Below are 66,162 nucleotides of genomic sequence, written 5' to 3'. Positions count from 1 at the left end.
AGTCTTAGGGGAGGAAAATGCTGTGAAGAACCGAGTGGTCGCCTGGTCCCACAGCCAGTCAGAGTAGTTGGAGACCTCGTCCTCTGGGATGGTCCCCTTGGGAAGACTGTTGGTGGAATGCATCCTGACCTCTTTGAAGTGATAGACCTAGCAGTGCACAGGTCTGAAACACATTTCGCTAGGTCAATGAGAACAGCTTCAAGGGGGTACAAAGAGATTCTCGTGAAGACGGGAGGACCCAGTGGAGTTTCGGTGGAAGAAGACGACGCAATCCTCCGAAACACTGCAACTACCAACAAAGACGTTTTTGAATGGTTCAAGTGGGACAGTATTGGCGCCGCCTGTGATCCTCAGTGTGGTGGCTGCAGATGCGGTAGGTGCCCCCCCGGAGGCAAGGAAATGACCCTAGGAGAGGAAAGAGACTTGGAGAAAATAAAGGAATGTCTCACCTACGTACAAGCTGACAAGCACAGCGAATCCCCTCACTGGGACGCAGCTTACCCATGGAAAGGAGACCCCACAACGCTGCCTGACAATCGACGTGCAGTGGAAGCGACCTTTTTAAACACTGAGAAACGACTGGAGAGTGAGCCGGAATGGAAGACTGCGTACAGAGAGCAAATCCATGATATGGTCTCAAGAGGGGCTGCCATTAAAGTTACCCAGGAGGAAATCGATAGCTGGAAGGGACCTAAGTGGTATATCAGTCATTTAGTTGTTCCTAATCCTCACTCAACCACTACCCCTGTAAGAATTGTCTGGAACAGTAGCCAAGAATTCATGGGAATAAGTTTAAATGATCTACTGTACAAGGGTCCTCATGTCCTAAATCAGATAAGGGGCGTGCTTCTGAGATTCAGGACTGGGTTGTACGCCGCCCTGGGCGATGTGAAAAAAATGTACAACTCTGTCTGGCTAGAAGACAAAGAAGTACACCTCCATCGATTCCTCTGGAGAGACAATCCTGAGGAGGTGATCGAAGTCTTTGCTGTCGTCAGGGTCAACATTGGCGATAAACCTGCTGGTTGTACCGACCAGGTGGCAATGAGAGAAACAGCCAACCTGCCCCAGTTTGCAGCCATGGTTGAGGAGCGCAGAGTTGTGGTAGAAGATAGTTATGTGGATGACATCTTGACGTCCCCAATGACTTGCAGATACTGGAGAAAATCACCAAAGGAGTGGAAAATATCTTAAAGGCTGGAGGCTTCTCCCTTAAGCCATGGGTCTTATCAGGCCAAAGTGGGAGGTCAGCAACCACAACTGATGCCAGTATCAGTAAGACAACTGTGAGTGTGCCCAAAACGCTGGTGTTACCCAACCAGATGCGGGACGAAGAGAGCAAAGCACTTGGAGTCGGCTATGAACCAGAGACCGACAAACTTTGTGTGATGACCTCTGTAAATGTCTCAAAGAAGAGAGGAAAGATGAGAACAGGAGTCGATTTGTGCGAAGAGGAAGTCAGAGGTAAAACTCCAAACCCATTGACCCGTCGGATGCTGCTAAGCCTGATCGCTGGATTCTACGACCCCATTGGTCTTGCCACACCCGCAAAGCAGAAAGGGGTTATGCTTGTGAGAGAAGCTTACCAAGAAGTGAGTATAAGCAGTCCAGTTAAGGACACTTGGGATGACCCACTCTCACCAAAACTACGGGAGGCTTCCATAAGACTCCTCGAAGAATATGTGATACTTGCCCAGATCAGGTTCGAAAGAAGCCTCACACCAACTGGAGCCATAGGCCATCCAATGGGAGTCACGTTTTCAGATGGGAGTGAGGCTTCCTATGGCGTGGTGCTCTATCTCCGTTGGGAGACGCAGAATGGGGTCGTAGTGAGGCTGGTTGAGTCAAAAGCAAAGCTTACCCCTCTCAACCAGAAAGGAGACGTGATTAAGGCAGAGGTATGTGGTGCTGTCTTTTCGATCCGCCTGAGAAAATACCTTGTAAAGCACTGCCGCATCAAGGTCGCACGCTGGGTCCACTTCGTGGATAGCCAAACAATCCTGGGAGCAATTCACAAGGATAGCTATGGCTACCAAACTTTCTTCGCTAACCGCATCGGAGAGATCCAGAAGGCTGGACCAGTTGAAGACTGGAGGTGGATTGAGGGCAACCTGAACATAGCAGACATTGTCACAAGGGGAGCAACTCCTGAGGAACTCGATGAAGGGTCAGAGTGGCAACAAGGCCCAGAGTTCCTGAGTTGGCCTGAGGCTGAGTGGCCTGTGAAGACGGCCAGTGAGATAGTGACCAGCGTGGCTGATGACGTTAAAAGGTTGCAGAGAAGAGCGTTCTCAGCTGTAGTCACCAGGTCTCAGGCAGAAAAGTTCTCAGACCCCAGCAATACTGATGTTGGGGCAGACTTGCAAGACTCCGCACCGCGACCGCAGATGAAAGACCAAGGTCCAACTCCAGCAGTAGAGAGGCCAAAGAGGAAGCCCTGGGGTGTAGCTCTAGTGCGCCTTGTCGGGCCCGAACGATTCAGTAGCTTGTCTAAATTGTGTGGAACAATCGCCTGGGTTCGAAGAGCGGCAGAATCCTGGCTGAGGACAAGCTACCAAGCCTCAAGCTCAGCAAACTGGGAGGTGAGGGGCCCTAGGCTGTCTGTGGGAGAGAGAACAGTGGCTTTCCAAGACCTAGCCCTTGCAGCCCAAGACGGCGTGAACTTTCAGGATACGACCTTAAACCGCCTTGTTGTGATGAAAGATGACAACAATGGACTCTTACTTTGTGGTGGTAGAGTCCAGTCTTGGAATGAAGACGGAACCGCTGTACCTTTAATCCCATTCCGGTCGTGGCTGGGGGCCTTGCTTGCGAGGGAAGCTCACGAAGCGAATCATGAAGGGGTGGCTGCCACACTGCTGCAGACTAAAAGAAAGGCCTGAGTTGTGCAAGGTCGGAGGACAGTGAAGAAGGTGGTCAACAGGTGCATCACTTGCAAGAAGCAAAGAGCCCGGCTGTGCCAGCAAGTGATGAGCGCTCTTCCTCAGGAACGTACCAGTAGAGCGAACCCATTCGAGTATACTACACTAGACCTCTTTGGACCCTTTGAAGTGAGGGACGCTGTTAAGAAAAGAACCAAGAAAAAGGTCTGGGGAGTCGTGTATTGCTGCATGACTTCCAGAGCCGTCCATGCTGATCTCATCGACGACCAGTCTTCTGAGAGCTTTCTTCAGGCCTACTCCCGGTTCACTGCTCTGAAGGGGCATCCCAAAAAGCTATGGTCAGACAGAGGCACAAACTTCTTGGGAGCCAGGCCTGCTCTGAGAGAGCTACACAAGCACCTGGCCTGTTTGCAGAAGGCATCCGTTGAAGACAAGGCTGCCAGAAATAGCACAGAGTGGCAATGGGACTTTCATCCTGCAGACTCGCCACACAGGAATGGAGCAGCAGAGGCAGCTGTCAAGCTCCTTAAAAGAGCTCTTAACAGTCTTGGTGGAACAACTGGCTGCTACACCTGGGGGGAGTTCCAGACCCTTCTCTACTCTGCAGCCAACTTGACTAATGAGCGACCCATCGATGCCAGGGCACAGGAACAAGAGGACTCAGTGGAGTACTTGACTCCCAACTCCCTTATCCTGGGGCGCACCGGACAGGGAGGTGACATACACGGAATTGACATGGAAACCCGCTCTTGGCGCAGGCTGAGGGCTGTCCAGGCTGGAGTCGACAGGTTCTGGAAGAAATGGAGCGAACTGGCAGGACCAAACTTGTTCATACGACACAAGTGGCACCGAGCAGAGAGAAGTATCAAGGTTGGAGACGTAGTCTGGATTGCGGACCAGAACGCTCTGAGGGGGCAGTTCCGGCTCGGCCGGGTTGCTACAACATATCCAGACGAGAAGGGGGTTGTCCGGGATGCGGACATAACAACCTGCATGGGTCTTCCTGCTCCCATGGTTCCCAGGGCCCGGAGAAAGGACTCTACCATGCACACGAAAATCGTCATTCGCAGGGATGTGCGGAGGTTGGTGATCTTGATTCCTGCTGAAGACCAAGAGGAGGTAAGATAAGTCCTCGCCATGGGTACCCAAAAAACTGTGACTCTGTGTTCTTTGCTTAGCTAGCGGGTAACCCTGGGAGGCAACTGAGTGCTTTGAGGGCAAACCTACACTCAGTAGGAGGAAAGGTGGTGGAGTCTACCTCCTTAGTTAATACAGGTTTGTTTGTAAATGCCTAGAAAGACTGGACTTTAGTTTGAAATTCTCACTGAGAGACTCAAGAGACTGTGCCCTCCTTGGATCTTCGATCAGTCGGCCAAGTGGGAGGTGTTGAGACTTCTAGCTCACTCAGGAAAATAAAATAAAAATATATATATATATATATAAATAGATAAAAGAGAATTAAATGGGGAACGAGTGATTTCTTTAAGTTTCTTAGATGCTCAGATATGTTACGTTATGTGCGCATGCGCAGCTTCACTAAAGACTTAAATTACAGCACCTGGTAATCACCTCACCGTTGACAATCATCAGGAGCACACAGCCCGTTGGTATGTAACTGCGAACTACTCAGTCTAGCATTGATGTTTAAGTCACTTATATGTTTGTGCACTGAACGTTTACCTCACTGTGTCAGTGTTAGTTGGTCGGGAGTAACTTGTAGCTCGCTGGGTGCGGTAGCTCAGCGACCCAGATGCTATATAGCATTAGGCTATTATTATCAGCCATTTGCATTGTGCTGATTGTTCGGAGCACTCTGCTGGTTTCTGGTGGCGGTGGTGATAGCGGTGGTTTGGTTCGGTGATCCATGGTGGAGTGCCGCATTATGTTGCGTTTGTGTGTAAATCCTTTGGATGAGGCATGTGGTGGCATGGGTTCTGTGTCAGCGTCCATAGCAACCTGTGACGGCAGAGTCACTGTGCCCATGCTCCTCTGGCGCTGGGCATTCTGGGTGATGTAGTCGGTGCTGTTTAAGCCAGATTCGCCACATCTTTGGTGTTGCAGGCTTATTTGATTTATTATTTACTTTATTATTATTATTATTATGTTACTTGAATAATATACTAAATAATATCTGAATAATATATTGTCATTACTTGTTTGTTGTATTTCAGGTTTATGACCTGTGGTCATTTGATTTAAAATAAAATTAAGGACAAAACACGAGTCAAATCCGAACAATGACAATGATTTAAAATGTCAGGGAGGAGTAATTGTGAAGTGGTAGGAACCAAAGTGTTAAGTGTTTCCTAGGGGTTTCCTATACTCTTTGGCTACATTGCATGTTCTCTCTTAGCTACTTCATGTAGCTAACATATCTCTCTTTGCATATTCCTCTTTGATTCAGAAGATACTGTTGCACAAACCCCATGCTGATTTAGGTCTACACCATCACTGGTATTATCAAGCTGTATTAGCTAGCTATGTTTGCTCTTACTCAGGACATTTATCAGCTGGCTAGCTATTAGCATTAGCAGCTAACAATTAGCATCTCACAAGATTTAGGGCAACTTGCTAAGAAAATACAAACTAGCTGTTTGCTGATGTAAGAAACACAAACGAATAGTGTCATTATAAAACCCTAGTGGATTTATATTAAGAAGCAAAGTGAACAGCATTGTGTTATCAACATTGTTACATGTGCTGCATTGACCATGCAGACTGAATGCAAGTGTCTCATGGTTGAGGAACATCAAATGCGCTCCTTGAGTGAAAAGGGGTGTGGCTAGGTCTGTGTGGAAAGTGGCATGGAGAGAAAGAGCGGAGAGAGAACTCAAGTAGCGAAGTAAACTATAAAATTGACATTACACTTGGCGTATCACATTTAACAAACCAAACATTCAAATACCAGTATAAAAGGTAAAGTAAAAACCTACATCAATACCGGTATATGATAAAATACACCTTCGCCAAATACATTTAAACACAGTTTTTCACAATTTATGACATTTAATCCTAGTAAAATCCTAGTAAAAAGACCCTGTCTTAGGTCAGGTCTTAGGTCAGTTAGGATCACCACTTTATTTTACGAATGTGAATGTCAGAATAATAGTAGAGAGAATGATTTATTTCAGCTTTTATTTCTTTCATCACATTCCTAGTGGGTCAGAAGTTTACATACACTCAATTAGTATTTGGTAGCATTGACTTTAAATTGTTTAACTTGGGTCAAACATTTCGGGTAGCCGTCCACAAGCTTCCCACAATCATTTGGGTGAATTTTGGCCCATTCCTCCTGACAGAGCTGGTATAACTGAGTCAGGTTTGTAGGCCTACATGCTCGCACATGCTTTTTTAGTTCTGCCCACAAATTTTCTATAGGATTGAAGTCAGGGCTTTTTGATGGCCACTCCAATACCTTGACTTTGTTGTCCTAAAGCCATTTTGCCACAACTTTGGAAATATGCTTTGGGTCATTTTCCATTTGGAAAACCATTAACTTCCTGACTGATGTCTTGAGATATCACTTCAATATATCTACATCACTTTCCATCCTCATGATGCCATCTATTTTGTGAAGTGCACCAGTCCCTCCTGCAGCAAAGCAACCCCACAACATGATGCTGCCACCCCCGTGCGTCACGGTTGGGATGGTGTTCTTCGGCTTGCAAGCCTCCCCCTTTTACCTCCAAATAAACCATGACATCATTTTCTGGAATTTTCCAAGCTGTTTAAAGGCACAGTCAATTTAGTGTATGTTAACTTCTGACCCACTGGAATTGTGATACAGTGAATTATAAGTGAAATAATCTGTCTGTAAACAATTGTTGGAAAAATTACTTGTGTCATGCACAAAGTAGATGTCCTAACCGACTTGCCAAAACTATAGTTTGCTAAGATCTTTTAGGAGTGGTTGTAAAATTAGTTTTAATAACTCCAACCTAAGTGTATGTAAACTTCCGACTTCAACTGTATCTACTACTTTTACTACTTGACAGTAGTAAAACATAAATCACAGTAAAGGTTGTAGATTACAATAAATACTATAAGTGAAAACAAAGTAAATGTTTCATGTATTACTGTATGTATGAAATTGGGAGCTATACTACTTTGTAACATGTTTATATTGTATACTGTATTGTTTACTGTACTGTATGCTATTTTGTTTTTGTGGAACTGAAAGACGACCACCATGTGGTGGTAGAATGCATCTATTTACAAACTAACAGGAGGCTGCCATTGTGCAAATGGTAGTTGAAAATAATGCCATAAGACTGCAGGAAATCCAACAAGAGATTGAAACCCTGCCATCTTCCACAACATCGGAGTAAGTTTTCAACCAAAGCTGCATCCGTAAGAAACAATCTACAGATGAAGCAAATCCACAGTCCCATTTGAAAGGAATTCACAAAGAGTGAAAGTTAAAAAAGTTATGAATATGTGCAAGTAAGTAATGTACTAGTATTACAGTGGCTTGCAATACTATTCACCCTATTTGGTATTTTTCCTATATTTTTGCCTTACAACCTGGAATTAAAATGTATTTTTTGGGGTAATGTATCATTTGATTTACACAACATGCCTACCACTTTGAAGATGCAACATATTTTTTATTGTGAAACAAACAAGAAATAAGACAAAAAAAGAAAGAACTTGAGCGTGCATAACTATTCACCCCCTCCAAAGTCACTACTTTGTAGAGCCACCTTTTACAGAAATTACAGCTGCAAGTCTCTTAGGGTATGTCTCTAAGCTTGGCACGTCTAGCCACTGGGGTTTTTGCCCATTCTTCAAGAAAAAACTGCTCCAGCTCCTTCAAGTTGGATGGGTTCCGCTGGTGTACAGCAATACAGCAAAAGTGTACAGCAAAAGTCATACCACAGATTCTCAATTGGATTGAGGTCTGGGCTTTGACTAGGCCATTCCAAGACATTTAAATCTTTCCCCTTAAACCACTTTTGCGTTGCTTTAGCAGTATGCTTAGGGTCATTGTCCTGCTGGAAGGTGAACCTCCTTCCCAGTCTCAAATCTCTGGAAGACTGAAACAGGTTTCCCTCAAGAACTTCCCTGTATTTAGCTCCACCCATCATTCCTTCAATTCTGACCAGTTTCCCAGTCCCTGCCGAGGAAAAACATCCCCACAGTATGGGATGGTATTCTCGGGGTGATGTGAGGTGTTGGGTTTGCACCAGACATTGCGCTTTCCTTGATGGCCAAAAAGCTAATTTTTACTCTCATCTGACCAGAGTACCATCTTCCATATGTTTGAAAAATTCCTTTTGTCGAACACCAAACATGTTTGCTTATTTTTTTCTGGCCACTCTCCCATAAAGCCCAGCTCTGTGGAGTGTACGGCTTAAAGTGGTCCTATAGACAGATACTCCAATCTCCGCTGTGGACCTTTGCAGCTCCTTCAGGGTTATCTTTGGTCTCTTTGTTGCCTCTCTGATAAATGCACTCCTTGCCTGGTCCGTGAGTTTTGGTGGGCGGACCTCTCTTGGCAGGTTTGTTGTGGTGCCATATTCTTTCAATTTTTTTATAATGGATTTAATGGTGCTCCGTGGGATGTTCAAAGTTTCAAATATTTTTTTATAACCCAACCCTGATCTGTACTTCTCCACAACTTTTTCCCTGACCTGTTTGGAGAGCACCTTGGTCTTCATAGTGCCGCTTGCTTGGTGGTGCCGCTTGCTTAGTGGTGTTGCAGACTCTGGGGCCTTTCAGAGCAGGTGTGTATATACTGAGATCATGTGACACTTAGATTGCACACTTGTGGACTTTATTTAACTAATTGTGTGACTTCTGAAGGTAATTGGTTGCACCAGATCTTATTTAGGGGCTTCATAGCAAAGGGGTGAATACATTTGCACGCACCGCTTTTCCGTTTTGTATTTTTTGAATTTTTTGAAACAAGTTATTTTTTTCATTTCGCTTCACTAATTTTGACTATTTTGTGTATGTCCATTACATGAAATCCAAATAAAAATCAATTTAAATTACAGGTTGTAATGCGAAAAAAATAGGGAAAACACCAATGGGGGTGAATACTTTTGCAAGGCACTATATACTCTTGAAACAGACTCATTGATGTTGCCAGTGAACTTATTATACAGAAATGACAGTATTTACTTTCATTTCAGAGAATCATGGAGTTGGATGCAAGTTCCATCCCCCAGGAACTGATATTCATAGATGTATTCATAAATGAGGCTGGATACAATTTAGCGAAGACGAGGAAGAGGAAGGAACATCCTTGTTCAATGCGCCATCATTGAGGTACCTGGCCAGCATGGGGAAAATGAGCCACAATGAAGTCCTCCACCGCCATGTCACCACTGGACTATACAACACTGCCCATCTCCTTAATTTCCTGAACACCTTACATGACAACCTTTTTCAGCCACAGCAGAGGGCCAGGTCATCCTGAGCAGCAAATGTATGTTGTAATTTGGGACAACTTGAGTTTCCATCGTGCTGCTCAGGTCCTCAACAGGTTCCATGACCATCCCAGGTTTACAATTCTATACCTCCCACCATATTCACCATTTCTCAATCCCATTGAGGAGTTTTCAGCATGGCGATGGAAGGTGTATGATCGCAAACCAAATGAACGTACGGTCCTTCTCCAGGCAATGGAGGAGGCCTGTGGTGACATTCCAGCAGAGTCCTATCAGGGGTGGATGTGTCATGCCAGAAGATATTTCCCCCCGCTGTCTGGCCAGGGAGAATATCGCCTGTTATGTTGATGAAAATCTGTAGCCAGACCAAAACAACAGACATGACTGATTTTGTTTTCGCAATGGAGTATGTTGCTTGACTTATGATTTAGATTTTACTGTATTTTGACAGTTTATTTATCTATTCCGTACAATTGATCTAACATACAGTACAGTAGTACAAATACGCTTATTTTTCTTCCTTTGCATATGGAAAATATATCTACTGTATGTTTGGATTTCAACTGTATGTGTGCTTACAGTATGCTGTTTGACATGTATTAAGTCATGTTAAAATATTAAATTTACATTTTTGCATTTGTGTTCCTTTCTTGTTTGAGTACACACAAACAATATACAGTATAACAAGAACATCTTAGTCTTTACACTGGAATAGGTTCTAATAGTAGTGTTATGAATGTCACATTAGTGTGATCTCAGTTGTCACCAAGTTAGATTCATTTGGTGTGTGTGTTTTGTGTGTGTGTGTCATTTGTATGCAGAGTATCATGATTTTGATTGCTGTGTTTCATTTTGCAAGATCTCTGTGAGGTTTGGGGACAGTGAAGTTGTGTCTATCCTCTGTCAGAAGAACACATCTTCCCCATCTCTCCCTCCACCAACTGGCACATAACATCCCTCACTCCATACTGTACCATTCTCCACCCTCAAATACACCCCTCTCAGTTTTCTCCCTCACTTGGCATAATTCTGTACATTTGTATTAAATTCAATGCTTTTTAGATTCAGAGAGAGGTTGGTTACCACATAAATTCCAAGCTCACAAGAGTGTATAGGGTAGTCAAAAGAATTTCTGCGCACACTCCCTATAGATAACGTAAGCCTGGTCCTGAGGCAGAAGGATGTTCATTACCAAAGTGGTGCAGTCACTAATCTTAACACAGTGGTCTCCCTCAATAAGCTTCAAATGGAACCCAGTCTTGGCCAGGCGTGACTCAGATGTTCAGAGCTTCCCTTTAACACACCATTCATCACCCACACTCCAGGCGCCGACTCCACATCTCCATTTTCATCTCGCTTCATAAATTCAGAAACTTTGTAAATAGCTTTGGGGAATAAATAAAAACAATTATGTTTTAAATAACATTTTAATGCTACAATTCTCTACCCTGCGTGACGTCTATCTAGTTCATCTGCTTGTGTGAAGCAGAGGAATAGCAACAACTTTGCCTTCACGAGGCATATTGACAATGTACTTCTGTACATTTTCATTACGTTCAATGCTTTCAAGTCCAGGTTTCCATGTAACTTGACATCCTCACAAACATGGGTTGTTGTAAACCATGAATGTTGTAAACCACATACTGGGTACCATACAAGTGACTAACATGCTCCACAAATGATACTAGTAGGCTGTAGGCAGTCATTCGGGGCAAGACACAATTTCGGACTTGAGAGAATGAAAATGGCAACATGGACACCTCCTCTGATGCATTTATCCCAATCTGACTACCCAGTGTAGGACTTAATTCTCTTGATGATTGTTCCAGCTGGAGCATCACAGGTAACAGAGGTCACAATTATGGAGAACTCTTTCCATTTAATGACAAACCCCTTTGCATCTCACTAACTAGATCTCTCAAACAGTCACTGAGGAAACGTGGCTTTGAGTTACCACAGAATACTGCAATGATGACAGGCCACTTAACGTAGCCCTGAAATAATGGCAAGCCATTGAGTTTCAGCTGCAGTGGAAACACGTGTCTATCTGGGACTTTAGACCAGGTTTTGAACATCCTCCCCAGGTCTCCCTCCACCAGCTGGCACTGAAACATGAGTGATTGAGGTATTGCTGCTCACCAGGAGAAGCAGTAAAGACAGGAAAGATGTGTCTATACTCAGATGAACGGATCATGGCATTATCATGATTAATTTAGAAGTGTTCAGAAACATCTTACTGTATCTACTCAGAAAAATACTCCCCTCATCATTGAGTTTCTATTGAGCGAAACATAACCCAAAACAGACTGCAAATACATCCAAAGAGTGTGTAGTCACAAGCTTTATGTAGTCATTACGTGCTAGGAATAGACCAGCACAGTGGACTCATCATAATACCCATAAAACCTAGAGGTAAAAAACGGTAATGGTTCCAATAATTTTTTCCCCATTAAATTTTGTGTGTCACACCCTGATCTGTTTCACCTGCCTGTCTTTGTGCTTGTCTCCACCCCACCTCCAGGTGTCGCCCATTTTCCCCATTATCCCCTGTGTATTTATACCTGTATTCTTCATTTGTCTGTTGCCAGTTTGTTTTGTTCGTGAAATTTACCAGCGTTTGTTTCCCTGCTCCTATCTGTTTCTTGCTCCTGTTTCCTAGGCCTTCCCGGTGAGGACCCTTCTGCTTGCCCTGAGCCTGCCTGCCATTCTATACTGTACCAAGCCCCACCTCACGGGATTATTGACCCCTGCCTGCCCTGACCCTGAGACTTCCTGCCGTTCTGGACCCTTTGCACCTTCTCTGGATTACTGACCCCTGCCTGCCTTTGACCTGTTGTTTGCCTGCCCCTGTATTGGAAATAAACTTTTGTTTCTTCGACACTGTCTGCTTCTGGGTCATACCTGAATCTTAATAGTTTGGAATTGTAGAACTACTTCGTATAAGGTCTGTCTTTCGTGTAGGCTTACCCTGGCGTGACGTTTTGGTAGCCATGTAACTCTCTCTCTCGGACAAGGCGAGTTCTCAATATATTCATCTTCATTTATTAAAAAAGAGAGAAGACCTCAGCAAGACTACAAATTCCTCCAGCAAGCTCCTGCACATCATCTCTAATGGACACTATCAGTTACTGTTCACCAGCGCGATCAGAGACCTTTGTGCCCAGAGACCTTCTGTGCCCAATCCATGAATTTGCGTCGCCTTTCTCTGTCTTAGCTAGCCACTGACTACACTTTAGCTAGCTAGTTATCAGAGCAGTAGATCAAAAAATAATTTTGTTTTACTTAACCAAGATCGGCTATTCCCATTTAGATTTTCCAACGGGACTATACATTTGCGTGTTTTTTTTCTCGCCTGAGTAGCCTTGTTTCACTGCCAAAAATAAAATTAAACCATCTAGTGTTCAGCGAAATAACAACCCAATGTCAAATACAGGTAGTCTAGTCAAATAATTAACATCCAATCACATTAACCATTACACTCTCACGGGAATTCCACTAATGGTCCGTCTGTAGCCAAACGTAGCTGCTGCTCATTCCGTTTGCTCAAAAATGTATAAATGTTTAAAGAAATAAGGCCTGTGTCCATAGAGACACATATCAGCTCTACTGGTAGTACTGCTACTACCAGCAGTACTACACCTGCACCTGTCGACGACACAAGTTGTTCTACTTCCACGAGCACACCCAATGCAAGGATTAGTATTCAAAACGTATTGCTAGCGTGGACACCAGCATGGACACTGACAGTTGTGAATCTGATGCAGCCGAAGAGCTACTGCCCCCTTACCCGGGAATGCACCGAACAACAGACAGGGACATTGGACCACACACAGACGCACACAATCCTAAACAAACTCACACACACTTTTTCTGGTTTCAAAAGCCACCCATGCAGAGACACACCCCCCCACCCCCTATTTGTTTTGAAACACAGACACCTACACTCCCGCACACGCACACCCCCCCCCCCCTCCCCACATCAATCATCATGACAACTTCAAAGGAATAGATGCAATATAGACATAAAATAACACACACTAACACGTGACAGAACAAGATGCAACTATATGGCCCTAACCACGTGACACCTTCCCGCCAGGATGTCCTGACCGGATGCCCTTATTTGGGCATGGACGCATCATCCGGACATACGGTCATAAATCACGATTTTGACCGATGCCGTCTACTTTATTCTCTCTCGTGTGTTTTGGGTCATTGTCATGCTGGAATACCCATCCACGACCCATTTTCAATGCCCTGGCTGAGGGAAGGAGGTTCTCACCCACGATTTGAAGGTACATGGCCCCGTCCATCGTCCCTTTGATGCGGTGAAGTTGTCCTGTCCCCTTAGCAGAAAAACACCCCCAAAGCATAATGTTTCCACCTCCATGTTTGACGGTGGGGATGGTGTTCCTGGGGTCATAGGCAGCATTCCTCCTCCTCCAAATACAGCGAGTTGAGTTGATGCCAAAGAGCTCCATTTTGGTCTCATCTGACCACAACACTTTCACCCAGTTGTCCTCTGAATCATTCAGATGTTCATTGGCAAACTTCAGACGGGCATGTATATGTGCTTTCTTGAGCAGGGGGACCTTGCGGGCGCTGCAGGATTTCAGTCCTTCACGGCGTAATGTGTTACCAATTGTTTTCTTGGTGACTATGGTCCCAGCTGCCTTGAGATCATTGACAAGATCCTCCCGTGTAGTTCTGGGCTGATTCCTCACCGTTCTCATGATCATTGCAACTCCACGAGGTGAGATCTTGCATGGAGCCCCAGGCCGAGGGAGATTGACAGTTCTTTTGTGTTTCTTCCATTTGCGAATAATCGCACCAACTGTTGTCACCTTCTCACCAAGCTTCTTGGCGATGGTCTTGTAGCCAATTCCAGCCTTGTGAAGCTCTACAATCTTGTCCCTGACATCCTTGGAGAGCTCATTGGTCTTGGCCATGGTGGAGAGTTTGGAATCTGATTGATTTATTGCTTCTGTGGACAGGTGTCTTTTATACAGGTAACAAGCTGAGATTAGGAGCACTCCCTTTAAGAGTGTGCTCCTAATCTCAGCTCATTACCTGTATAAAATACACCTGGGAGCAAGAAGTCTTTCTGATTGAGAGGGGGTCAAATACTTATTTCCCTCATTAAAATGCAAATCAATTTATAACATTTTTGACATGCGTTTTTCTGGATTTTTTTGTTGTTATTCTGTCTCTCACTGTTCAAATAAACATACCATTAAAAGTATAGACTGATCATTTCTTTGTCAGTGGGCAAACATACAAAATCAGCAGGGGATCAAATACTTTTTTCCCCTCACTGTATTTTTAAATGACAGCGCCAAAGTCAAGGATCGGTAGGATAGTCAGTTTTACGAGGGTATGTTTGGCAGCATGAGTGAAGGATGCTTTGTTGCGAAATAGGATGCCAATTCTAGATTTAATTTTGGATTGGAGATCCTTAATGTGAGTCTGGAAGGAGAGTTTACAGTCTAACCAGACACCTAGGTATTTGTAGTTCTCCACATATTCTAAGTCAGAACCGTCCAGCATGACCGGTTTGGCGGTGCGTCAGTCATGGTGTGGCATTTCTTTGGGGGGCCGCACAGCCCTCCATGTGCTCGCCAGAGGTAGCCTGACTGCCATTAGGTACCGAGATGAGATCCTCAGACCCCTTGTGAGACCATATGCTGGTGCAGTTGGCCCTGGGTTCCTCCTAATGCAAGACAATGCTAGACCTCATGTGGCTGGAGTGTGTCAGCAGTTCCTGAAAGAGGAAGGCATTGATGCTATGGACTGGCCCGCCCGTTCCCCAGACCTGAATCCAAATGAGCACATCTGGGACATCATGTCTCGCTCCATCCACCAACGCCCCATTGCACCACAGACTGTCCAGGAGTTGGCGGATGCTTTAGTCCAGGTCTGGGAGGAGATCCCTCAGGAGACCATCCGCCACATCATCAGGAGCATGCCCAGGCGTTGTAGGGAGGTCATACAGGCACGTGGAGGCCACACACACTACTGAGCCTCATTTTGACTTGTTTTAAGGACATTACATCGGGGGATGACCGCGGCAGCTTTCCAATCTTTAGGGATCTCAGACAATATGAAATAGAGGTTGAACAGGCTAGTAATAGGGGTTGCAACAATTGCAGCAGATAATTTCAGAAAGAGAGAGTCCAGATAGTCTAGCCCAGCTGATTTGTCAGGGTCCAGATTTTGCAGCTCTTTCAGAACATCAGCTATCTGTATTTGGGTGAAGGAGAAATGGGGGAGGCTTGGGCAAGTTGCTGTGGGGGTGCAGAGCTGTTGCCCGGGGTAGGGTAGCCAGTTGGAAAGCATGGCCAGCCGTAGAAAAACGCTTATTGAAATTCTCGATTATCGTAGATTTATCGGTGGTGACAGTGTTTCCAAGCCTCAGTACAGTGTGCATATGGGATGAGGTGCTCTTATTCTCCATGGACTTTACAGTATCCCAGAACGTTTTGGAGTTTGTGCTACAGGATGCAAATTTCTACAGGATACAAAAATGTATCTATACTTTTCCCCTTGATAACCAGTGTTGTAAAAGCATTACATGGTCGCTGTCCATATCATTGCATAATGCAGAACATACACGAGAGTTCAGGAGCCTTGCGGAAAAGTACAGTTTATTAAATATTCTACAGCCGTAATGTCATGAATAAAATATACGTTTATTTATATTGCACATTTCTTACAACAAATGCATTTCAAAGTGTTCACAGTCATTGGATGGGGTTTTGTCTGTAAAGTGGGGAACATATAACGAATTGGAGGGCATAAAGGCATTGAAAATGGCTACAGAGATGTACGTGCAGGAGTCAGGGCATTGGGTCACGGTGTCTGGGGTCCTGGGTGCCTCATTGAATGGTCTGGTGGGCACCACAGCAGTGGTGGAGGTCAAGTTTCTGTATGATGTAAGGGACCTTACCATTGAAGAGGCAGTAAAGTCAAAGGATTTCGATATCCAGGAGGAGGGAGGGTCTTGCCGCCTTTGTGAGACCATGTTGGAGTCATGCCTGGCCATGCAGTCATGAGTGAACAGGGCATACAGGAGGGGATGAGCACACATCCCTGAGGAGCCCCCGTGTTAAGGATCAGCGTGGCGGATATGTTGTTACCTACCCTTACCATCTGGGGGCGGCCCGTCAGGAAGTCCAAGATCCAGTTGCAGAGGGAGGTGTTTAGTCCCAGGGTCCTTAGCTTAGTAATGAGCTTTGAGGGCACTATGGTGTTGAACGCTGAGCTGTAGTCAATGAATAGCATTCTCACATAGTTGTTCCTTTTGTCCAGGTGTGAAAGTGCAGTGTGGAGTGCAATAGAGATTGCATCATCTGTGGATTTTTTGGGGCGGAATGCAAATTGGAGTGGGTCTAAGGCTTCTGGGATAATGATGTTGTGAGCCATGACCAGCCTTTCAAAGCACTTCATGGCTACAGACATGAGTGCTACGGGTCTGTAGTCATTTAGGCAGGTTACCTTAGTGTTCTTGGGCATAGGGACTATGGTGGTCTGCTTGAAACATGTTGGTATTACCGACGCAGACAGGGTGAGGTTGAAAATGTCAGTGAAGACACTTGCCAGTTGGTCAGCGCATACTCGGAGTTCACATCCTTGTAATCCATCTGGCCCTGCGGACTTGTGAATGTTGACCTGATTAAAGGTCTTATTCACATCGGCTGCAGCGAGCGTGATCACACATTTGTCTGGAACAGCTGGTGCTCTCATGAAAGTTTCAGTGTTACTTGCCTCGAAGTGAGCATAGAAGTAATTTCTCTCAACTGGTAGGCTCGTGTCTAGAGGTCGACCGATTATGATTTTTCAACCCCGATACCGATACCAATTATTGAAGGACTAAAAAAGCCGATACCAATTAATCTGCCGATTTTTTTTAATATATATATATTTGTAATAATGACAATTACAACAATACTGAATTAACACTTTTCATTTTAAATGTATTTAGTCTCAAATAAGTAGTGAAACATGTTCAATTTGGTTTAAATAATGCAAAAACAAAGTGTTGGAGAAGAAAGTAAAAGTGCAACATTTGCCATGTAAAAAAGCTAATGTTTAAGTTCCTTGCTCAGAACATGAGAACATATGAAAGCTGGTGGTTCTTTTTAACATGAGTCTTCAATATTCCCAGGTAAGAAGTTTTAGGTTGTAGTTATTATAGGAACTATTGGACTATTTCTCTCTATACCATTTGTATTTCATATACCTTTGACTATTGGATGTTCTTATAGGCACTATAGTATTGCCAGCCTAATCTCGGGAGTTGATAGGCTTGAAGTCATAAACAGCGCAATGCTTGAAGCACAGCGATGAGCTGCTGGCAAATGCAGGAAAGTGCTGTTTCAATGAATGCTTACGAGCCTGCTGCTGCCTACCACCACTCAGTCAGACTGCTCTATCAAATATCAAATCATAGACTTAATTATAATAACACACAGAAATACGAGCCTTAGGTCATTAATATGGTCAAATCCGGAAACTATCATTTTGAAAACAAAACGTTTATTCTTTTAGTGAAATACGGAACCGTTACGTATTTTATCTAACGGGTGGCATCCCTAAGTCTAAATATTGCTGTTACATTGCACAACCTTCAATGTTATGTCATAATTATGTACAATTCTGACAAATTAATTACGGTCTTTGTTAGGAAGAAACGGTCTTCACACAGTTCGCAACGAGCCAGGCGGCCCAAACTGCTGCATATACCCTGACTCTGCTTGCACAGAACGCAAGAGAAGTGACAATTTCCCTAGTTAAAAGAAATTCATGTTAGCAGGCAATATTAACTAAATATGGAGGTTTAAAAATATATACTTGTGTATTGATTTTAAGAAAGGGATTGATGTTTATGGTTAGGTACACATTGGTGCAACGACAGTGCTTTTTTCACGAATGTGCTTGTTAAATCATCACCCGTTTGGCAAAGTAGGCTGTGATTCGATGATAAATTCACAGGCACCGCATTGATTATATGCAACGCAGGACAAGCTAGTTAAACTAGTAATATCATCAACCATGTGTAGTTAACTAGTGATTATGTTAAGATTGATTGTTTTTTATAAGATAAGTTTAATGCTAGCTAGCAACTAACCTTGGCCCCTTGCTGCACTCGCGTAACAGGTAGTCAACCTGCCACGCAGTCTCCTCGTGGAGTGCAATGTAATCGGCCATAATCGGTGTCCAAAATTGCCGATTACCAAATGTTGTGAAAACTTGAAATCAGCCCCAATTAAATCGGCCATTCGGTCGACCTCTACTCGTGTCACTGGGCAGCTCTCGGCTGTGCTTCCCTTTGTAGTCTGTAATAGTTTGCAAGCCCTGCCACATCAGCCGAGCGGCGGAACCGGTGCAGTATGATTCGATCTTAGTCCTGAATTGATACTTTGACTGTTTGATGGTTCATCGGAGGGCATAGCGGAATTTCTTATAAGCTTTTGGGTTAGAGTCCTGCTCTTTGAAAGCTGCAGCTCTGCCTTTTAGCTCAGTGCGGATGTTACCTGTAATCCATGGCTTCTGGTTGGGGTATGTACCTATTGTCACTGTGGGTACGACGTCATCAATGCATTTATTGATGAAGCCAGTGACTGATGTGGTGTACTCCTCAATGCCATCGGAAGAATCTGGGAACATATTCCTCTCTGTGCTAGGAAAACAGTCCTGTAGCTTAGCATTTGATTCATCCGAACACTTTTTTATTGACCGAGTCACTTGGGCTTCCTGCTTTAATTTTAGCTTGTAAGCAGGAGTCAGGAGGATAGAATTATGGTCAGATTTGCCAAATAGAAGGTGAGGGTGAGCTTGGTACGTGTCTATGTGTGGAGTAAAGGTGCTGTAGAGTTTTTTTTCCTTCTGGTTGCACATTTAACATGCTGATAGAAATTTGGTAAAACAGATTTAAGTTTCCCTGCATTAAAGTCCCCGGCCACTAGGAGCGCCACCTGTGGATGAGCATTTTCCTGTTTGCTTATGGTGGTATACAGCTCATTGAGTGCAGTCTTAGTGCCAGCATCGGTCTGTGGTGGTATGTAGACAGCTACGAAAAATATAGATGAAAACTCTAGGTAGATAGTGTGGTCTAAAGCTTATCATGAGATACTCTACCTCAGGCGAGCAAAACCTTAAGACTTCCTTAGATATCGTCCACCAGCTGTTGTTTACAAATATGCATTGTCTTACCAGAGGCTGCTGTTCTATCCTACCGATGCAGTGTGTAACCCGCCAGCTGTATGTTAATCGTGTCGTCGTTCAGCCATGACTCGGTGAAACTGTCACGCCCTGGTCTGTTTCACCTGTCCTTGTGATTGTCTCCACCTCCTCCAGCTGTCGCTTATTTTCCCCAGTGTATTTATCCCTGTGTTTCCTGTCTCTCTGTGCCAGTTCGTCCTGTATGTTTCCAAGTCAACCAGCGTTTTTCCCGTCCTCCTGCTTTTTGCATTTTCCTTTTTCTTGTCCTCCCGGTTTTGATCCTTGCCTGTTTCTGGACTTTGTACCCGCCTGCCTGACCATTCTGCCTGCCTTGACCACAAGCCTGTCTGCCACTCTGTACCTCCTGGACTCTGATCTGGTTTTGACCTTTTTGTCTGTCCACGACCATTCTCTTGCCTTCCCCTTTGGCTTAATAAACATTGTAAGACTCCAAACATCTGCCTCCTGTGTCTCTATTTGGGTCTCACCTTGTACCTTGATAGAAACATAAGATATTAATTTTTAATGTCCTGTTGGTAGGATATATGTGCATTTAGCTCGTCCAATTTATTTTCCAGCAAATGTGCATTGGCCAGTAGTACGGATGGCAAGGGCATATTAGCCACTTTCGGCAGATCCTCACAAGGAACCCAATCTCTTTCCGCGATATATTTTCCATCTCTTTCTCCTGCGAATGACAGGGATAAGGCCTTGTTCGGGTGTCTGGAGTAAATCCCTCTTGTCTGACTCATTAAAGAGAAATTCTTCGTCCAGTTCAAGGTGAGTAATCTCTGTTCTGATTTCCAGAAGCTCTTTTCGGTCATAAGAGACGGTAGCAGTAACATTGTTTTAAAAAAAAAAAGTATCTTATTTTGAACAAACAAAATAGCACGGTTGGTTAAGAGCCCATGAAACAGCAGCCATCCTCTCCGGTGCTGTTCAGTATCAGATCAGTAGACTGTAGATCAGTAGAAATGGTATGATAACTTGGCACTCCAAATGGAAAAGGTTTTCCAACCGCTGGTGTACAGGAGTGTAACGGCAGAATCTAAGAAGGCCATAAGCAGGTTCTCTTTAGTCATTTGTATTTCTTAATTTTTTCACAGTGCTTAACGCTTCAGACAAGCTCAGTAGCCTACATATAGTTGATTTTATTCAAACAGAGTGTCTATATATGGAAAAGACACATTTAAAAATGTTGACTAATCGATTGGTCAAAAGAACAGATGTCAGGGACATCCCTAGAAAATACACTTAAATAAAAGGTGGAATTCTATGCTGTTGCCTCATATGAAACATGATGGAGTATAGAGCCAAATTAAAAATATTAGCTTCACTGGCCAAATACATATGAGAGGAGTGTATGTGGTTGGGGGATTAATCACAACCAATAGCAGTAACGTTCATTTTAGTGAGATGCCAGTGTTTTTAGTGGCAGGGCATGCTGTGGGACTACAGCTGCATACTATCAGGTTGGGCCACATACCACCCGCCACACTTGGGACAATGCCAATCAAACACTGTGCGGATCTAGCTAAATTGTGCCTTTTTTGTTGAGTCCAGCAAAATGGTTACCTACATGACACAAATGGAACACGGCTGACTCGACAAGTAGCTAGTAATTGCAAACTGTGCCAACTTTAAAAATACATAATTTTAAGCATTACTCCAGTAGCTAACTACTTACCGATATTTGTTTTCAGGATAAAGTTCCTTGTGCCTCACTCCTCTCCCTTGCGATTTTAGGGGTTTGCAATGTCCACACGCTCCTACTTAAATGAGATTTAACCAAAGAGTCTTATAACTAAACCCATCTGTGGTTTAACGGTGGTTAGCGTATAATTAATGTTGCATTACTGCAACCAACTAGACTGGAGTACAACTCCCTTATACTTTGCTTGAAAAAAAGAAATAAAAGAATACCCTACCATCTAACCCTACACTCATTAAAAACCCAGCCCCACGGGCACCCCTACAATTAACACATACAAATTCTTAATTTGTAAAAATCATAATATTACCCCGGTGGCGATTTTAGCATGTAAATCTTGGTGTGGAAAACCTTATAATTTTTTGGGGATGAATGCCAGCAACGGTCGTAGGCAATATAACTATTTCTTCAGCACTTTTGAAATGTACAGCGACAGAATTCAGTACATGGGCCACTCTTACAGTAATCTCCCTGTACACCAAGTAAGAACCGTATGATAAATAAAAGGGGGCATATTAGCAGACATTGAAAGCTCTTACAATATTCGATGATGACATTTCTCTAAAACAGGCTATAGGCTGCATGTGCAGTCAGAACCTTCGGCTAAATTGAGGGGAAAAGGGACCACATTATTAGGGTGAGGCACAAGGGCTACAAACAGCTTACTACACAACATACACTTAGTATTACTCTCTTAGCTACAGTATACATATCTCCCTGGCATTGTACATCATTTATTCAGCAGCATACAAGACATATTTGGACTCACCTTGTTATGCTGTGCTCACTTGAACAGTTAGGTGGAACTTTGTGGGCCCATTTTGTCATCAAACTTTGTTATCAAAGTCTGTCATTCTCTGGATTTATGGTGCTTTCAAGACAACTGGGAACTCAAAAAAAACAAGGTTGAATCATGACCTACATGTACATGCACTCTACCTACATGTACATATTACCACTGTTACGAATCCCTTTTGGCCCGGCAGTCTAGGGGGATGATACGAGACCCGTAACATAAATCATGCAAATTAGAATAGTGACAAGTAACAGTGAGAACAAAAACCACAGACAACTGAAATCTACCGTCAAACTCTAAAGGTTTATTGCTAAACACACAGTAATGGGGTGTGAGAAAAGGGGCTGAGCTGGACCCAAGCAAAGAAACAATAATCCAAAACACCCCTAAACTAGACTAGCCTACTTCAAGAACAGCTAGCTAACTCACCAAAAATACAGTGGGTGGTCTGCCCAGTTCTAACTAGGGTACTTAGACAAAGTATTCCTACGGGTAATGTATGCCCATGGGCGACTTGTCTTGGTACCCCCTTTTTCCACCAAACAGTCAAACAACAAAACAATACTCACAGGATAACCGGACAAATGTGACATGTAGTTGCAAAACAAAAGAGATCGATATAGAGCTAGGGACACAGCGAGAGAGAGAGAGAGAGAGAGAGAGAGAGAGAGAGAGAGAGAGAGAGAGAGAGAGAGAGAGAGAGAGAGAGAGAGAGAGAGAGAGAGAGAGAGAGAGAGAGAGAGAGAGAGAGAGAGAGAGAGAGAGAGAGAGAGAGAGAGAGAGAGAGAGAGAGAGAGAGAGAGAGAGAGAGAGAGAGAGAGAGAGAGAGAGAGGAGAGAGAGAGAGAGAGAGAGAGAGAGAGAGAGAGAGAGAGAGAGAGAGAGAGAGAGAGAGAGAGAGAGAGAGAGGAGAGAGAGAGAGAGAGAGAGAGAGAGAGAGAGAGAGAGAGAGAGAGAGAGAGCACAACTGACTGGGTTTTTTAAACCAAGGGAAAGGGGATGTGATTGGTTGAGGGAAAAGGAACAGGTGTCTTCTGATTGGGGACTGATTGATGACTGATTGGGGAGTGATGATTGTCACCTGTGAGGAGGAGAAGGAGAGAAAAGAAATACACATACAGGATACACACACAGGATACCTGTATCCGTAACACTCCCACCATTAAAAGAGCGACCCCTGGTACCCCAGGGGGGAGCAACCCCAGGGTACCCATAATATCAATAAACAAGGGCAACCTTGCAAAACATACAAAAAAATATATATATTACACACGAGACATTTTACATTTTAGTCATTTAGCAGATGCTCTTACCCAGAGCGACTTTCAGTAGTGAATACATTTCATTAAAAAAAAATATTCTCTCCGTACTGGCCCCCCGTGGGAAACAAACCCACAACCCCTGGTGTTGCAAACACCATGCTCTACCAACTGAGCCACAGGGAAGACAAAGCATCTGCGAACACATTATCAGAACCCTTTTTGTGGCAGATCTCCAAATTATAATTCTGCACAATAAGAGCCCAACGCATAAGGCTCTGGTTCTGGTTGTACATACGGTGGGGTTATGGTCCGTGTATACAATCACAGGTAGGGCACTAGACCCAATATACACTTCAAAATATTGCAGAGCTAACAACAACGCTAGAGCTTCTTGCTCGATGGTGGCATAGTTTGTCTGACATTGGTTACATTTTCTGGAAAAATAACACACAGCATGATCCACTCCACTCTTATCCTGCTGCAGTAGAACAGCACCAGCACCTCTGGCACTAGCATCTACTTCAAGTTTAAATGGTTGTTCAAAATCCGGAGCAGCAAGTACAGGGGTATTACATAAGAGTGCTTTAGCAGTCTCAAAAGCTACCTTACAATCTGGGGACCACACAAACGATCTAGCCGGACTGAACAAATCGGTCAAATCGGAGCAACTACCGCAGAGAAGTTTTTACAGAAGCTACGGTAGTAGCCAACCATCCCTAAAAAGCGGCGTAGCTCTCGTCTGGTGGTAGGTGCAGGGAATGCAGTGATAGCCAAGACCTTATCATCAACAGGGTGCACCTGTCCATGGCCAACCTCTTTGCCGAGATAGTTAACAGTAGCCTTCCCAAACTCGCGCTTTGCCAAGTTCAGGGTTAGAGAAGCAGCTGCCAAACGTTCACATACAACCCTTAGAGAGCTAACATGATCTGTCCACTCCAGATGAATAAATCACTAGATCAGGAGAGAAAAGAAATACACATACAGGATACACACACAGGATACCTGTATCCGTAACAACCACAATTACCTTGTCTTACCGGTGCCCCCGCACGTTGAATCTGTACCGGTACCCCCTGTATTTAGCCTCGCTATTGCTATTGTTATTTTACTGCTCCTGTTTAATTATTTGTTACTTTTTTTTTTTTTTATTATCAATTTTTTACTTAAGTAGTTAACTTCTATGGGCAAGCGTCCCACCCTAGTCAACAGCCAGTGGAATCGCGTGGCGCGAAATACAAATACCTCAAAAATGCTATAACTTCAATTTCTCAAACATATGACTATTTTACACAATTTTAAAGACAAGACTCTCATTAATCTAACCACATTGTCCGATTTCAAAAATGCTTTACAGCGAAAGCAAAACATTAGATTGTCAGGAGAGTACCCTGCCAAAAATAATCACACAGCCATTTTCAAAGCAAGCATATATGTCACAAAAACCAAAACCACAGCTAAATGCAGCACTAACCTTTGATGATCTTCATCAGATGACACTCCTAGGACATTATGTTATACAATACATGCATGTTTTGTTCAATCAAGTTCATATTTATATCAAAAAACAGCTTTTTACATTAGCATGTGATGTTCAGAACTAGCATACCCACCGAAAACATCCGGTGAATTTACTAAATTACTCATGATAAACGTTCACAAAATACAGAATAATTATTTTAAAAATTATAGATACAGAACTCCTTTATGCAATCGCGGTGTCAGATTTTAAAATAGCTTTTCGGCGAAAGCACATTTTGGAATATTCTGAGTACATAGCTCGGCCATCACGGCTAGCTATTTTGACACCCACCAAGTTTGGGACTCACTAAACTCAGAATTACTATTAGAAAAATTGGATTACCTTTGTTGTTCTTCGTCAGAATGCACTCCCAGGACTTCTACTTAAACGACAAATGTTGTTTTGGTTCCAAATAATCCATAGTTATATTCAAATAGCTCTGTTTTGTTCGTGCGTTCAGGTCAATATCCGAAGGGTGACGCGCGAGTGCATTTCGTGACAAAAAAAATCAAAATATTCCATTATCGTACTTCGAAGCATGTCAAACGCTGTTTAAAATCAATTTTATGCTATTTTTCTCGTAAAATAGCGATAATAATCCAACCGGGCAACGTTGTATTCATTCAAAGGCTGAAAGAAAAAATTGAGTAGTCTCGTGAACGCGCATCTCAGTCTCACTGTCCCCAGGCTGACCACTCACAAACTCTGCTGCTGTTCTTTGCCCATAGACAGCAGACACCCCATTCCACTTTCTGGCAGCTTTAGAGAGCCAATGAGAGCCTTAGAAAGTGTCACGTTACAGCAAGATGCTGTATTTTCGATAAAGATGCAATGGAATCTTCTCAGGTTTTGGCCTGCCATATGAGTTCTGTTATACTCACAGACACCATTCAAACAGTTTTAGAAACTTTAGAGTGTTTTCTATCCAAATCTACTAATTATATGCATATTCTCGTTTCTGGGCAAGAGTAGTAACCAGTTTAAATCGGGTACATTTTTTTCCGGCCGTGCAAATACTGCCCCCTAGCCCCAACAGGTTTTAAGAAGAAAACGTGTTAAATCATTGTTGGTTAAGGGCTTGTAAGTAAGTGTTTCACTGTAAGGTCTACACCTGTTGTGAAAAAAAATAAATGATTTGACGTCAGTGATCTTCAGGTCGGAGCTCTAGAAAGAGGCCCGAGTTCCCGACTTGGATGACCGTTGACTTGGACCACACACCCACTCCATTGAATAGCAGGCTAGTGATTGCTTTGCAACACTTACTGACAAGATCAGCCACTGATTCCTTCCAAACCACTCATTGTTGAATTTGCGATTTCCAACTTTTTGTGTAATGTTTATGTCCAACGGCCGATACGTTTTTATCTATAATTTCTCTTCATAATTTCTCTTCATAATATAGATTTAAAGGGTTTTTCCAGTAGATTGTCGACTTGATTCATGATGACTGTTATTGCCAGTAGATTGTCGACTTGATTCATGATGACTGTTAGCTTGCTAACTAATATTTTTGAAAGTATGATGTTGACATGATCAGTCCAAACAAAGCTACGGAGATATAACGTGATTTTACATCATTTTACTGTATCTATGGCCAATGACCTTGAGCCTTCTTGAATGGGTACTTCCAATGTAACTCTATGGCAGCACCCAAGGGGCTTGAATTTTCGAGTTACCCCGGTAAATTTTGAGGTGACGAAGTGTCCCCATGAGTGACAAAACACTGAACCAATCACAGCGCAACTAGAGAACATTACCAACCCCTAAGCTCTGTATTTTCTGCTGGCTGCCCCACCACCACAGAAAGCCCTGAGCTAGGCTGAAACCTGCATTTTGGAGCTGCCTTACTCAAGAAAGCAAAAAATACATTATGTTTGTATGCGGTTTCATTAACTAAATTATTTATTTTTTTACATTCTTTGCAAACTGATATGGGACACGTATAAATGCCAAAATAACATGCAAAACAGGTTGCGTTTGCATTACACACATTATTCTAAACTCCCTTCAGTAAAAGTTTGGTATGGTCTAAGGAATTTGCAGACAAGCTGTCATGTTTAATTTAAGTGACGTTTATTGTACTTATGAAATGTTTTGGATGAGCACTCTGTTTTTTTGTTTCTGTTCCTCTCTCTGTCTCTGTAGCTGTCACGCTGGTATAAAGGAGCGGGAGACAGGCGCAGGAATACATAATGGCTTTTTTAATATACCCAAAACAAGCACATATACAAAACACTGAGATGTACCCATACAAAAGAGCGAGGGTAAACCTCGTAGAACGACACAGGCCGAGACCCGTAATGCACAAAACACGCAGCACAAAAGCTGAAACAACTCACACGACCAACAGACAATGGAACAATAACCGACAAGCACAATGGGGAACAGAGGGCACATATATAACATACTAATCAGGGGAAATGGGAACCAGGTGTGCGTAATCAGACAAGACAGACCGGGGTTGGTGGTAATGATCCAGTTCAGTGAAGCCTAGAAGGACGGTGATGTTGACCTCCGGAACTGGTGAACAGAATGAGCAGCAGTACCTGGGATCCGTGACAGTAGCTTCCGGGTATGCTGGAATAAGGATCTGAGCTACGGCAATCGGCTGGCTTCTCAGTACTGTTCTGAATTGCGTGTTCATGTGAATGGGCGTATTGGAAGACACCATGTCAGTAGTGATGGGGTTGTGTATATGTATTATATATTGTGCTATATTGTATTATGATAAACTGATTGCAACGGTTCAATGAAGATAATTCATGATATGTTTACCTGAGTGGAAAATGTACGCTTGTTTATAATTGCTTAATTAATTAATGAGTTTGTGCTGATGGGAGGGGCTTCCCCTACAAAAGGGGGGACCGTTTTTATTGAGCTGTTGATGGGGCAGCACTGTTTAGCTGTCCCCATAATGTATACTTTTGTGGCAGCACTGTTTTCTTTCGGAATCATTATGTAAATACATACCCTTGTACAGAAGTGCTTTTGTGGCTTGGCCATCATTTTATTTGGTAGAGTTTAAGTTTAATATAGGCTTTATATAGAGTTTCAGTTAAGGTTTTTCAGTTTAGCCTTCTGGCCTACACTACGTGACACACTGTAATAATGATGTTTGCCACATAACACACAACAGACTCAGTGCAAAAGAAAAGACACAACTCTAACCAAGCGCAGATCTCGCGCAGCTTGCAAGATTCTGGCGCATAGGCACAAAATCTGTCTGGTAGTTAACCGACACTGGTGGATGAATGGTGGTGTATGTGCATGTGACAATAAAACAAACTTATAGACCCCTTTCTGTGTTTGCAAACATTGCCACACTACTTTTGGATTATAATTGGATTTTAAGGCTCATACAGTATGCATGTCCTGCTTAATATAATGTTTGTGTCATCATCGCAAATCAACTGCATTATACTTAAAAAACACTTCAACTTTAACCAGTAAAATATCTCTTTGGCTAGCTTTTGCTACAGCCTTTGTCAATGAGCGTTAGTATTATAGCTAACAACTGCTGAATCCAAAATAGTTATTTTGCAAAGATCACAACCAAATATAATCTTTCACTGTTCAAGCAATAATCAAAACATAATTGTAAGTGTATGAGAACCCAACATTTTATTTTGTTAAGAAGTAATAAAAACGTAAATCTAGGTTATGTTGAATGGGTGCAGATGGCGATGGCTTTCTTACTGCTGTCAATAGTCGCGCGCATCTGTGCATGATGTCAAGTGTGTTGTGTACTGGAAAAGGGCCTGAAAGGTGGCAGATAGCCTAGCGGTTAGGACCGTTGGGCCACTAAGTGAGAGGTTGCTGGTTTGAATCCCCGAGCTGACTAGGTGAAAAGTCTGTTGAGGTGCCCTTGAGCAAAGCACTTGACCTTAATTTAACCTGTAAGTCGCTCTGGGTAAGAGGATCTGCTAAATGACAAATGTAACTTACTTAAATATCATTTGATTCAAATATGAACAGATTGATACATCTGTATAATGAATTGAAAGACAATTACACATAATATCACTCTTAATTACCAATATTATATGGAATCCCCATATTAATTCAATGAATAGGCTAAACTCATTTCCTAATGCAAGATATGTAGCCTATGTAGATTTGTCCCCTCACTTTACTTATTTATATATATAAAGACGCTTTCACAAAAGTTAGTGATATGTGTTTGTCTCTTCATGTTCATTTCAGGCTTTGCAATGTTTTAACAACTAGAATACATAGGACACATTGCATGTAAGCACATAGAAAACCAAGAGTGTAACATTTAGACTAAAGAAAAAGGGCATATGAGCCTCCACACACACAACACCTAGTCTATTTAAAGAATATATGATAGGTCAATACATAAGTTTCTGTTGCCAATCAATCAATCATCTGGGTGAACTCTTCACTCTGGAAAACAAACCAATGGTACAGAATTAATATTCTACTACACATAGTATCACACACTAGGACTTCCATGATGTAGAACTGAGGTACATAGATCAAAAAAACCCTCAAAGGTCAAGATATGCTACTTCATTATATCCTGTGGCCACAGGATGAAATTCACTAAACAGAAAATAAATAATTGTTGTCTATGAGCCAATTAATGCACAGTACAGTCACAAAGACCCTCCGCCTCAGACCTGGTGTTTGAAAATAATTACAGATTGCTCCTGTAATGAAAAAATTATGATGGGACTGTGAGATACTACCTCTGACTGTGAGCTTGGTGGAGCACTCTGCCCTGCCCAAGGGACTGTCTGCGATGACACTGTAGTCGCCGCTGTCCTTGGGTCCGATCTTCAATATGAGCATTGTGCAGACCCCACACACGTTGGTGATAAGGTAGTTGGTGTTGGTGTTGAGGCTGACTTTGTTGTGGTACCATGTGACATGGGGTTTTGGATCCCCTCGTACAGCACAGCTCATGTAGCACTCGTAGCCTGGTGGAGCGGTGCGGATTTTCAATCGGAGTAAAAACGATGGTGGACACTGGAGGTCCAAGCCCTTTACGTCTGGCATGTCCAGTATGAACTTTTCTGAGTTACAGGAGAAAAGAGAGAAAGATTACCTCGCAACTAATACTGTTTTGTATACAGGCAACATTTCAAACTTACAGTATTCTCTGTGATGTGGCCTATGGTAAAAGTTTTACGGTTCAATGATCTTTCATTCAACAAATGCAAGGAGGCTAGTTGCTGTCGCCACAAACCTTTTCTCCTTGTGGTTCCCCATGTAGGGGACACAGCAGGTTCTGAAAGGCCCATGTCATTCTTAGCAAACACCCTGAAGTTATACTCTCTGCCGGGTAGAATGTTGATAACTGTGAATTTATGGTTGAAGAGGCTGTCAGCGACCATCCTCCAGGTGCGCTTGACAGAGTCACGTTTGTACACAATGTAGTGCAGCCTGTCATCCTTCTTCTCATCTGGGGAGGGAGTCCAGGTCACAGTCACTGTTCCAGGAACATTCTGTTCCAACTCCACCGGGCCAGGAGGCTTGGGATCATCTGGAACCAGGTCAGAAAGACATGGTCATCTGATTGAAAGCTGAACTTACCTTCAGTATCTGCATTAATACTGGCATTAAAAACTTCACTTACGATTCTCATCTACCGATGACATAAGATTATAGTTGAAATTATAAAAAACATATAGGCAAAATGATTAACATTCACCTGTGACTCTGATCTCGACACTGAAGGTCTCCTGACCAACCATGTTCTTGACAATGATGGTAAAGATGCCCGTATCAGAGCGCTCTGACGTGGGGATCAGAAGCTGTGAACCTCTGTCAGAGTTGGTGATGGTGACACGTTTGGACACAGGAACACAGTCCTTAAACCAATAGATATCTGGCAAAGGAGAGGCCTGTGGACCATGTGAAAGCATGTAAACACAGAGAACTTGGTGCCACAAGCAGGATACAGCAGTAGTCGTTACAGTGAAAGCTTTTATCTTTTTACAGTCGATTTTGTTGGCTGAAAGCTGCATTTGCTTCCCTTTACCTCAAAGTTGATGTTGAACCGTACAGTATTCCCCTTTCTCACAACCATGAAGCTCTTCATTTTTCCTGTAAATTGTGGCCTCACTTGCAGGGTAAAGAAAATTTAAGTATCGGTCAGATTACATTTTTTATTGAATATCAAATTACATTTCAGGGATACAGTCGACTTATATACGATATTCACTATTGAACATCACAATAGTGATTTAAATTAGTTGCTATTCCTTACCAGGAGGAGGCATGGCGATGATGTAATTATCAAAGCCTTGGGGCTCGCCCTCGCCTCCATCATTTGTGGCGATCACTCTCACCCAGTACATTCCCATTGCCTTCAGGCCAATCACATTGAAGGAGGTGGGGATGATGGGGTTGATGTTACAGCGAGTCCACTCTGGGCTCTCATTTGGTCTGATCTCCACAAAGTAGCCTTTGGCCTCATCCTCCACCCCTTCCACCTCCTTTGGTTTAGTCCAAGCCAGAGAAAACGTGGTGTAACTGGAATCTGTTAGCTTTAGGTCTATGACTTTACCAGGGGGTTCTGGAATTACAGCAATGTGATACAGTAGTTATTATTTTAGTTGACATGTGCAATATTACGTAGGAACCAGCCTGATCATTGCGTTCACTATTCTATTTCAGGGTGAAGACAGCGATCAGGCTAGTTCTGCCAGGCTATTGGTGTAACTGATTGTTCTAATATTTCAAAAACATAAATGGTTTTGATGACCATGACTTACTTTTGGGATCTCTGGCAAAGACTATAACAGAGGGAGGACTGGGCTCGCCGACACCAGAGATGTTAATAGCTGACACTCGGAATTCATAAGCTGCTCCCTCAATAACATCTTTCAATGCAAACGTTGTGTCTGAGAGAAAATAAAAAAGTTCAGAGTATCATTATGCCAGAGCATACTTACAAAGTCTTACACATAAAAGTAAAGTGTGATGAGTCGCGGTTGCAAGTTATATATTTTTACAAAAGGTTCTTGTTGTACACTTCCAGGTAAATTAACACATTTGTAGATATATTTCCTTGCGCCATTGCCTATGAGGAGGCCGCACCTTTGATAGGCCCGTCTAGGTTCGCCGGGCTCCAAAAGTTGCTTCCCTTCTTGCGTCTCTCAAGGTTGTAAGCCCAAATTTCAGTTTCTCCAGTGTTGATAGGGGGAGACCAAGCCAGATTGATGCAGTCCTTGAAGGCACTGACCACTTTGGGTGCCGAAGGGGGTCCTGGGTAACCTGAGAGAATAACTTGTTATTCTGCTTTCCATTACCATGCATATAGAGCCAAATCTAATCACAGTGGAGAATTCTTCCTAGAAATGACAGAATCTGTATGTAAAGTCGGTATAACAAAAAGATGTTCTGTGTAGAATAAGAGAACGATCCAGCTGGATGTAATGTCAGGCAGAACACTCTCTTCATGTAAAAATACTGATTTGCTTTGTTTCGATAAAAATAATAGGACTTCACAAACACAAACTCTGCATCATTGGGAAAGGTTCGTAAGCAAGTATTCCACTGAAGTCTACACCAGTTGTGTTCAGCGCATGTGATAAATACAATTTTATTTTATTTGGTAGTAGGTGCCAGGCGCACTGGTTAGAGTGTGTCAAGAACTGCACCACTGCTGTTTTTTTTCATGCTCAACAGTTTCCCGTGTGTATCAAGAATGGTCCACCACCCAAAGCACATTCAGCCAACTTGACACAACTGTGGGAAGCATTGGAGTCAACATGGGCCAGCATCCCTGTGGAATGCTTTTGACACCTTGTAGAGTCCATGGCCTGACAAATTGAGGCTGTTCTGAGGGCAAAAGGGGGTGCAACCCAATATTAGTAAGGTGTTCCTAATGTTTTGTACACTCAGTGTAGACCTCGTCAGTTCACAAAACATTATTTAATAATGTGATCAACATATGTTTTCCAAATTCTGTCAAATATTTTAGATTTTTGTTTAACTTTATAATATACCAAATCTGTAACTAGATAGTTCAGTCCTCCAAATAGTTATTGAGGGTGAATGAGGCTTTCCAATCTATAATTTTTTTGCAGCAATTAGACCTTGATTGCACAACTTTCTCTAATATTGATCACCTATATTTACATTTCCCAACAGACATAACGTGGATGGATGGATATAAATTCCTAGACATAATGAAATTTTACATTTACATTTTACATTTTAGTCATTTAGCAGACGCTTTTATCCAGAGCGATGATAGCTGCATGTATCCCAAAAGGGTGTCAGTTTATCACAGGACCACAGCATATGTAATAGGGTTCCTTTGTGCTTTTTACGTCTCCAACAGAGATATGACATTTCTGGGTGCAATACATGCATTCTGGCAAGAGTGTAGTAAGTCCTATGATTATGTTATTCAATTGTGGTAGTTTATGTCTTAAGTTGTAGGAGCAGGTATGAGCATTTTCACATATCTGTGACCAATGGTTCTCCTCATTTTCTTCCTAAAGATCTGTTTCACATTTTTTCCTTTTAGGTTCTGAACCATTAGGTAAAGTTTCAATCAACCCTTGATATAACTTGGCAATTCCTTAGGTTCATCCAGATTCTGTTGAAGCGATTCAATATAATTTTGGATTGTCTGTTTTTTCTTCAACGCCTTGGAACCAAAATAGTGAATATATTGTAAATCATAAGGTATTATATTTATGGCTTTGATACTCCTCCCTGCACAAGTATAGCCAGCTGTCCATTGTTTAAGGGAAGGCAGTTGTGCAGTCCAGTAATACATATTCATATGAGGTAGTCCAAGACCTCCAGCTTTATAGGGTAATTGTAAAACAGTCAATTTGACTCTTGAGATGTTTCCATTCCAAATAAAGTTGGAGAGCCGGCAGTTTATTTTATTTAAAAAGTTGGATGGAATTGAAATGGGCAGGGTCTGGAATAAATACATCAACCTTGGTAATATATTCATTTTGATTATGTTGACCCTACTTAACATAGAGATAGGGAGAGATCTCAGTCTCTGAACATTAATTGATAGGTTTGAATTCAAAGGAGAGTAATTGATTTCTTTGGCCTCCTCCAGATTGCATGGAGTCAGTACTCCAAGGTATTTCATGTGTCTTTGTCCATTTCCACTTACATTTACTTTCTACGCTTGAGAAATGATGATTCACAATTCACTTTGAATCCTGATGCAGCATTATGTATCCATCAATAGTAAAATAAATGACAGAGAATGTTCTGGTTCAGTTAAATAAAGTAAAATGTAATCTGCATACAATGAGATCGCATGTTGATCTCCCCCAATCTCTATGCCCCGGAATGAGCCATGAGTTGTAATTATGATTCTAGAGTTTATGTGGCGAAAGAAAATAGACATCAGGCATCCCTGTCTTGTCCCTCTTGATAACTGAAATGATTGAGAGATCTGTCCTAAAATATATGGATTTTTAACAATACTTACACAATATGCCAGCCTGGATGTCCTCTGTCTCCAACACATCACTGACTCCCTCCTCATTCTTGGCTCTGATGTGGTAACAGTATCTTTTCCCAGGCTTTACATTAGTATCCCTGTATTTAAGGGGGTCATTTGGAAGCTCCCCTACATTTGTCCATGTTTTGCTTCCCCCCACTTGCTGGCGCTCCAAAATGTAGTGTTTGACTGGACAGCCACCGTCATCCTTTGGGGGTTTCCATTTGAATTCAATGGCGGTTAGAGAAGTTTCCACAATTTCCACAGGTCTTTGTGGTGGAGTGGGTTTGTCTGTTGGGAGAAAACTATGAAAATGAAAACGTGGCCTAACAACAGAATGAGATGTTAGTGATATTCCACAAAAGTCTTCAAGCGAAATGTATGTCATCATTGAGGCATTTTGTTAAAATGTTCTGCATCGGACTTGCCAGGAATCTAATTTCATATCCTGCTTCCTAACTCACCAAGAACAATCAGTCTGGATGTGGCTTCCAGTGTACCATAGTCATTTTTGATATTGATTTTGACCTCTCCACAGTTCTTCCTTTGACAATCGGTAAGACACAAGCCGGCTTTTATGTCAGTCTGTTCTATCTTGACATTGAGGCCATCCAGGAGTTCCTCATCCTCCTTGATCCACTTGATCTTCATTGGGTCACCACCCGAAAAGGCCAATTTCCACTCAGCCGTTTCACATGCTCTCACAATGACCGGCTTGGAGAATTCTCTCAGAGAATCCATGTTGAATGTTGGTGGGTCTTAAATATGAAAGAAAAGAAAATTCTCAAATCAAGGGAACAACAGCCTTACTGAAGCTTTTCATAACCCTGGATGTAACCCACATACTGTAACTGTCCATTCTTACTCTGCACAGTGAGTGATCCCTCAGATATACGACCATCCACCTCAAAGCGATAGACTCCTGCATCGTCTTTTTTACAGTTATCAATGACCAACTTGTGACAGGCTCCTTCTTTGATGATTTTCACCCTGTCATCAGGAGGTACCTGATCACAGAAAGAGAATATATTTAAATCTAATAGGGGAAAACAGACTCTTGTTTCTCAATCAGCAATAACAGAATCTTTGCTAATGGGTACTTTTTCCCTTTGATGATGGTTTTGACAGGGTGAATAAAGGTTTTATTTATACCATTATGAGGTGGAGGATTTCCTAGTCCAACATTAATACACCTGATCCAATTAATTAACTAATCATCAAGCTATTGTTCTGAATCAAATATTATTGGGCTGGAGCAAAAGGTTGCTGAATACTTTATTTGTGTCATTGAAGAATACAGCACTCACCTGAAATCCGTCTTTATACCAGACCCCCTTACAGTTCGGACTGCTCAGTTTGCAGGACAGCTCTGCTGGTGTGCAGATTTTAACTTGGACATCAGCCACTCCCAAAATGAATTGAACAGCTGGATCTATAAATAAGTAAAGACAGCCAAAATTGTCATGCACAAAGACTGTGTGTATATATAGTCACTATTGTCATTGTACAACATTATCATAATGACTATGGATGAACAAGTTCTAAAATATATATTTACTGTGTCTTATAAATGACAGAACAACAAAATGTTACTTAAAATGTTACATACCAAGTTAGGTGATGAATTGTTATCCATGTCCATAACAGTCACAGGGTTGGAGGGGGGGGGGTGTAAAGTAGAACGAACACAGATGTATAACAGGTGATAAACATTTGTCTATGATAGTTTTACAATTTTATCCGACAAAAACATAACACCGTCATAAAAGAGACATAACATCAGAGGTCATCTTGTGTCACCGAATGTCAGGTGACAAGGCAGTGTCATTTCCCACCTATTGGAAACAGTTTGGTGTAATGACATGTTAATATAACAGTCTATGTTACTTACGCTGAACAGTGAGTGTGGCCTCTGATATACGACCATCCACCTCAAAGCGATAGACTGCTCCATCATCTTTTCGACAGCAATCAATGACAAGCTTGTGACAGGCTCCATCTGTGATGATTTTCACCCTGTCATCAGGAGTTACCTGATCACAGAAGTAGGGATTGAAACAGCAGACTGAAAAGAGATTCTTGTTTGTTGTTCATCTGTCACACAATCTTTCCGAATGGTTACTTTCACTTCCATGACTGAAATACACTGAACAACAATATAAACGCAACATGCAACAATTTCAAAGATCAACAGTTCATATAAGGAAATTAATTAGGCCCTAATCTAAGGATTTCACATGACTGGGAATACAGATATGCATCTGTTGGTCACAGATAACTTGGGGAAGAAAAGGTACGGATGTGGATTAGATCTGGATTTGCCTCATGCAGCGTGACACATCTCCTTCGCATAGAGTTGATCAGGCTGTTGATTGTGGCCTGTGGAATGTTGTCCCATTCCTCTTCAATGGCTTTGTAAAGTTGCAGGATATTGCCGGGAACTGGAACACGTTGTCATACACGTCGATCCTGAACGTGCTCAATGGGTGACGTCTGTTGAGTATGCAGGCCATGGAAGAACTGAGACATTTTCAGCTTCCAGGAATTGTGTACAGATCCTTGCGACATGGGGTTGTGCATTATCATGCTGAAACATGAGGTGATGGTGGCGGATGAATGGCACGACAATGGGCCTCAAGATCTCGTCACGGTATATCTGTGCATTTAAATTGCCACTGATAAAATTCAATTGTATTTGTTTTCCGTAGCTTATGCCTGCCCATACAACCCCACTGACACTATGGGGCACTCTGTTCACAATGTTGACATCAGCAAAGCGCTACCCACACAACACCACACATGCTGTCTGCCATCTGCCTGGTACAGTTGAACCGGGATTCATCCGTGAAGAGCACACTTCTCCAGCGTGACAGTTGCCATCGAAGGTGAGCATTTGCGCACTGAAGTCGGGTACGACGCCGAACTGCAGTCAAGACCCTGGTTAGGATAATGAGCATGCAGATGAGCTTCCCTGAAACATTTTCTGACAGTTCTTCAATTGTGCAAACCTGCTGTCCGGGTGGCTGGTCTCAGATGATCCCGCAGGTGATGAAACCGGAGGTGGAGGTCCTGGGCTGGCGTGGTTACACGTGGTCTGCGATTGTGAGGCCGGTTGGACGTACTGCCAGATTCTCTAAAATGACGTTGGAGGTGGCTTATGATAGAGAAATTAACATTCAATTCTCTGGCAACGGCTCTGGTGGACATTCCTGCAGTCAGGATGCCAATTGCACGCTCCCTCAAAACTTGAGACATCTGTGGCATTGTGTTGTGTGACAAAACAACACATTTTAGAGTGGCCTTTTATTGTCCCCAGCACAAGGTGCACCTGCATAATGATCATGATGTTTAATCAGCTTCTTGATATTTTAGACCTATCAGGTGGATGGATTATTTTAGCAAAAGAGAAATGCTCACTAACAGGGGTGTAAACCAATTTGTGCACAACATTTGAGAGGAATAAGCTTTTTGTGTGTATGGAACATTTCTGGGATCTTTTATTTTAGCTCATGAAACATGGGACCAACACTTTACAGCTTGCGTTTATATTTTTGTTCCGTGTAGTTGTGTTTATCCTGTCAGGATTTCACTTAAACTCATTGAATGTTGATCGCCCCACCATCTGACAATAACTATTGTCTATATACAGTACGCTTAAAGAGGACGTATAGAGAGGATGTGATGAAAAAAAAAGAAATCCCGGTTGAAAACAGCCTATCGCCTATGTGGCATCGGTATTAGTCATATACGTAATTTAACTTTAAAACTGATCATTTAAAAAGAAAAGTCAGTATTTTCTAAATTATAAAGTCTGAGATTAGGAGTACCTGTGAAGTCTCTGCTTTCCTTGATATATTTGAAGGTTGGGTTTTGATTTCATGTAATGCCCACTAAGATAGTGTTTGTTCATGAATTCTCTCTCGGAGCGCACACAAGTCGCTCCAGCTGAAGGGTAGCGTTCGGATCTCACAATATCAGTCAAGCATCAAAGCTAATTGGCTAAAATTAGCTAGCTTGCTAGCTACTTCCACACAGAACTGAGAGAACAGTTTTTTTTTGCTTACTGAACCCTGTCATAACAACCGGGTGTAGGCTAGGCTGGTTTTAAAATCATCAATTATTCTTCTCTCTTGGACTCTCAAACCAGAGTGTTAATATTGGAGTAGATTGTCAGAGTGAATTTACAAACTCAGACACATGCAAGAAACACCCACATCAAACTACGCCTCCAAGACACAAATCTAGATTTCGAAGCATTTTTTTGCGAGGAGGAGGAAAACTGAGGCAAAATCAGCCACTACAGTCCCTCTTTAATGCAGAGTTCTTCAATCCTGATGTGGAGCAAAATCCTGCACACCTTGTGGTTCTCCTGGACCAAGGACGAGTGGCACAGTGGTCTAAGGTACTGCATCTCCATGCTAGAGGCATCACTACAGACCCTGGTTTGATTCCAGGCTGTATCACAACCGGCAGTGAGTGGGCGGCGTACAATTGGCCCAGCGTCGTCTGGGTGTGGCCGGGGTAGGCCGTCATTATAAATAAGAATTTGTTCTTAACTGACTTGCCTAGTTAAAAAAAGGTTAAATACAAAAATTATGAACAACACTATTTGTTTGATTGAAGAATAATGTACTGACCTGTTTTCCATGTTTATACCAGACCCCATCAATGTTCAGACAGCTCACTTCGCAGAGTAGCTCTGCTGTTGCATCAAGCTTAACGTCGACATCAGACAGTCCAATGCTGAATTGAGCACCTAGATCTAAAAATAAGTAAAGACAGCAGAAACCATCATAGTTTAGTATAATCTCAAAGTGGGTAATGCATCACCACTTTCCTTATAATATTAGCCGTAAATTGTCATACAGATGTAGGATCTTAATTTTAACCATTTCGCTACAGCAGAAAAATATTCCTGCAGCAAAAGGAAATGTCAATAACTACAGTTGAAGTCGAAAGTTTACATACACTTAGGTTGGAGTCATTAAAACTAGTTTTTCAACCACTCCACACGTTTCTTGATAACAAACTATAGTTTTGGCAAGTCGGTTAGGACATCTACTTTGCGCATGACACAAGTCATTTTTCCAACAATTGTTTACAGACAGATTATTTCACATATAATTCACTGTATCACAATTCCAGTGGGTCAGAAGTTTACATACACTAAGTTGACTATGCCTTTAAACAGCTTGGAAAATTCCAGAAAATGATGTCATGGCTTCAGAAGCTTCTGATAGGCTATCTGACATCATTTGAGTCAATTGGAGGTGTACCTGTCAATAGCTCCCTAGGAGAGGTGGGTGTGAAGTCAGGTGCAGGAGAGTAATAATATAGAGAAGGCGTTTATTAAAGAGTCCATCCATAGAACAGCACAGGACCACAACAGCAGCCCACTAAAATAATCCGGAACACAGTCCAGAAAATACACCTGTCTAACAGAACAAAATAAAATGCAACCCAAACCAACGACAGGTACACAAACAATCCCGCACAAAACCAAACTGGTAGGGCGAGATTAAATACCCCACTAATTAACCTAAACAAGACACAGGTGAAACACAAGACAGACAAAACCAAACGAAAAGGAAAAGGGATCGGTGGCAGCTAGTAGACCGGCGACGACAACCGCTGAGCGCCGCCCGAACAGGGAGAGGAGCCACCTTCGGTGGAAGTCGTGACAGTACCTGTGGATGTATTTCAAGGCCTACCTTCAAACTCAGTGCCACTTTGCTTGATATCATGGGAAAATCAAAAGATATTAGCCAAGACCTCAGAAAAAGAATTGGAGACCTCCACAAGTCTGGTTCATCCTTAGGAGCAATTTCCAAATGCCTAAAGATACCACGTTCATCTGAACAAACAATAGTACGCACGTATAAACACCATGGGAACACGCAGGCGTCACACAGCTCAGAAAGGAGACACGTTCTGTCTCCTAGAGATGAACGTAATTTGGTGCAAAAAGTGCAAATAAATCCCAGAACAACAGCAAAGGACCTTGTGAAGATGCTGGAGGAAACAGGTACAAAAGTATCTATATCCACACTAAAAATGAGTCCTATATCGACATAAGCTAAAAGGCCGCTCAGCAAGGAAGAAGCCACTGCTCCAAAACCGGTTTGCAACTGCACATGGGGACAAAGTCGTACTTTTTGGAGAAATGTCCTCTGGTCTGATGAAAGAAAAATAGAACTGTTTGGCCATAAAGACCATCGTTAAGTTTGGAGTAAAAAGGGGATGCTTGCAAGCCGAAGACACCATCCCAACTGTGATGCACGGGGTGGCAGCATCATGTTGTGGGGGTGATTTGCTGCAGGAGGCACTGGTGCACTTCACAAAATAGATGGCATCATGAGGAAGGGAAATTATGTGGATATATTGAAGTAACATCTCAAGACATCAGTCAGGAAGTTAAAGCTTGGTCGAAAATGGGTCTTCCAAATGGACAATGACCCCAAGTATACGTCCAAATTTGTGGCAAAATGGCTTAAACCTCTTAACGCACAGATCCCGCTAGCCAAATTCAAATGACAAAATTGTAATATTAAACATTCATGAACAGACAAGTGTCTTACATAATTTAAAAGCTTAACTTCTTCTTAATCCAACCGTGTTGTCAGATTTTAAAAAGGCTTTATGGTGAAAGCATACCATGCGATTATCTGAGGACAGCGCCCCGCATACACCAGCATTAAAAACATTTTCCAAACCATCAGAGGTGTCACAAAAATCAGAAATAGCGATAAAATAAACCACTTACCTTTGAAGATCTTCCTCTGTTTGCAATCCCAAGGGTCCCAGCTACACAACAAATGGTCGTTTTGTTCAATAAAGTCCTTCTTTATCTCCCAAAAAAGGCAGTTTAGATGGCGCGTTTAATTCAGTAATCCACCCGTTCCACTCATTCAACATGCAGACAAAGGAATCCCAAAAGTTACCGGTAAACTTTGTCCAAACAAGCCAAACAACACTTCTAATCAGTCCTCAGGTACCGTAATATGTAAATAAACGATACAATTTAAGACGGAATGTAGTATGTTCAATACCGGAGATAAATAACAAAGTGCGCGCCCTCATTCACAAGCTCCACAAGACTAAAGTCCTAACGAGGGACACCTTGAAAGACTACAAATACTTGCTATTTTTTCCAAAAACAAGACTGAAACCCTTTCTAAAGACTGTTGACATCTAGTGGAAACCATAGGAACTGCAATCTGGGAGCTATTTATTTGTATATCCCATAGATATGGCCTGTGACCTCAAAAAAAAAAAATGTCCGGATGGATTTTCCTCTGGTTTTTGCCTGCCATATCAGTTCTGTTATACTCACAGACATTATTTCTATCCAATGCTACCAATTATATGCATATCCTAGCTTCTGGGCCTGAGTGACAGGCAGTTTACTTTGGGCACGTCATTTATCTGAACTTCCGAATACTGCCCCCTAGCCCTAAGAGGGGGCAACAAAGTCAAGGTATTGGAGTGGCCATCACAAAGCCCTGACCTCAACCCTATAGAAAATGTTTGGGCAGAACTGAAAAATCATGTGTGAGCCAGGAGGCCTGTAAACCTGACTCAGTTACACCAGCTCTGTCAGGAGGAATGGGCCAAAATTCACCCAACTTATTGTGGGAAGCTTGTGGAAGACTACCCCAAACGCTTGACCCAAGTTAACCAATTCAAAGACAATACTAACAAATACTAATTGAGTGCATGTAAACTTCTGACCCCTGGAATGTGATGAAAGAAATAAAAGCTGAAATAAATCATTCTCTCTACTATTATTCTAACATTTCACATTCTTAAATAAAGTTATCTTCCTAACTGACCTAAGACAGGGAATTTTTACTAGGATTGAATGTCAGGAATTGTGAAAAACTGAGTTTAAATGTATTTGACGAATGTGTATGTAATCTTCTGGCTTCAACTGTATGTGGATTATAATTAATGGACATTTTGTGTAGTGTTCAATACATTTATAGGGCAAATCAAGTCTGACATTTTTAAGTGGAAATTACAAACTTTAGAAGCTTTTTTTAAACCTTTGTATACAACTATTATCAGCTACAAAAGCAAACAAATTAAGATCTTACATATGTATGCACAAGACATATGCAATAGCAATGAACCAAAAATAAACAAGGTTACATATGATTATTGACAAGATAATGATGGGGACTATAGATTGTTTAGGAAGTTCACAGAATGGTGGTTTCAAATGTTATACCACATTGTCATTTGTCATAGTGAATATAGACCAGCAAGTTATATAATTACTGTGTCTTATAAATTACGAAGAACAGCAGCAATGTAATGTTACATACCAAGTGAGTTGATGAATTGTTATCCATGTTCATAACAGCAATTGGCAGAGTTGGCAGAGTTGGCCGGGGAGAAAGTATATTGGAATGAACGAAGATGTACAGTATAACAGGTTAATCAACATACTTCACTATGATGTACCATTCAATTTCATGTACAGTATCTTAAAGTGCTCTAATCAAGGGAACATCAGCCTCCGGATCCTGGATGTAACCCACATGCTGTAACCGTCCATTCTTACCCTGCACAGTGAGCGTTGCCTCGGATTTACGACCATCCACCTCAAAGCGATAGATTCCTGCATCGTCTTTTTTACAGTTATCAATGACCAGCTTGTGAGAGGCTCCTTCTTTGATGATTTTCACCCTGTCATCACAAGGTACCTGATTACAGAGATAGAGAACACATTAAATCTAACAGAAGAAAATATAATCTAGTTTGTCATGTAGTTGTCATATAATCTTTCCAAATAGTTACTTTTCACTTGAATGACTTCAATAGTTGCATTTTTCCCACCATGATTGATCTTCACCAAGCTATTGTTCAGTTGAATCACATATGTTTGTATTGCGCTGTAGCAAAAGCCTGCACACCTTGTGGGTCTCCTGGACCAAGGTTGAAATAAACACTGACTGTATTTTGGGGATTGAAGAATACTGCACTCACCTCTTTCCCGTCTTTATACCAGAACCCCTCAACATTCGGACTGCTTAGTGTCAAGGACAGCTCTGCTGTTTCATCAAATTTAACTTCGATATCAGAGAGTCCGTATCCAACAAATTGAGCACCTGCATCTATAAATAAATAAAGACAGCAGAAATCGTAATAATATAGTCTCTAAGTGGGTAATGCATCACAACTTTCTTTATAATCTTAGCCGTAAATTGTCATACAGATGTAGGATCTTAATTTGAACCATTTTGATTACAGCAGGAAAATATTCCTGCAGCAACAGGATAGTTTAGTATAATGTCAAAGTTTGTAATGCACCACAAATCTCTGCTGTAAATTGCAAACATATTGTATATGCTCTTACTCAATGGAACTAGATACACAAAGTAAAAGGGATAGTTCACTTAAATTACAAAATTACATATTGGTTGGCTTACTCTGTAAGCAGTCTATGGACAAGGTAAGACAGCAACCATGCTTTGGTTTTGTTTACCTGGCCACTGTCTCCAAACTTTAAAACAATTTTGTCCAAAAACCAATGCAAGTCAATACAGTATCTCCAATGTTTTGTGTTCCATGTCCAAATCCTCTCAAGGTAACTTTATTGAGCTAAACAATACATTTTAAGGTGATTTGGACATGACATGCAAAACATTCTAACATCAGAGATATTGCATTGCTTTTGTTTTTGGATATACAGAGCCTTCGGAAAGTATTCAGACCCATTGACTTTTTCCTCATTCTGTTTTACGTTACAGCCTTATTCTAAAATGGATTAAATAAAAAAAAAAACTCAGCAATCTACACACAATACCCGGCAATGATCAAGCAAAAACAGGTTTATTGAATTGTTTTCAAATGTATAAAAAATAAAAACAGAAATACCTTATTTACATAAGTATTCAGAACCTTCGCTATGAGACTCCAAATTGAGCTCAGTTGCATCCTGTTTCCGTTAATCATCCTTGAGATGTCTCTACAACTTGATTGGAGTCCACCTATGGTAAATTCAATTGACTGGATGTGATTTGTAAAGGCACACAGCTGTCTATATAAGGTCCCATTGTTGACAGTGCAAGTCAGAGCAAAAACCAAGCCTTGAGGTCAAAGGAATTGTCTTTAGAGCTTCGAGACAGGATTGTGTTGAAGCACAGATGAAGGAAAGGGTGCCAAAAAAAAATGCAGCAATGAAGGTCTCCAAGAATACAGTGGCCTCCATCATTCTTAAATGGAAGAAGTTTGGAACCACCAAGACTATTCCCAGAGCTGGCCGCCTGGCTAAACTGAGCAACTGAGAAGGGCCTCGGCAATGGAGGTGACCAAGAGCCCGATGGTCACTCTGACAGACCTCCAGAGTTCCTCTGTGGAGATGGGAGAACTTTCCAGAAGGACAATCATCTCTGCAGCACTCCACCAATCAGGCCTTTATGGTAGAGTGGCAAGACAGAAGCCACTCCTCAGTAAAAGACACATTACAGCCCACTTGGAGTTTGCCAAAAAGCACCTTAAGGACTCACACCATGAGAAACCTGATTCTCTGGTCTGATGGCCTGAATGCCAAGCGTCACGTCTGGAGGTAACCTGGCACCATCCCTACGGTGAAGCATGGTGATGGCAGCATCATGTGGTGGGGATTTCTTTCAGCGTCAGGGACTGGGAGACTTTTCAGGATCGTGGGAAAGATGAACAGAGCAACGAACAGAGAGATTCTTGATGAAAACCTGCTCCAGAGCGCTTAGGACCTCAGACTTGGGCGAAGTTTCACCTTATAAAAGGACAACACCCCTAAGCACACAGTCAAGACAATGCAAGGACAAGTCTCTGAATGTCCTTGAGTAGCCCAGCCAGAGCCCGGATTGAACCCGATCGAACATCTCTGGAGAGACCTGAAAGTAGCTGTGCAGTGACGGTCCCCATCCAACCTAACACAGCTTGAGAGGATGTGCAGAGAAGAATTGGAGAAACTCCCCAAATACAGGTGTGCCAAGCTCAGAGAGTCATACCCAAGAAGACTCGAGGCTGTAATCGCTGCCAAAGGTGTTTCAACAAAGTACTGAGTAATGGGTCGGAATAGTTAAGTAAACGTGATTTTTCAGTGTTTTATTTTTAATAAATGTGCAAAAAAATTCTAAAAAACAGTTTTTGCTTTTTCATTGTGGGGTATTGTGTGTGTATATTGATGAGTGGAAGAAAACAGCATTTCAATCCATTTATAATAAGGCTGTAATGTAGCAAAATGTGGAAAAAGTCAAGAGGTCTGAATACTTTCCAAACTTGCACTGTATTTACTGTGATTTATAAATTACAGAATAACACACATTTTTATGTTACATAGGCCTACCGTTACAGGTGAATAAACACATTTATATAATGATGTATAATTGTTTTATGTAGGACACATTCCATCTATCTTAAAGTGCTCTAATCAAGGGAACAATAACCTTACAGGAGCATTTCCTGATCTTGGATGCAATCCACAGTAACTGTTCATCCTTACCTGAAACAGTGAACTTTGCCTCAGATTTATGACCATCCACCTCAAATGAATAGACTCCTGCATCATTTTTTTTACAGCTTTCAATTACCAGCTTGTGACTGGCTCCATCTTGGATGATTTTCAGCCCATCCTCATCAGTTATCTGATGACAGAAATAGAGAATGGATTCAATCCAATAGGGGACTGAAAAAAGCATCTTGTTTTTCATTCAACTGTCATAGCTTATTTTGTAATGGTTATTATTTCCCGTTATTTAACTTTCACAATATATACACATCATCAAGCTGTTTAGTTTAATCAAATGTGTTAGTATTGGTCTGGAGAAAAAGCCTGCACACCATGTTTGTCTCCTGGAACAAGGTTGAAGAACACTCTATTTGTGTGATTGAAGAATACTGCACTCACTAGTTGCCCGTCTTTAAGCCAGACTCCCTCACAGTTCTCACGGCTCAGTTTGCAGGACAGTTCTGCTGTTTCCCCAAGGCTGCCATTAATATCAGCCAGTCCATTAAGGAATTGAACACCTGGATCAAATCAAATCAAAGTCACATGCGCCAAATACAACAGGTGTAGGTAGACCTTACAGTGAAATACTTACTTACGAGCCCCTAACCGACAGTGCAGTTTCAAAAAATACGGATAAGAATAAGAGACAATTAAAGAGCAGCAGTAAAAAATAACAATATATACAGGGGGGTGCCGGTACAGAGTCAATGTGCGGGGGCACCGGTTAGTTGAAGTAGTATGTACATGTAGGTAGTTAATTAAAGTGACCATGCATAGATGACAACAGAGAGCGGCAGTGGTGTGGAGGGGGGAGGGGAGTAGTCTGGATAGCCATTTGACTAGATGTTCAGGAGTCTTATGGTTTGGGGGTAGAAGCTGTTTAGAAGCCTCCTGGAACTAGACTTGGCGCTCCGGTACCGTTTGCAGTGTGGTAGCAGAGAGAACAGTCTATGACTAGGGTGGCTAGAGTCTTTGACAATTTTTAGGGCCTTCATCTGACACCGCCTGGTATGGAAGTCCTGGATGGCAGCAAGCTTGGCCCCAGTGATGTACTGGGCCATTCGCACTACCCTCTGTAGTGCCTTGTGGTCGGAGGCCGAGCAGTTGCCATACCAGGCAGTGATGAAACCAGCCAGGATGCTCTCGATAGTGCAGCTGTGGAACCTTTTGAAGATCTGAGGACCCATGCCAAATTTTTTCAGTCTCCTGATGGGAAATAGGTTTTGTCGTGCCCACTTCACGAAGCATGACAGTTGTCCTGTCATGGTGTGCTTGGACCATGTTAGTATATTTGTTGGTGATGTGGACACCTAGGAACTTGAAGCTCTCAACCTGCTCCACTGCAGCCCCGTCGTTGAGAATGGGGACGTGCTCGGTCCTCTTTTTCTTGTTGTCCACAATCATCTCCTTTGTCTTGATCACGTTGAGGGAGAGGTTGTTGTCCTGTCACCACACAACCAGGTCTCTGACCTCCTCTCTATAGGCTGTCTTGTTGTTGTCAGTGATCAGGCCTACCACTGTTGTGTCATCGGCAAATGTAATGATGGTGTTGGAGTCGTACTTGGCCATGCAGTCATGAGTGAGCAGGGAGTAGAGGAGGGGGCTGAGCACCCACCCCTGAGGGGCCCTTGTGTTGAGGATCAGTGTGGAGGATGTGTTGTTACCTACCCTTACCACCTGGGCGCGGCCCGTCAGGAAGTCCAGGATCCAGTTGCAGAGGGAGGTGTTTAGTCCCAGGGTCCTTAGCTTATGATGTAACATTAGGTAAGTAAACTCAGCAAAAAAAGAAATGTCCCTTTTTCAGGACCCTGTCTTTCAAAGAAAATTCATAAAAATCAAAATATCTTCAGATCTTCTTTGTAAAGGGTTTAAACACTGTTTCCCATGCTTGTTCAATGAACCATAAACAATTAATGAACATGCACCTGTTGAAACGGTTGATACTATCAGCTGATACGGTTGATACTATCAGATGGTAGGCAATTAAGGTCACAGTTATGAAAACTTAGGACACTAAAGAGGCCTTTCTACTGACTCTGGAAAAACACCAAAAGAAAGATGCCCAGGGTCCCTGCTCATCTGCGTGAACGTGCCTTAGCCATGCTGCAAGGAGTCATTAGGACTGCAGATGTGGCCAGGGCAATAAATTGCAATGTCGGTACTGTGAGACGCCCAAGACAGAGCTACAGGGAGACAGGACGGACAGCTGATCATCCTCGCAGTGGCAGACCACGTTTAACAACACCTGCACACGATCGGTACATCCGAACATCACACCTGCGGGACAGATACAGGATGGCAACAGCAAGTGCCTGAGTTACACCAGGAATGCACAGTCCCTCCATCAGTGCTCAGACTGTCCGCAATAGGCTAAGAGAGGCTGGACTGAGGGCTTGTAGGCCTGTTGTAAGTCAGGTCCTCACCAGACATCACACGTCGCCTGTGGGCGCAAACCCATCATCACTGGACCAGACAGGACTGTCAAAAAGTGCTCTTCACTGACGAGTCGCAGTTTTGTCTCACCAGGGGTGATGGTCGGATTCGCGTTTATCGTTGAAGGAATGAGCGTTACACCGAGGCCTGTACTCTGGAGCGGGATCGATTTGGAGGTGGAGGGTCCATCATGGTCTGGGGCGGTGTGTCACAGCATCATCGGACTGAGCTTGTTGTCATTGCAGGCAATCTCAATGCTGTGCGTTACAGGGAAGACATCCTCCTCCCTCATGTGGTACCCTCCCTGCAGGCTCATCCTGACATGACCCTCCAGCATGACAATGCCACCAGCCATACTGCTCGCTCTGTGCGTGATTTCTTGCAAGACAGGAATGTCAGTGTTCTGCCATGGCCAGCGAAGAGCCCGGATCTCAATCCCATTGAGCACGTCTGGGAACGGTTGGTTTGGAGGGTGAGGGCTAGGGCAAGGGCCATTCCCCCCAGAAATGTCCGGGAATTTGCAGGTGCCTTGGTGGAAGAGTGGGTTAACATCTCACAGAAAGAACTGGCAAATCCGGTGCAGTCCATGAGGAGGAGATGCACTGCAGTACTTAAAACCTCTTTGGGCTAGGTGGGACGCTAGCATGAAATTGCAGAGTGCGAAATTCAAAATACAAAAATCGTAATATTAAACATTCATGAAAATACAAGTGTCTTATATCGTTTAAAAGCTTAACTTCTTGTTAATCCAACCGCTTTGTCAGATTTCAAAAAGGCTTCATGGCGAAAGCATACCATGCGTTATCTGAGGACAGCGACCCGCACTCACCAGCATTAAAAAAAAAATTCTAACCAGCAGAGGCAACACAAAAATCAGAAATAGAAATAAAAAAAATCACCTACCTTTGAAGATCTTCCTCTGTTTGCAATCCCAACGGTCCCAGCTACACAACAAATGGTAATTTTGTTCAATAAAGTCCTTCTTTATCTCCCAGAAAAGTCTGTTTAGTTGGCATGTTTGATTCAGTAATCCACCGTTCCACTCGTTCAACATGCAGACAAAGGAATCCCAGAAGTTACCGGTTAACTTTATCCAAACAAGTCAAACAACATTTCTAATCAATACTCAGGTATCCTAATATGTAAATAAACAATACAGTTTAAGACGGAAGGTAGTATGTTCAATACCGGAGATGAATAACGCCCTCATTCAAAAGACTAGAGTCCTAATGAGGGACACCTTGAAAAACTATCACTACTTGCTGAAACCCTTTCTAAAGACTGTTGACATCTAGTGGAAGCCATAGGAACTGCAATCTGGGAGAAATTCCTTTGAATGTCCCAGAGACTAGCATTGAAATGGCCTGTGACCTAAAAAAAAACTTTTCCGGATGGATTCTCCTCTGGTTCTATCCTGCCATGTCAGTTCTGTTATACTCACAAACATTATTTTAACAGTTTTAGAAACTTCAGAGTGTATTCAATGCTACCAATTGTATGCATATCCTAGCTTCTGGGTCTGAGTAACAGGCAGTTTATTTTGGACAAGTCAGTCATCCGAACTTCTGAATACTGCCCCCTAATGCAGCTGGTGGCCACACCAGATACTGACTGTTACTTTTGATTTTGACCCTCCCCCCCTTTGTTCAGGGACATATTCTTCAATTTCTGTTAGTCACATGTCTGTGGAACTTGTTCAGTTTATGTATCAGTTGTTGAATTTTGTTATGTTCATACAAATATTTACACATCTTAAGTTTGCTGAAAATAAATGCAGTTGACAGTGAGAGGACGAGTTTACATCATACCGTAGTCAGGATAATCTAGACAGGTAATGCATCACATTTTTCCTCTGGATCTCATCTCTAAATTGGCATTTTTATAAATACACTATAAATACACACAAAAGTATGTGGACACCCCTTCAAATGAGTGGATTCGGCTATTTCAGCCACACCCTTTGCTGACAGGTGTATAAAATCGAGCACACAGCCATGCAATCTCTGTAGACAAACATTGGCAGTAGAATGGCCTTACTGAAGAGCTCAGTGACTTTCCCCGTGGCATCGTCATAGGATGCCACATTTCCAACATGTCAGTTCATCAAATTTCTGCCCTGCTAGAGCAGCCCCGGTCAACTGTAAGCGCTCTTATTGTGAAGTGGAATGGTCTTGGAGCAACAATGGCTCAGCCACGAAGTGGTAAGCCACACAAGCTCACACAGCGGGACTGCCGAGTGCTGAAGTGCATAGCGCATAAAAATCCTCTGTCCTTGGTTGCAACACTTACTTCCGAGTTCCAAACTGCCTCTGGAAGCAACGTCAGCACAATAACTGTTTGTCAGGAGCTTCATGAAAGGGGTTTCCATAGCCGAGCAGCCACACACAAGCCTACTATCACCATGTGCTATGTCAAGCGTTGGCTGGAAAGGTGTAAAGCTTCCACTGGACTCAGTGGAAACGCACTCTTTGGAGTGATGAATCATGCTTCCCCATCTGGCAGTGCAATGGACAAATCTGGGTTTGGCGGATGCCAGGAGAATACTACCTGCCCCAATGCATAGTGCCAACTGTAAAGTTTGGTAGACAATTTTGCGCTTCCAACTTTGTGGCAACAGTTTGGGGAAGGCCCTTTCCTGTTTCAGCATTACAATGCTCCCGCACCTAAAGCGAGGTCCATACATAAATGGTTTGTCGAGATCCGTGTGAAAGAACTTGACTGGCCTGCAAAGAACCCTGACCTCAACCCCATTGAACACCTTTGGGATTAATTGGAACACCGACTGCGAGCCAGGCCTACTCACCCAACATCAGTGCCCGACCTCACTAATGCTCTTGTGGCTGAATGGAAGCAAGTCCCCGCAGCAATGTTCCAACATCTAGTGGAAAGCCTTCATAGAAGAGTTGAGGCTGTTATAGCAGCAGAGGAGGGCCCAACTCCATATTAATGCCCATGATTTTGGAATGAGATGTTCGATGAGCAGGTGTCTACATTCTTTTGGTCATGTAGTGTAGATATTCGATAGAAATTAAACAAAATAAGCAAGGTTAAATATGACAACTGACAAAATAATGATATGAACTAGACATATGGATTGGTTAGGCAGTGCACAAACTGGCAGTTTTGGTTTGTATGGTTGGTTGTACCACATTGACACAATAATACAGATGAACAAGTTATTGAGTTATGTTTACCGTGTCTTATAAAGGACTACAAACTAGGTGGTTCGAGCCCTGAATGCTGATTGGCTGAAAGCCATGTTATATCAGACCGTATACCATTGGTATAACAAAACATGTATTTTTACTGCTCTATTTAGGTTGGTAAGCAGTTTATAGTAGCAATAAGGCACCTCAGGGGTTTGTGATATATGGCCAATATACCACAACTAAGGGCTGTGTCCAGGCACTCCGCGTTGCGTCGTGCGTAAGAACAACCCTTAGCCGTGGTATACTGTATTAGCCATATACCACACCTCCTCGGGCCTTATTGCTTAAATATACTATTTGAAGTGAAAAAAACATAAGCCAATTTTTGGCTTTTAGTAAAAAAAAAGGTTATTGACAATATACATTTATGGACTTTGTTTGGATAAAGGTAGTCAATGCACCTCTGGGGCATGTTCAGCAGGATGCAACGTTTTGGAACGTTCAGATAGAAATAGGCTGTAGAACAAACATGCCTCTCCGACATGTAGAAATTAGGAATCACATAGGCTCTATTCATGGAACTTCTATGTGCAAGGCTTAACAAAGTTTGGCAACTGAACGGGGCCCTTGATATGATGAGTGTGACAACCCACCAGTACTTATCAGCTAACTGGTATATGTCTCGCTCTAGTGCTATCTAGAAAGTACTGCAAGTCCTGGTCTGATGCTGACGAAGCCTGCTAATAAAGTCTACACAGCAAAAAAAGTATTTGCTTATAAATCGAAGGCTGAAGTCAATCTTCAATAAACAGTCCCACAACAAAGCTTTGATAAAAATAATGAATCTAAGGTCAACTTATTTGTCAAGTAGAAATTAAGCTACCATATAAAAATGACAGTTAATTAAAGTCAGAGTTTAACATCCAACAAACTCCCTACTTTTTGCTGGGATTCCCTCAGGCAGTATTGTGTCAGCTTAACATTTAAACCACAGCTGCCATCAGGTTTAAACATCAGACTGAAATGAAAGAAACCAGCACCTTTTGGGGTTAAACTTGATCAAAAGTTTCTGGAAACAGTTTAATCTTCTACATTCGGATGTAGTTACACACATTTTTATATACAGAACCATGTGTAAAAAAGGTTAGCAAATTATCAAAAAAGCAACGAAAAGTTGCTGATGATAACCCCAGCAAAGACCATTGGACATCAATTTTCCCACGAATAATTTGAGATAAAAATTAAAATAACTTTTTAATTTAATGTTACATATTCGTACCAAATGTACATCAATTTTTGCTCTAGTTCGCAGTCAGTGGTTAATTTTTTTTTTCTTGATGATTAATCTACAATCTGTGATTATATATCATACAAAATATCACAGCCATTTTATTCTAAATGTCTTTGATTACTGGCCTTATCCAACATGCAATAGTCAACCTCTGTCTTCTCTTACCACGTCACATCCAGAGAATCTGTCAGTCTGGTATTTCACCCCACTCCAGGCCTCGACTCCTTTTCCAAGTTGATTATCTTAACCAATGCACATATCATTCATCTTATCTCCTTATTTATCTTTGGCAGCAACTCAAAAGTTGTGAAGCGTCATCAAGTCAGTCTGCTTACCACATTTACTTTAGCAGCAACACAACAAGAGCAACAAAACACTACTGCCTACACAATGTCCTTAAATGTAGGCAACATTGAGTATCCTAATGTGCTGGGATAGAAAAAGTTGTTGAACCATTTACCTTTACCTCCATGTCCTTCTCCATCCCCCTCTCCAGCACCTGCTCCGGCTCCTGCTGCAACCGCAGCGTCCTTCTCTGCTTGGGCCCGTCTGGCTGCATCCGCAGCGTCCTTCTCTGCTTGGGCCCGTCTGGCTGCATCCGCAGCGTCCTTCTCTGCTTGGGCCCGTCTGGCTGCATCCGCAGCGTCCTTCTCTGCTTGGGCCCGTCTGGCTGCATCCGCAGCGTCCTTCTCTGCTTGGGCCCATCTGGCTGCATCCGCAGGGTCCATCTCTGCTTGGGCCCGTCTGGCTGCATCCGCAGCGTCCTTCTCTGCTTGGGCCCGTCTGGCTGCATCCGCAGCGTCCTTCTCTGCTTGGGCCCGTCTGGCTGCATCCGCAGCGTCCTTCTCTGCTTGGGCCCGTCTGGCTGCATCCGCAGCGTCCTTCTCTGCTTGGGCTCGTCTTGCTGCATACAGGTCATCCTTTTCCTTCTGCAGCTTAGCTGACTGCTCTGCAGCTATCTTAGCCAGGTCCTCTCCTCCACCACCAGCCGTGGTGGTTTTACGGGACGTTTTTTTCCCACGCATGTTTGGGTCATTATCGGCTGAGTTAAGAGGGACATGGAAAGAGGGGTTTAAGTTCAAGTAATAGGCTTCATGTTTATGTTAGTTTTTGCTTATAAAATATTGTATCACAGTTGTCCCACCTTCCACAATAAGCCAAGCGTTGCAGGAGGCAATGCCAGCCATGGCAGTGTAGACTCCTTTGTCTACTTGGGCACAATCTTTCACCTTTAAGCTGTGAATGAGGTGGTCTTCTGACACAGTGATGTCAAACTTGTCCCCTTGTTCGAGAGGGATGTTCTTTCCAATCCACACAATCTTTGGGAAGGGGTGGGACAAGACACACTCAAACACGGCATCCTCTCTCTCCTTAGCCTTCACCTCCTGAATCTTGACAACAAACATCACTGGTATAACTGTAGAGGGAAAGACAGTACGATATTGGTGGGAAACATTTCTCACAAACATTCCTCAAGAATAATGAAATGATATACTGTGTTACAGTTGCTAAATTGGTCATACAGAAAGGTAGGAGAAGACGCATTCTTACTCTTAAAATCAGTTGAGAAACAATTGGCATCCTCAACGTCCACCTGGTACAACCCAGCGTCGTCTGGCATCAGGTCGTTGATGCTAAAGATATACTTTTTGCCAATTTTGTTTAGGTTGTGCTTCCCGCTGCCGTCGTCAGAATAGGGAACCATGACCCCATCCTTTTGGGCAGAAAAGTCAAACACATTATGCACTTCATAACATATTTTGTGAATCAATTAGCTTATCACTGGCTTCCATGGTGGGAGGGAGGACGTACCTTGAATAGGAAAACCTGACTGTTGGGATTCTTTAGTTCCATGTCCAGTTCAAACTCTGCTGAGCCATCTGTTTTCACCTCAATGTGTTTCAGATTTTGAAGTTTTTCAACAAACTATAAAATTGAAAGAGAGGATCAGGAGAGACTAAAGCAGGAGGGTAAATTATTACCCACAAGGTATAGTAATCTGTAAATTGTTTGCCTTATTGCATCATCGCTGATACCTTTGCCTGTTCCTCCTCTCTCTCTTTCTTCTTTAGGTTCAGCTGCTTCAGCATCCAGCGGAAGTCAGTGACTCCATACTCCATACAGACCTTATCATAGTCCTTCTTAGGTGAGCTCAGCATCACCTCCCAGAACTTTGGATCAATCTCTCCCTCGTTCTTCTTTAGTTGTGGTTTAGTTCGTACAACCCTTTAATGGGAATAGGAAGAGTTAAAACTCTGGAGAAACTAGTGGTTGGCCATCCTTATCTATTTGTCAAAACACTATCCTTGATATGTCTGTCTGAAGTATAGTCCAAAAAATGTTCTGAAAATTAAGTAATGGTTTCCAAAAATGGACATGTATGTTCCCAAAACGGGACATGAAGTAATTGTTTCAGATATTTGTACTTGAAACAGTCATTTACTTCCTCTTAAGCATTTTTCTGAAATCCTCTGGTGCCGCTTTTTTTGGACCTAGAAGAGATTAAGAATTAAAATAACTAGCCGGATAAATAGGTGTTCTTGAATCTTCATGCACTAAGGAATTGTGTAATATTAGGATATACAATCATTTTCACACCTGTTGTCGCTTTCTTCTTGAATCCAACTGAAAATAGAAAACAATATATTTTTCTGATGAGTATTGCTAATAGAAAATGTGTTCTAGCAAGTGAACACAGTGCCATTTCAATGAATCATCCTAATGACATAAATCAATTCATTTCTCACCCTCAATAACATTCAAGGTGGCAGTGCAAACTGCTCTTCCATATTCATTGGCGGCAAAACATTTGTAGGTGTCAGCTTGTTCTGCTGTTACATTGGGCATCTGATGAAATGACAACATTGCAGTGAGATTTAACCTTACACTCGATCGATACCACACCAGACATACTGTAGGTCTAGTACTTTTAGAGAGAAATGTAATAGCAAGGCTTTCTCCTGCATTGGCATCCTTGCACTATCACTTGTTTTTTCAGTGGAATAATTATTAGATAATGACAATTTAAAGGGTTGATATTGGTTGTGCGTGCCATTAGCTTGCTTCTCCTACTTACCTCAAGAAAGTATTCTTCCAAAATCTCATCATATCTACTGATATACTTCACTGGATCCTCCAGCGGGCCTTTGTTCCTGGCCCAGGTGATGTTTGGTTTCGGCACTCCGCTTACCATACTTTTGAAAAAGGCTAATTTACCTGAAAGCATAGATATGTGTATTGCACTATGAACATTAATGCTCTATTTAATTCTATACCTGAAAGTCACCAAATGTTACTGTACTCTGCTAGAAACAAAGTGTTCTTACAGCCCAGAAATCAAGTTTGTGCACGTCAGTTTATACAATAACAAGAGACCCTACCCTCTTGGATTGTCAAAGCGATGGGCTTGCGGGTGAAGTCGGGGGTGGACATGCCCTCTGGTACTTCCTCCACAAACTGTGTTATCATAACTCCAGGGACTCTGGATCTTCTTTTAATAGCCACTGTTGAAGTCCGAAAACAAATACTCTCAGCTCGAAGTTGTTGTGAAGAAACAAGACCAAACAGCAACCAACATATAAGAAACATCTCCTGAATTAGAGAAATATTACAAAACATCATGAATGTTTTGTGTAGGTCAGTATATTATCACACCAGTTTAAAAAAAAGTACTCTCTTACACATCAATATTATACATGGGGCTGTATTACTTTGGTTGGCTGCGTTTGAAGGTGCATTTTAGTCATTCCTCCACAAGTGGTCAATATTTGATTTCCGCAGCAAAAAGAAAAGAGTGAAATGGAAAGATTGAAGTTATTCTAAATAAGTGTATTGCTTTACATGGAAACAAATATAATACATAACCCCAGTGAATAATATTGGATTAATATTGGAAATATATTTTGTTTAAAAAAACGTCAGTAAATATTTAGATCATTAGTAGCTAATTCAAATAATATCCTTTATTTTAAATATTTTACATGAAACTTGGTCCTGGAAAGGAACATTGTATCGTCACTTTCTAATTAACATTCGGATGTCTTTAACGTTAATTTGTTTAATCGTTTGAAAAACAACAACATCAGAAAGTTCAGCCCTCCAGGACTGGGTTTTCAGTAACAATCAGGATAATCATCAAATAACATAAATCTTCACTGGCGGATGGGGGGTTCGTGAATGGAGCATTAATTATGTGTGCACCAATTTTGTTCTCCACCATCTTGAAGTGATTTTTTTAGTGATTATTTTAAAATATGATCACTGTAAACATGGCATGCATTGAGTTGAAGTGCATTTCAGCAGTTTCCCAATGTCAACCTTCCTACCTTGACCCTGGGGCACCCAGTCATCTTCTGCTAGTAAAAGCATATGCCGCACATGAATGGAGGCAGACAACAGAACAAAATACTGACAAACTGGCACAGCTTGGTCTTCCCACTGGGCACAGATGTCAATTCAACGTCTATTCCATTCCATTGAAATAACATGGAAACAACGTTGGTTCAACCAGTGTGTGCCCAGTTTGTTAACACTGACAGAGAAGGCAGACATATGCTACAATATATCTCAGTGGGCTACACAGTGCATACAACTTATGACAAACAAGGTAGAAATAGGGACATTGTAGAAGCAGGCATTTCTCCAAATTGCTAAAAGACAGACACAGGACATGTGGTAGAGGGTGCTCATTGGGTAAAAAGTTTTCAATACACCCATTTTATAGTACTAAAGTCTCCAAAACAATTTCCCAGTTCAAGCCTCTTAAAATATGTATTTTACAGCACAATACAAATGACTATGCCTGCCCTGCACATTGCTACCATATTTTTTATTTCGACTCAATGTTGGTCCCAATAGATCAAATATGGATTTGCCAGAGAGGAGAGATCGAGATGCTTGAAATCAAATGTCATAATACTTGATTGATTTCTTTAAGATTATCTTTAGTGTCCATTCATTCCACCTCTTGTGTCATATTTATAATTTATCATCTGTTCCATCAATGAATGCTTCTGGATGACATTGCCATTATACTTTTTTGTAAAGTCAGTATATTTTCACACCAATTTTAAATGTGTACACTCTTACACTTCAATATTATACATGGCACTGTATTACTTTGGTTGGCTGCTTTTCAAGGTGCATTTGGGTCAACCGTCCACAAGAGGTCAACATTTCATTTCCACAGCAAAAATAAAATAGAAACATTTATGTAATTCGATTTAAATGTATTGCTTATTTGCTTCACATGGGAACAAATTGATACTTAACCCGAGTGAATAATATTGGAAGAATTATTTGTTCAAACGAGTGAAGTAAATATTTGTATCATTAGTAATTCAAATCATATACTTTATTTAAAATATTTCAAATGAACCCTGGCCCTGGAAATGAATGTTTTCTTGTCACTTAGTCTTAGGCCATACAAATTTAATTATCAGTTTAACAGCTGTCCCGCTTCACATTTCTTAAAAATAAAATATAAAGTTGAAATTTTGTACTGAAAATTGCAAGATTCTACCTAAAATAATGTTCTCAAGCTTCTAGTAAAGAGATACACAACTTCCTATCAGATTATGAAAAGCTTTGTTTGCCTCAGACCTGGCCGGCACATGCTTTCAATGATTTTATCCCACTTTTGACACGAATGATGAATGGGGGACTCATACCCGAATCACTGTGACTGCCATTAAAAACCTTAGCCATGACAAAGTAGCTAGAATCTATTGATAAAGTTGCTAGATGTTGAATTTTACAAGATGGTGCACTTTTTTAGTTTTTATTTTATTTGCTCGCACACATCACTTAATATGAACATGAAATCAGCTATACCGGTAATCAAGTTTGAATGGCCTTACTGATTTACCGTATGATGTTACTTAGTGTCATCATCAATTGAAAAACAGCAACATCAGAAAGTTCAGCCCACCCAGGACAGGGTTTACGGTAACAATCAGGATTATCAATTACATTATCAATTATATTGATAATCATAAAATCACATTCATCTTTACATGAGGATGGGGTATCATCAATAATGGGAGCACCGATTTCCTTCAGCACACTTGATTCTTTTCTGCCCCATCCTGAAGTGATTTTTTTTTATCAGAGTGATTCTTTAAAATATGATCACTGTAAACATGGCATGGATCGTTAGGTTGCAGTGCATTTCCCAAAGTTAACCTTCCTACCTTGACCATGGGGCGCCCAGTCATCTTCTGCTAGTTAAAGCATATGACGCACATGAATGGAGACATACAATAGAACTAAGATACTGACAAACTGGCACAGCTTTGGCTTAACAATGACAGAGAAGGCACACTGGCAGACATATACTAAAATATATCACAATGGGCTACGCAATGTGTACAACATACAAGAAAAGCTACAACATATAACAAACACAGTAAAACTAGAGACAGGTAGCACTACTTGAATTCATTCTAATTGTAATTTAATTGTAGCATTAATTGAAGCAGGCATTTTTTTTAAATTCTAAAAGACAGATACAGGACATGTGTTAGGGAGTGCTGGTTGGGTAAAAGTTATTCATTACTGAAAATCTCCTAAACAATTTCCCAGTTCAAGCCTAGAAAAATGTTGTATTTTACAGCACAATACTAATTACTGTTCCTGCAAACCACGTTGCCTTCATCTTGAGGTATCTTTCAGTGCTACCATATAAAATGTTTCTGCCTGGAGTCAGTGGTCCCAGTAGATAAAAGATGGATTGCCAGAGGGGTGAGATGGAGATGATTGATTTAATTTAGAGTATCTCTAGTGTCCATTCATTCCATCTCTTGTGTCATCCTAATCAGGGTTGCATTGTTTGGAGATAGTCTTACCATCTTTTCCTTCATGTACCTTGTCCTGTGTGGCTCAGTTGGTAGAGCATGGCGATTGTTGTGGGTTCGATTCCCACGGTGGCCAGCACAAAAATGTATGCACTCTACTGTAAGTCGCTCTGGATGAGAGCATCTGCTAAAATGAAATGTAAGGATGATAGTGCTTCTCCAGATGATAATGTTTTTTTCCTGCACCTTTATATTGCTTTTTTGAAGGGAATTTCTTGGGACCATTGGACAAGATGAGAAAGTGCTCAGTTTGATGTCTACCAACATGTCTACAAGATTTGTTTGCAGGGAACCAGATGGTTCAGAAATATACAAGGATGTGTTTTGTTCTTGAAATAATGTCCAAGAGATTTGAGATTGACAGATGCAAAGATGGATGTGACCAAGATGCTCAGAGGAACGAGCGGTTGATGTCTGTTTCATATACTTGGCCAGAGTGTACAATATATTTATTTATCATTTTATTCTCATTAAATAAATTTTCCAATGGTTGTGGCACTTTCTTTAAAGCGCTTAGCCTGCAATAACACACTCATATTAGCTTGAAAGATTGCACAAAGTCAGGGGGAACTTGAAGATGGACAGAGGATGGTCTTATGGGCTCATTTGTTTTTAGTTCTCTTGTCTAGTTATTTCTATCTGCAGTAGGACCTTCATTTCCATGTTGCTGTACTCCTTTAACCTAAAAGTCATATTTGATATTGGGTGATTTGGATCAACCAAATGTAACCAATGTTTTGGCCGAAAGGGTAGAGAAGGTCAAGGGTTATGTATGATACTTACCCTGCCCTGGTGGGGGTGCAGTTGCCCCTGGTATCTTCATACTGGTATCTGGACTTGTTGTAGGCCAATTCAGAGTTAGAAAGCTGTTTATGTCTGAAAGAACATTGTATAAAGTTATACTTTTGTAATTCAAAAAATGATACATACATTTTTCATAACACCTTACCACTGTGGTATGTTTTGTAAACTGATTTATAAATGAATTCGAGATTTGATTAGTGCAGGAACATACTCAGGATATTAGGAAGACATTAGACAGTCCCTCAATGCTATTTACTCTGAGGTCATTCAGTTTCGCATATCCATCCAGACCTGAATCCCTCTTTTCGAGTCTTGTCTTGGTTGTCATGAGGTATCAGCATACCTCGAGACAGCCTTGACAGTCACCCAAGAGATGCTGGCACTATAAATGGGGAATATGAAACTTCACATGACGACGGACGACTGACTGACTCAGTCTAACTACCGCGAGAGACTAATGCCTGTGCCAATAGTTTAATCACCCTAATACCAAATTTGGTATTGAAGCAGTATTTGGGGCTCAAGAATGTGATTTTGCAAATATTTTGGGAATCGATAAAATATTGTCTATTACTAAGTCTTTCATTTTAAGGTTGTGAAGTCCTTGTCCAGCAGTCTTACAAAAATAGAATACACATTATCTGAAGTATGGACTGAAGGCCTAGGGAAATGTGTGGTTTTGCTCTCTCAGTTCCCCATTATATTTGACCTTCAAAAATGATCACTCTGACCAATAAAGTTATATTAAGATTGATTTGATATGTATTGCGTCAGGAGTAATGCTAAACCAATGGTAAACACATTTATGGGATTCTCTATTTCAAGGGATCCTACTCAATCCATTTGTGTCCCTTGGGTGTCAAGCTCATAGGTCACATACCTCATTAAACGATAGGCACACTGTCTATCAGAATGTAATAATGTCAATCATAGCAACAGAATCTTGAATAATAAAGAAATAATGTTTCAGTAAAGAGAATTAAAAAATGTAGTAATGCTTTCCATTATACACTCTTAGAAAAAAGGGTTCCAAAAGGGTTTTCGGCTATCCCCATAGGAGCACCCTTTTTGGTCCCAGGTAGAACCCTCTTGGCTTCCATGTAGAACCTTCTGTGGAAAGAGTTCTACATGGCACTCAAAAGGGTCCAACCAGCAACCAAAAAGGGTTATTCAAAGAGTTATCCTATGGGGACACCCGAATAACCTTTTTAGGTTCCAGATAGCACCTTTATTTCTAAGAGTGTAGTGCCCTTCATTGACTTATTTCCATGTATTGTATTCCCAATGTTGTTCCCTAGAACTGTATGTTTTCAAAAGAATGAGTACTAACAGCACCTAGGAACTCAATCATCCTAGGACATGATCTTTAAATGTCCAAGGATATTAACAATCCACAGATTCTCTAGTTGCGGTATTATTGGTACGTCCTATCCATGCAATATAATTATATACAATTCTGTAAACTGTGGTTACAATTATATCCAATGTTATGATATAAGACCAGTTAGCAATCTTTTCAGCTCAGGGAATGATTAAATCTTAAAGTTAAACAAAAAAAGAAAAGTAATCTAAAAGTAGATACTGATATTACTGAAAAAAAGTCATTGTTTTCTATTGATTGTAATATTGGTTGGGGCTCCCAAGTGGTGCAGCGGTCTAAGGCACTGCATCTTAGTGCTAGAGGCGTCACTACAGAACCTGGTTCGTTTCCAGGCTGTTTCACAACCGGCCCTGATTGGGAGTCCCATAGGGTGGCACACAGCGTTGTCTGGGTTAGGGTTTGCCCGGGGTAGGCCATCATTGTAAATAAGAATTTGTTCTTAACTGACTTTCCTAGTTAATTAAAGGTCAAATCAAAAATATTCTTCACACTTTCAGAGATTTACAAACAAATCTTAATAAACATTAGTCTTGAAAGCTTACATTTTTTGTCTAGCAAGATAGTCTTCACTCACACCCAATTATTCAATTATTCAATTCTACATTTTAAATGAATTGATATTCAAATGGTGCAGACCAAGCCAGAACAGTATTGCTGAAACCTGAGGCTACACCATTTAGCTAAGATTATCATTCAATCATATCTGTCAAAAACATCCGTAGAACATCTAGAGCTGGGTTCTCCAACCCTGTTCCTGGAGAGGTTTTCCCTCCAGCCTCAGTAGTATCTAACCTGATTCAGTTTGTCAACCAGTTATTATTAGAATCAGGTGTGCTAGATTAGGAATACGGATGGTAGCCCTTTAGGAACAGGTTTGGAGAGCCGTGATCTAGAGGGTCGCACAATATGAGACCATACACACTGGGCACATGTCAGTTCAACGTCTGGTTTTGATTTACATTTGGTTGAGTCAACAAAGAATGTTGTTGGATTTAGGTTAAAAGTTGGGTGAAAAAAATATGAAATTCCCTGACGTTGATGACTTTTTTCAAATCCAATCAGTTCTCCACGTTGATTCAACGTCATCACATATACTTATTTTGGTTGAAATGACATGGAAACAACGTTGATTCAACCAGTTTGTGCCCAGTGGGTATTTACATTTATGCCATTTCAAATGCACCAGACCTAAGTTTACTTCGTCTTTCATTTAAAACTCTCCGTTGAGATCTACAGTGTTAAGAGTTAAGCCAATGAATAAATATCAAGCCACAGGATTAAGTGAATGGCACAAACTCTGCCCTGGTGAGTGTGTGGGAAGCCCTCCCAGGTTCATCCCTGATCAAATAGACCGAGCAGCAGTCTAGAAATTACTTACCTCCCAGTGGTAAGTCCTCTAAGCACGACTCCTCTCCTTTAGATCTGTCTTGGCTGTCTCCGATACTTCGACACTGCCTCCCCCCTTTTGTTAGGTGATAAAGTGGAACACGTAGAAACGCTCGATGTACTTACAGTAGACCCATCTGGAGTCACATGGGTAGTCATTTAGTAAATATAATTATATTGACGAGATGGGATCGGGTGGGGGGTTGTAACCCCATGCAGTTGTAAACATTACTGCTCCTTGAATTTGATCATGGTTCAAATTGGCATTGTGAGAAGAACTTGGAGAATGCTGCAAGTGGGTGAACATCTTCAATTATCCCCCAATCACTGTGGGATCAAGTTGAAAGCTGTACAATGGTACTCAACATATACCAGGTATACAGGATGCTGACATCATTGTACTAGCTTAGACATTCCAACAGAACAATAAAAGCATGCCAAATTCCATCTGGACATTCCATGTCAGTTCATGACAGGTAATACACATCACCTCACTACGAAGTCTGTAAAGTACTTAAGTAAAAATACTTAAAATACTGTTTTGTAATAGCGGCAGGTAGCCTAGTAGTTAGAGTGTTGGACTAGTAACCGAAAGGTTGCTAGATTGAATCCCCGAGCTGACAAGGTAAAAATATGTCCTTCTGCCCCTGAACAAGGCAGTTAACCCACTGTTCCTAGGCCATCATTGAACATTTGTTCTTAACTGACTTGCCTAGTTAAATAAAGGTACAAAAATTAAAACTTAAGTAGTTTTTGTGGGTATCTGTTCTTTACTTTTTATATTTTTAAAACTTTTACTTTTACTTTTACTCTCACTACATTCCTAAAGAAAGTAATGTACCTTTTACTCCAGACAGTTTCCCTGACACCCAAAAGTACTTGTTACATTTTGAATGCTTCATTCACTTATCAAGAGAACATCCCTGCTCATCCCTACTGCCTCTGATCTGGCAGACTCACTAAACACATGCTTCATTTGTAAGTGATGTCTGAATGTTGGAGTGTGCCCCTGGCTATCCATAATTAAATAAAAAACAAGAAAATGGTGCCGTCTGGTTTGCTTAATATAAGGAATTTTAAATGATGTGTACTTCTACTTTTGGTACTTAAATATATTTTAGCAATTACATTTACTTTTGATACTTAAGTATATTTAAAACCAAATACTTTTAGACTTTTACTCAAGTAGTATTTTACTGTGACTTTCAATTCTACTTGAGTCATGTTCTATTAAGGTATCTTTACTTTTAGTCAAGTATGAAAATGTGGTGCTTTTTCCACCGCTGAGGATTTATGGCTCCACAATGGCCATGTAATGACCTGCTATAGGCGAAGGGCTAATAATTTACCTAAAGGCTTTGGACTTTCTGTTTCACAAGGTCTCAAGAAACACGATCGCTCAACTATGTAGTTTATTGGCTTGTAAATGTGAATGTGAGACTTTTTATTTGGAAGGGAAAAAACATGTGATTCTACTTAGTCTAAATATGAAGTAGCATATGGTTCTCCCACTTAGCAACAACAAAAATACCAATGTCAATATCCAGTGAGTGGATTTAGATCAAGTTCAATGTCTCAGACTGATCCTGATCTTGACCTAATAAAAAGACAACCGTGTCTTGGCAAGGTGGCATGTGTACATGGCTCCGAGGGGATTGGTTTCAAATTGACAGGTTTCACCAGGCTTGACATGCTCAGACAGCTTGAATAGCGTCAATGGCCAGACTGGCCTCATGAAATCACATGCTGTGACCTAACAGCAGGGAAAACTCAGATTGGCCTCATGAAAGGACATGCTGTGACTTAACAGCAGGGAAAACTCAGATTGGCCTCATGAAAGGACATGCTGTGATCTAACAGCAGGGAAAACTCAGATCGGCCTCATGAAAGGACAGGCTGTGACCTAACAGCAGGGAAAAGAGGCATGACAGGAGACTGTCAACCGGTGACAGTCAACATGGCGACAGTCAACCGCCACATGCCCATAGACAATATAAAACACCTGTAACCTGGCAGTGAACACGGCAACAGTCTACCACCAGAGCACCTTGCCTAGGGACGAAACAAAAACAGCTGTTTGTTCATACATCATTATACAAATAGTATCACCCTTCCTCCTCAATCCCTCATTAAACCATAGCAGAAATATGAATATGTTATTACTGTGGGATGTATTGTGTTGATCTAATGAGGTGGAGAACTAGTTGCAGGTGGATCCGGGAAGTCAAGGTCACCAGATGTGATTCATATAGCATCATTAAATATCATTTGAAAAATGAGGTTGAACTTCAGGGGGTTGTCTATACAAATAGAATTCATTGGGAGAGGGAAATGGGGTGGAATACATTTTTTTATTGTTCTTTACAACATTGCTGATTTTCAATAATGCCATTAGACCCTACTGACTATATGGAAGGTACCCATACTGGTGAGGTGGATTCATCAAAGTGTATAGCATCGAAGCACATTTTGTGATTGCAAACACAACTCTTGTATTGAACGTAAACACATATATTAAATTGAAGTCTCAAGACATAATGGGCAAGTCCTGAACTTCATGGAATCTGATCGTGTAACTTTAGTGCGATACAATGGCTAATTTGTTATGATAAATATGTTGTGACCTGTAACTGTAGCCATGTGTGATTCATGATATGGGTTATGAGTGATTCATGAAATGACAAACTCAATGGCTTCCCAGCAAACCTTTCATTGTCATTACAACTCATTTTATATCTGCACAATTATGGTCATTTCAGAGACGATTTATTGAGGGGCTTAAGTGGATATTTTTGGAAATGCAATGAAAATGTACACTTGACACATAACGGCTGAATGTTGAGCTGCTGGGTCGTTCATAGATGACGTGGTCTAGGATGCTTGATGTTATTGGAATCCTGGGATGACTGGAACCATGCTGAGTCAAGCGCTTTTCATACTGCAATATGAAAACAATGCTGTGCTGCTGGTCACAGTAATGACATCAATATCTCAAATGTCGGGATCTGGCACCTCTGTGCTGGCAATTAGGTTTCTTGAGCCAGGAATAACATACTGTATAGGCCTATCAATTAAATAACTACAGATGTAGGATTCTAATTTGAGCCAGTTTTCTACAACAGGAA

The 66,162-nt window shown here is 41.8% G+C and overlaps 1 protein-coding gene across 1 annotated transcript; it reads right to left on the bottom strand.

Annotated features, from left to right (window-relative positions):
• Nucleotides 1-26,846: 26,846 nt before the first annotated feature.
• LOC115207400 (immunoglobulin-like and fibronectin type III domain-containing protein 1) lies at nucleotides 26,847-63,332 on the bottom strand. Its single transcript, XM_029774463.1, has 32 exons — nucleotides 63,030-63,332; nucleotides 60,250-60,342; nucleotides 58,804-58,833; nucleotides 56,938-56,967; nucleotides 55,993-56,115; nucleotides 55,689-55,828; nucleotides 55,360-55,459; nucleotides 55,211-55,237; nucleotides 55,056-55,104; nucleotides 54,649-54,838; nucleotides 54,425-54,538; nucleotides 54,164-54,326; nucleotides 53,757-54,029; nucleotides 53,073-53,654; nucleotides 46,139-46,257; nucleotides 45,734-45,875; nucleotides 43,231-43,358; nucleotides 42,806-42,947; nucleotides 38,877-38,995; nucleotides 36,131-36,272; nucleotides 35,547-35,665; nucleotides 35,105-35,246; nucleotides 34,704-34,997; nucleotides 34,228-34,530; nucleotides 31,854-32,030; nucleotides 31,529-31,657; nucleotides 31,021-31,329; nucleotides 30,793-30,875; nucleotides 30,463-30,655; nucleotides 29,998-30,294; nucleotides 29,498-29,824; nucleotides 26,847-29,192 (listed from the first exon to the last, which is right to left on the bottom strand). Exons 2-32 carry the CDS (start codon nucleotides 60,287-60,289, stop codon nucleotides 29,188-29,190), a joined length of 5,031 nt encoding a protein of 1,676 aa, XP_029630323.1. The 5' UTR covers nucleotides 60,290-60,342; nucleotides 63,030-63,332; the 3' UTR covers nucleotides 26,847-29,187.
• Nucleotides 63,333-66,162: the final 2,830 nt, after the last annotated feature.

The sequence above is a fragment of the Salmo trutta genome, chromosome 14 (genome assembly GCF_901001165.1).
Source record: "Salmo trutta chromosome 14, fSalTru1.1, whole genome shotgun sequence".
In the NCBI taxonomy this organism is placed as follows: Eukaryota; Metazoa; Chordata; class Actinopteri; order Salmoniformes; family Salmonidae; genus Salmo; species Salmo trutta.
This window is presented reverse-complemented; position numbering and strand designations above follow the sequence as displayed.

What these genes read in the sequence shown, in the direction of transcription:
- LOC115207400 (XM_029774463.1), bottom strand. Translation starts at nt 60,289, where the DNA reads ATGAAGATACCAGGGGCAACTGCACCCCCACCAGGGCAGG. An exon ending in CTGGGCGCCCCATGGTCAAG is followed by an intron (nt 56,968 to 58,803) that starts GTAGGAAGGTTA and finishes TGCTTTTACTAG; the next exon opens with CAGAAGATGACTGGGTGCCC. An exon ending in CTTTGCCAGAGATCCCAAAA is followed by an intron (nt 31,330 to 31,528) that starts GTAAGTCATGGT and finishes CTGTAATTCCAG; the next exon opens with AACCCCCTGGTAAAGTCATA.